This window comes from Epinephelus lanceolatus, chromosome 16 (assembly GCF_041903045.1).
Source record: "Epinephelus lanceolatus isolate andai-2023 chromosome 16, ASM4190304v1, whole genome shotgun sequence".
Lineage (NCBI taxonomy): Eukaryota > Metazoa > Chordata > Actinopteri > Perciformes > Serranidae > Epinephelus > Epinephelus lanceolatus.
Window position 1 is genome coordinate 28,137,006 of NC_135749.1, and position 70,231 is coordinate 28,207,236.

The window sequence follows — 70,231 nt, forward strand, 5'->3', positions numbered from 1 at the left end:
AGAGAACAGAGTCAGCAGCTTAGCAGCAGCAAAATATGTCAGGTTATGCCACAGCCTGAGGGACAACCATCACAACACCTGACAGACCTGTCTATATTTACAGTCCTTGTAACTCACAACCTACATTTTTCTTTATTCATTTTTTTTTCTATATTATATATTGGTGTATTGTATTGTAGATTGGTGTATTTTGTATTATATATCATATATTTAATCTTTTTTTTTTATAGTTTTCTGACTTACTTTTATTATTGTACTTTATTTGTAAATTTTTAATGTCTTTGGCAATATTGTTAATCTACAGTCATGCCAATAAAGGTTATTGAAATTGAAATTGAAAATTGACAGACAGAACACAGAGAAGAGAGCTCTTTTAGAGGAGATTTAACTCCTCGAACAAATTCTTCGCATACCCAAAGCGTTGGTCCCATCATGAAAATAAAGTGATGGTGAGAGACAGCCACTTCTCGTGAACGTACGTGTCGTGTTTTATATTTCTCGAGTCCAAAATGGGGTCACCAGAGCGAGTTACAAATGTGTTGCACCTCAGCTGTTTCCAGAAATTTCTCCTCTCAGATTACATGGGAGTGAATGAGAAAAAAATCGGCGCTCCCTTCGCTTTGGAGCCGCTCAACAAAAATGTGTACATGTGACAGATTCCATGTCAACATTTCTGTGACCAGGACAAATTTTCCTACGTTTTGTGGTATAAATTGTGTATGTACAGTGAAAATTGTGGCCGTATAAGCAAGTTGAAGAGAAAATTCAAGTATGAGTAGAGGGCTGTGTGTGTGTGTCTGTGTGTGCAGCCGTTGCCATGGCGATTCCTGACTTGCCTGCACTTGAGGGGCACACAGACAGCTCATGAGAGAGCAGAGGAGCAAAGGCTGTTTTAATGGGTTTTCACTCCTCGAACAAGTTCTTCGCATACCCAAACCGTTGGTCCCATCATGAAAATAAAGTGATTGTGAGAGACAGCCACTTCTTGTGAACGCACGTGTCGAGTTTTATATTTCTCGAGTCCAAAATGGGGTCACCAGAGCGAGTTACAAATGTGTTGCACCTCAGCTGTTTCCAGAAATTTCTCCTCTCAGATTACATGGGAGTGAATGAGAAAAAAATCGGCGCTCCCTTCGCTTTGGAGCCGCTCAGCAAAAATGTGTATGTGTGACAGATTCCATGTCAACATTTCTGTGAGCAGGACAAATTTTCCTACGTTTTGTGGTATAAATTGTGTATGTACAGTGAAAATTGTGGCCGTATGAGCGAGTTGAAGAGAAAATTTCTTAATTAATTTTCAGCTGCTCTTCACTCTAGTGATGACATCACTCACTCTAGCTCACGCAATACACACCCATTATAAAGTCTGAGAAGGGCTGAAAACTTCATGTATTTTAAACTGACTTTGTAGAAAAATTAAAAGAGATATTGAAAATATGAATTAGTTCCTGAAAGTCGACAACAGCGTCAACATTTGAGAGTTGGAATGGAGTTTCTACGTCAATGTATGAATTTGTGATGTGTGGGTGAAGATGAGTGAGTTTGAAGGATTTTCTCATTGACTTCCATTATAACAAAGTTTCAGAAAACGCTGAATATTTTTGAAAGTTTGAATGGGATTGAAAAGTTGAATCATATGTAAAATGTCAGCAAAATGATGAATATTTTCCATTTTGAATGGAGTTTCTAGCTGAAAGTATGAATCGGTAGTCACAGTTTGAAAAAAGGTGAAATTTTTAGATTTTTGAGGATTCCGTAATGCATTCCCAATGGGAAAAGGATTTGGGAAAAATCGGAAATATCTCGGAAAGTATGAATTTTAGGAAAAAAGTGAATACATCCGTGAATGTCCTAATTCAGCTGAACGTTTTCATGTTTGAACGGTTTTAATCGGTTGAAGTCTGTAGAACTAGTAGCGGTCCAACCGTTTTTGCTCCATCCGCTTTAATAGAAGTCGGAATTTTAACGTTGAATTCCCGGGAAAATATGAAGGTTATGGAAAAATTTGAAAGTTTCCGATAATGTCCTAATGAAGCTGAATCTGAAGAAGTTTGAATGGTTTGAATCGGTTGAAGTATGTTGAAGATAATTGATGTTGAAAAACGCGGCGGAAGAATAATAAGAAGAAGAAAAATAAAGAATTTTGGTAGTAGAAGAACATAGGTTGTGAATGCTTGCAGCATTCACACCCAATAATAATAAACGATCTCTTTTCCTCCGAAACGACAGACCAGATGATTTAATCGAGTCTAAACACTGAATAAAGCAGTTTTACGTTACAAATCAGCAATTCTCTAGCACTGTCTGGCTCATCGCAGACGAGCTGCCAGCCCAGCACGAGCTAATGTGTGTGCACCTTTTTTCTCTGATAACTGAAGATCCAGATGTTTGGGAGTTTTTTAAATGAAGCCTAATTATCCATAGTGGTCTCTTCCTCTCCAGAACAATTAGGACCAATGAATTACACCAGTAAAAACACCGAATAGAGCAGTTTCATGTTAAAAAAGTGTTTTTCCAATACTGCTCATCACTTAAACACTTAAATGCCAAAAGCAAATGGCCCTAGCTAGAGGTATTAGCATCAATGAATGGCAGAATGGCAAATTCTGTATTTAAAAAATACTACTACAAAATAGTAGTAATAATATGACATCATAATTTCATTGTTGTCAAAATAATGTAGTGCATTAAAAAGTACAACATTTGACCCTGAGTTGTTGTGGAGCAGAAGTAGGCTACAAACTGAAGTTCAAGTAAACATACAATTTGCACATAGATACACAACGTGAGTAAATGCACTTTCCACCATTAAAATTAGCCAAATTAACTATTTTGTGCAAATTCTCCAAGTTGTTTGACATGAACATGTCTTTATGAGAAGCACCGCCCCCTGTCAACATTTAACGAGACGGTTCATCTGTCCAAATAACACGTTTGCAGTCTGTCTCTCTCACCTGTGTTGACATACCGCCACATCTGTCGTCTCCCATCACTCACCATGGTGTCTCTCGCGCCAACTAAAGGACTCCTGTGAATCAACACTCTGCACATGCGCAGTAGGCCCAGCAACGAAAACTTCCTGCAAAATAGTGCTCCCTAACAACAGACAAAGCTTGACACTGTGGATTTAGTTGAAGACGCACAAATAAAAGCGTTTCTTGTTCACTCCTTCAATGGTAAGACATGGTTTAATCATTTTGGTGTGTCCGTAGTGTTTGTTTCGCGATTGGCTCCGCAGTTGGGTGCATTTGGGAGTGAGATGCTTTCACACGATGCCATTTCAATACCCGCTCCAATGGCTGCTGGTGCCGACTAATTTCTGGAGCGCAAAACTTCAGTGCCTGAGCCAAACTAAGCAATTCATAGCCAGATTTGTTATCTCACCAACATTACCCTAGGGCAAATTAGCTAGCATGCATGCAAAGTCGACGAAAGATGGCACCATTTTTTCTATAAGAATTCAAGGAAAACAGTGTAAATGCATTGACTCTGCTTGCTAACGTCGGGAAGCTAATGTTACTGCTGAAGAGCTTGCACGGTGCCGTCTAAAAGCTGGGGTGCTACGCTCAATTATACCCTGTTATAGTTTCAGTTAGCGTTAGATGTCTGAATCTAGCTTCACGTGTTGACTTAGCAGATTGTGATTGAACCTTTCTGAGTTTGAATTCAAGTTAAATAAGCTGATGTGTTACAGGAGGTAGGCTGATGTCAGACTTCACCTTCACAGCAAACCGTCCTCGGCTGGGTTATTTGCTGGATTCAGCTAATGGTTGTCGGCTAACAGATGACAGGGAGAGGAACTTTACCATGAGCTAATGCTGTGCTGTGTCTGGATTTCTGCCAAACTTAATGATAATTTGCAGTGTGCAGGATAAACGACACTAGAGACATGGGCATCAGATCAAAGTGTTTGTAACCTGCAAAAAATGAGTTTCAATTAAAACCAAATCAGCAAGCCTCAAGACTGACAAAAGCCATATGAAGATCTTCCAGTGATGCCTCATTTTATAGGTCCAATATATTCTTAGAAAGGAACAAATATGACTGTATTTTTATAGGGAAAAATCGATACCCACAGATTGATCTGTAGATTATATTCTCAATTAACATTACTCGTTTGGTCTACAAAACATTAGAAAACAGTGAGATCAGCCTTTTACTATATTCCCAGAGCCTAAAATGACTTAATCAGATGTCTTGTTTTATCCAACCACCATTCACAAACCCCACATATTGCATTTATTATAATGTAAGACCAAAGAAAGCTGCAAATCCTCACATTTGAGAATCTGGAAATATCACATTTTTGGGCATTTTTGTTTGAAAAATGACTTCAACGATTAAGTCATTTTGAAAATAGTTGCTGATTTAGTTTCTCTTGGTTAAATATTCAATTAATTTAATAACCATTAGTCACCATTGTCACGATTATCTCTATATTGACTTATGGAGGTTGTTTACGTGCATGTTTGTGTATACAAGAATGTCACCAAAAGTGTGGCCAGCATGATGACAGAATATACAGCCTTTTTTCACAGTGAATTAAAAGTTAATTGCTCTTTGAAAGGGGTGTACTTGCATTATTATGCTATTGTATTTTATTATATCAGTGACATGAAATGGTCTTAAAATGAGGATCTCATTTATCAGTTATTTCTGGGACAATAAATCGTCCAAGAAAAGTAGTTGTGACAGGCCTACTAATCGCAGCAGATCAGTTGGTACTCTAAACTAATTGCAAGCATAACTGAGTATTCAGTTCAGCTATAAATGCTGACATTTAAGATCATTTCTCTGCAGGCAAGCAAACAATTTACACACTTGAATAGTAAAGTTACAATTAATAGTCACAGTGGCTGAGATGGAGGGCGGTATTTGAAGTCATTTCCTTTTTAACAATTATGTAATACTTTTTTGATGACTTTTTAAGGAAACTATCAGGAAATTACACAACCTGCAAAATAACATGTTTCTGACGTTTGTTTGTCAAATAAATGTGAATCTATTCTAAGTCCAACACAACCTTTGATGTTTAGTTAAGCACCCAAAGCCACTACTTATCTGATTTTCCCTGGTCTGTGATGTCCCCTAGACTTTATACTAAACCCTTTAGGAAAAGGCAGCAGTCACTTGAGGCACAGACCTCTGAGGGATCCTGTGTCAGGATTATGTTGTACCTCATATAGCATATAGCACTATTCAACCACGGTGTTGTTGTGATGCTGGCAGAGGAGAGGAGACTGTGAGCGGCTGTTACCAGTGGCAACAGCCAGAAGGACGATCATTTCTTCTTCTTTTTTGTATACTTTATTATTTCATGCTGTACACCATGAGGTTTTTGTCACTTAAGTTTTATTGGGTTTTTAAGGTAACACAATTGCACATATTTTTTGCTCAGAGTACAAAATCACCTGAGTAGATACAATAATTGAACATAATAAAAGCAAAGTAAAGTGAAAAAAAGAAAGGGGAAAAAAAGGGAAAGAGAAAAGAAAAAATGTGCTTAAAGAACATAAAGCTTGTGGGAGAATACATTAATAAAGAAAGACATTTTTTCCCCTTCCAGTAATTGTCTTCCTCAAAAAGGTGCTTACATACAGTGTGGCAGTATCCTTATACTTTTTCTAAATAAACTGTACACTTCTGCCATCTTTTCGCTAACAAGCCTTCCCTCAAATGTAGTACATGAGTCAGTTTTTCCATTGTCCATATTTTCTTTATGATGTCCAGCCACTGGTTCCGGGTAGGAGATTCAAGTTTGTACCAGTTTCTAGTAATGGCTTTCCTAGAAGCTGTAAGAAGTACCTTAGCCAAACAGCGATCTTCCATCTGCACCACTGGTGCAATGTGTCTCAAGTACAAAGTAACACATGTCATTGGAATCTTATATCCAAGCACCTTGATCAAAACTGAGTGTACATCCTCCCAAAATGATTTCAGTTTTACACAACTACAAAAAATATGTGTATGATGTGCATTTAAGGAACCACATTGTCTCCAACAGGGCTGAGGTGTTGATAATCTTTTACTTTGGATCTTAGGCATAATAAAAAAACGAACCAAGTTTTTCCAATTAAACACCTTCCATTGTTGTGAGCCAGTGTGTTGGAGTTCACATATGTCATACCATTCATCTGATGTAATTTCCACTTCTAATTTGTCTTCCCATTTTGATTTCAGATATAATGTTGAATTGCCCCTACATTCCATAAGACTCTCATAAAACCTGGAGATTACTTTGGTACAATTACTATTAAATTTATATGCACTCAGCATGACATTTATCACTGAATTTATCATTTGTGTACTCTCCATTTTCACTTCCTTATTATAGTAATCCCTAAATTGTATATATCTGAATAGAACACTGTTTTGTAGGCCGAACTTATCTTTTAATGTTTGGAAACTCTGCAATTCTTTATTTTCTATTACCGTACCTATTGTCTTAATACCTTTTATTGTCCACTGTTTGAATGTGACATCACCTTCCCCTGGTTCGAACTGAGTGTCAAAGGCTATCCATCTGAGTACTTTCTGGTCTTTCCATAATTTGAATTGTTTGACAAATTTAAACCAGAATTCTAGCATGCCAGCAGTTATTGAATCTATTTTATCTTTAATAACAGAGGGAATTCCCTTTTCCCCTAATACCAATTGAACCTGAAAACCTTTAAAATATGTCTCAATTTCCTTCCATCTTGCTATATAATTGTCATTACACCAACAAAACAGATATCGGAACTGGGCTGCATAGAAATATTCTTTCAAACTTGGGAGAGCCATTCCTCCTTTATGTTTGGCTAACTGAAGTGTTGCAAATCTCACTCTAGGTCTCTTTCCATCCCAGACAAACCTAGATATAAGTTTGTCCCAGGCTGTAAACTGACTCTGTGGGACCTCTACTGGTAGAGCTTGGAATAGGTACAGCAGTCTGGGTAAAATGTTCATCTTGATGACATTAATCCTACTGCCAAAATCCAACGGGTATGTGGTCCATCGCTCAATATCTTGTCTGATGTTTTGGATTACCTGGTTATAGTTCACCTCATATAACTTACTTTGATTTCTTACAATATTCACCCCCAAATACCTTATCAATGTCATGTCCCATCTCAAGTCATATCTTTGTTTGATATCTTCTGAGGGAACATAATTAAATGTTAGTAATTGTGTCTTTGTAACATTTAGTTTGTAACCTGCTTGATAGTTAAAATCTTCCAAGACCTTCATCAATATGGGAAGGGAGGCCTCAGGTTCCGTTAAGTGAATCATAACGTCATCCGCAAATAAACTAATTAAGTGTTCACTATGTCCTTTTTTTGATGCCTTGTAAATTTTCATGTTGTCGAATTACATGGGCCAGTGGTTCAATATAGATGGCAAATAACGTCGGACTGAGGCAACAACCCTGCCTAGTCCCCCTTTCCAATGTGATTGCTGGTGATGGCGACCCATTCACTTTGATTCTGGCTGTTGATAGAGCATTTTAATACATTCAACTGATTGTTTGTTAAAGCCAAATCTTTCTAAAGTTTGGTAAAGGAATGTCCAATTGACCCTATCAAACGCTTTTTCTGCGTCAAGGCTTAGCAATACTGTAGCTTTATTTTCCTGTTGTATTTTCTCTATCAAATCTAAGGTCCTTCCAATATTGTCATGCATTTGACGACTTTTAATAAATCCTGTCTGGTCTTCGTCAATTAAATCTGGGAGAAGTTGCTGAGATCTTTTTGCAATTATCGATGTATACAATTTGTAATCAGTGTTAAGAATTGAAATAGGTCTATAATTACTACTATTTTCCCTATCTTTCCCTTCTTTTGGGATTACTGTTATGATTGCCTCTTTCTAGGGATGCACCGAAATGAAAATTTGTGGCCAAAGCCGAAGCCGAATATTATTAAACGCTTGGCCGAATACTGAGTACCGAATACCATTGTTTAGTTTTTCATTAGTTTTTGCAGATGAACCCCCTCCAGATTAGTGTTGTCACGGTACCAAAATTGGGACCCACTGTGCGATACCAATGAAAATATCATGGTTCTGAGTAGTATCACGATACCACAGCGAAAATGAGGCAGATGTGCCTTTTGTCATTTATAAAAAGATAAATTACTTGTCTATAATACATCAATGATATTTCAATGGAATAAATTACTTATTGACTTATTCATACTTCAAAAACAGCATGAATAAGTGATTAACATAGGGGGGATCAAAATAAAATAAATAAATAAAATAAAAATCAACCAGCCACCCTCCTCCCCTGACAGTTCCTTCATAAGTAATGAACAGTCCCTAAAGTGCGGTGAGGTTTGTGGGCCGTGAACGGCTCGTTTCTCCTCTGACACGTCACATACCTGTGTTCGGCTGGCTCGGTTGTTCCGGTACTTCTGGGCAGTCATGACGCCAAGAAGAGGATATTATTGGAGCCGACTTCTCCGTCGCCGGTAACGTTAAGCCGATGGCCACCGTATTTGACAGGAATACATACTGTCTGTGTCTGTGACCCCCGTTCAACCCACAACCGATGGGATTCGCCTTTCGTTTCTGCTGGTGGTTGAAATCTCAAAACTATTTTTAGTCGCGAGTGCGGTGAGGGACGGATCGCCATACTACCGACATTTTATTCCGCCCTACACTGCACGCCGTTTGATTGCGTTATCAAAACGCCGCTATTATTCGGCCTTGCTTTTAACTTATTCCACCGAATACCGAATGTGTGTTTTTTTGCAATATTCGGCCGAATATATTCGGTTACCGAATATTCGGTGCATCCCTACCTCTTTCCATGATGGGGGAAGTTTACCTACGTATTTAATCCAGTTGAATGTTCTCAGCAGGAGGGGGAATAGCTCTTCTTTAAATATTTTTGTACCAGTCTGATGGAAAACCGTCACTGCCTGGAGTCTTATTTGATTTGGAGTTGCCAATTGCATTCTTAATAACTGTAATAACTTAATTGTAATAACTTTGGTCTGTAATTCGCCAATGCTAGGTAAATCTAGTTCACTTAGAAAGTTTTTCATTTCTTCCACTGTAGTTACAGAGGATTCTGTATATAGTTGTTTGTAATAGTTTAAGAAAATGGTTTCTATTTCTTCTGGATGCTGTTTCAATTGATTTGTTTCTGGGTCCCGTATTTTACAGATGGTACTGTCTACTTGTTGTTTTCTCAGACGTCAGCCAAGTAGTTTGGCTGCTTTAGGTCCCAATTCGTAATATGCCTGCTTCATAAATCGTGACTTTTTCTCAATCTCTTGTTCTAGTGTATCACTAATCTGAGCCCTTAGTTGACGGATTTTGGCTAGTAATTTTGGGTCACTATTTTTCTTATGTTGTTGTTCTACATGTGACAGATCCAATAAAAGTTTATTATATTCAGCAGTCCTTGCTTTTTTGCTTGATGTTGCTAGAGCTATCATTTTACCTCGAATCACCGCCTTCAATGAGTCCCTTAGTATAGACGGATCTACTTCCCCATTATCATTTAAGTCTAAATACTCTTTTATTTCAAGTTTGATTTGTTCTACAATTGCCTTGTTATTTAACATACCCACATTCATCCTCCACACTGTATTCCTCCTCCTTCCATCCAGTTGAATTGTCAAATACACTACGCTATGGTCGGATACATCAGTTACTCCTATTCTACATTCCTTCATCCTAAAACAGTCTCCTTTTTGCATGAAGAAATAATCTATCCTGGAGTATGTTAAGTGTGGTGCTGAGTAATGAGTATAATTCCTCTTAAGCGGATGAGCATACCTCCAGGCATAAAAAAAACCCCATATCCTCCCAAGCTGTATTGATTAATTTTGTTAGCTTGTTTTTATTATTCTTTAAACTAGTTGTGTCCATATCTTGATTTAGTATTACGTTGAAATCTCCACCACATATGCAAACACCCTCAGTCTCCAATGCTATCACATCAAACAATGATTTGAAAAAATGTTTGTCACTGTCTGGAGGTGCATATACATTTATCAGGGTCACCATATTTTCTTTGATTCTCCCCTTGACAATTACATATCTGCCCTCTTTATCTTTTATATCTTTACAAAATTCAAATTTAATCTTATTAGATATAAGAGTAGCAACCCCCCTTCTATGAGTTTGTGAATATGAAGTATAGTAAGTATTTTTGTATCCAAATCGTTTTAATTTCTCATGTTCTTGTCGTGAAAGATGGGTTTCCTGTAGATAAATTACATGCACCTCCTCCCTCTTTAATTTGGCCATCACCTTTGCCCTTTTAATTGGATTTCCCAGTCTGTTAACATTCTAGGATACTAGTTTTAAATCAAGTTGCACCATATCTTAACAGAAAATATCTTACATCTTTATATTCCCACAAGCTAACCTTAAACAGTGTAATAAACAATAAGAGCGAGATAACAACAAACTTGGAACCGTTTGTTTGGAACAATAAAACTAAAAAGTAAGATGACCTCCAAGGTCTGAAGAACATTCTCCAGTAAATTGAGGGGGGAAAGCCTCTCCTAATGAAAGGGCCCCCTCTTAGTTGGCAGCTACAGACTGTTCCTCACTAAAATTACTAGTGAAAATATGAGCTCGCTGGCAGTGATGTTCTCCCAGTCTCCTCGTCAGTCGGCGCACAAGCACTTATAAGAGACAGGATATATCTTATCTGTTCTTGTATAGTCTCCACTTGCTTATTCCAGTTTCTGCCGTTGGAATTGCCACAGGCGTTCTTTGGCCCGTACAGCCATATCCGATCCAGTGGATGATCCCGCTCGTTTTCACGGTGCACTCAGTTGGAGCTGCGGCATCTGGTCTCTTCTGTCGGGCGGTCTCTCTGGCACCTCTACATTGATCCTCTGCCGCTGGAGCTCCTGTGCTGCTGCCCATGCACTGTCATACATCTGCACCCCGCTGTCCCAGTGGATTTGCATCTTATTGAAAGGCGTCTGGAATCGGATGCCTTTCTGTTTAAGAGCTTTTTTAATGTTGATGTACGCTTTACGCTGTTGCAAAACCGTGGCCGTATAATCATGGTCAAAGTACAGCGGTTTACCTCTAATTGTGATCTTCTGTCGCCATGCTTTTTGGATAACCATCTCCTTGATGCTGTATTGTTGAAAATTGACCACAATAGACCTCGGAGGCGAGTTGGGATTTGGTTTCTGTGCCAAGGCTCTGTGTGCGCATTGGATCTGGAGGTCGGTGTCCTCCGAAAGTTTCAGTTCAGTACGGAACAGCTTCTCCACAAACTCCACCACTGAGCTGCCCTCTGTGCCCTCTGGTACACAGTGAATACGCAGGTTATTTCGCCTGGCCCTTGATTCCAAGTCGTTCAGCTTGTCTTCTAGTTTCTGCAGATCCTGTACCGTTTGATGAATGACGATATCGGCCTCTGCACTTCATGTTTCTGCGTCGTCAATTCTCGTCGCCATCTCATCTATTTTTGCATTTTGTTCCTGTATGATTTGCATATTGGCTGTAAGTTGCTGATTAACATCTTGCTTAAACTCAACCAACTCTTGTCTCACATCTCGTTTGATTTCTTCTTTGGGCGTTCTGAGGTCGTCTTTTAGTTCCGACTTGAGTTCACTAATCTGCTTGCTTACAGCTTCAAGTCCCGTACGAACCGCCGTTGTTTCATCTTCGCCATGTTGGGCTCCTGCCCCCTGCATTTCTTCGAGTTGAGCGGCTCAATTTGGGTCTTCCTCCGATTTATCCTGAGTCCCTTTTGTCTTTTGCTTTATTCCCCCTGGTCATAGTCACAATAAAATCTCCTGTAATATCTCTGAATTAAGTTCCTGAGGGTTTTATAAACGCCAACTCACGGGAGCCAAAAGCTCAGCCCGCCATCACGCTCTGCAGCCAACTGGAAGTCCTGTACACCATGAGGTTTTACCTATAATCTTTCACCAACAAAACTAATAATACATCTAAACACATAATATGTATTCCATAGCATGTCTTATTCTAGAATTAAATAAAATTGTCAAGCAACATAAAATATCATGCCATCCATACATTTATATACACAAGACATAAAATACAAGACACAAGACATTCATTTGTACATCCTAAACGCTATTCACATACTTCTCATTCCAATTCACCACTGCCCCACAACTTTCAAACACACACACACCTCACAATAGTTCTATGCCCTTGATCAGATAAGATCAGAGGAGTTTGGATAAAACTTGTGAATTTTATCTCTCGTGTAATATATTCTTGTCATTAATTTATCTTGTATTAATCATAGATTTTCATTTGTGGTGATACTGTTAGTGAGGTATAAACATTCCTTGCGTCTAATTATTCCATCCATGATATATATTCTTTGTACTGAATAATGTTAAGATAGTTCTGTCAGTAGCATATTAAATACTTTTAAAAGTATATTTTCCTCTTTTTTTTCCAGTTTTTTAGCTGTAAATATCTAAAACATTCTTGGTTTGTCAATGTTAATTTATTTTGAAGCTCAGTCAATGATTGTACCTTGTTATTCATGATTATATCATAATAGATAAATATTTGATTCCCTCGCTAAAAATATTATTCAAGTCTCCACCTAACATAATTATTCTCGCTGGTGTTCTATCAAGTATTTTCTGGATTTTATTAAGAATACCACATCAGATGAAGGAGGGATATATATATTGATATTTCCATAAAGATCACATTTTATAATCAAGAATCTACCTTCTGGATCAACATGCTGTGAATGTGAAATTAGGTTAAAAGAAATGTTCTTACTGATAAGTACTCCAACTCCTCTGCTGCTGGATGTGAAGGTAGACTCAAATGTCTCCGCCACCCACTGTGTCTTAAGATATTGCATTTCACCAGACCTTTTTTGATAACTTCTTTTAGCCCATTGATTTTCCAGGTACAAATGGTAAATGTATTTGAAAAATTTTACCTGACTACTACTTTGATACCATTACTCCGTATGGTATTAAGTGTTATAGGACACATGGTTGCTTTAAAGTCGGAGCAAACCCCAGTAGAGATCCATGACACAGAACATAACCCAATATACGGACAAACAGACAGACTGTAAAACACACATAAACAGCAAAGACTTACATGTACCCCTGACATATTTCCCTTCTTCGAAAAACTTGCATATATATCTTGCATAAGCTGACATATGCTTTAACGGTGGGGCCAATTCAGGCAGTGCGGTTTTGATTCAGAAAGTGCACCATTAACAACAGCCTGACACATTCATGCGTTTTTTGAATTTGCCGTCTGACCTATTTTCTCTTTCTTCTCTTTCTCTTTCTATGTCAGTTTGATAAATGAAAGGCCAGTTGGGCAAGCAGTGGATAAAACAAGGTTAGATCTTATCCCCTCCGTTTATCTACCGTTAAACCCGCCTGCACCTGAGCAACTAATGCTTCAGGACAATATGTTTTCGTTGAATGGAGGTTAGTGCACATGTAAAGTGGTACCCTCCGTAATCCCACAGTGAACACAAGCGCGCTGGGGACCCTGGGCAATTTTGGTGCCACATGTGCCTCACCTGCGGGTCTCAGGTGGGAGATAAGACCAGGGTGCTCCAATTCCCCCATGCTGCCATCTCCCTGCTGATCACCCCCGCGATAGTGGCGGGGGAGGGATGCATTGGGACAAGGGGAGGGGAGAGTCACACAGCAGGAAACTACATAAGGCATAACCTCAATTTATTCCGTGCCTATCTGTTTTTTGCTCCTGTGGTTGTGTAAAGCAGGGTCCGGACAGGCTTTCCAGGTGCAGAGAGTAGGCTGTGCGTGCAGACATGTCGGGTCACCCTGCTGCAGAGATGGATGACTCGCAGGAGCTGCCTGAGCTGCCAGTGAGTCTTGCACACCATGACGCCAACACAGAGCAGGAGGGGGAAATGCTTGTATTAATAACTGTGTTCACAAATTGGGCTTAAGCTTAAACTATACATAGTTTAAGAAAAGAGAAACGTTCATTTATGTCAAGTGATAAATTTCAGATAAATTAAACATGGGTCCTTTTTATTTTGTCATCAGTTCCCTGCAAATATTTGACCCACATTTAATCTTTCAGAGCTCATATTCAGGTTGTTTCTGCAGGTTTTGATTGTAGTAAATGTTCTTTTTTAGCCAACCAAAGTTTTTCAGAAAACATGAGCATAGATGATGGCGTGAGGTTCACTGTAATGCTGAAATTAGTTGCTCTTTCATTATTAATTCTTTAACAGAAACCTAGTCAGTGACTGTTTTGATTTAACAAGTGAGAATCTCAAATAGTTGCAAATTACTACTTCTCAAAATGTTGTTTTTTGACTGTTGGTCACCTTAAATAAGCACTTCTGAGACATTCTTATTGGTTTTCATAATTTCTGAAAGGCACTCATCACATTTTATAGACTGAGCAAGTTGTAATGAAACAATATATTACAGATTAAAAAGCTTTAAATTAGTATTATCCTGTAAGTTGAACAATAAAGCAGTTCAAGCTGCAAATATCAACAGTATTTGTGCAAACCTTTATGTACATCCCTTTAACAGCATAGTATATTGTATTGTGATATTGTGTGTAATACTTTATTGATGTAATAATGTCAAATATGATTTTTTAATGCTATAGAAAAATAAGCTCTATGTGTCTTCTAATACTCCATGAAAGAATACTTACAATTCTAAAGGACAACTGTTGCTGAGGAGGCATATTTTAGTATATTTTTTTATGATACTGGCTTGATTTCATTTTCATCTGACTTTATTGGCCACAATATTTAGGAAACAGAGATGCACATCACAGTCCTGACACAGCAGATAAAATAGAATTATTGTGAAATCCTTTTCCATAAACTTCTGTGTGTGTGTGTGCAGACAAAGAAGGCCAAACTTGAGATAGACGGTGGACTGGAGAAAGAGCCGAGGTCAGTGAGTTTCATTCTTTTTCTGATCCTTAAAACTGCTGCTTACATACTTTGATGGAAAACCACCACAAACAAATATTACATTTTAAAATACTTTTCCACCTTATCTTGTTTTTGTGATTATCTTAATGTTTTTTACCAGATTTGTTTTTTTATATATATAGATGGCAACTGGCAGCAGGCATTCTGTAATTATAATGGATTCTTTATGCTCCTTTAGTAATTTAGGTGATGATGGGAGTCCAGTTGCTGTGTTGGTTTCATCAGAGCAGGAAGGCTCTTACTCTGCTCTGTCCTCAGCCCAGCTCGATCCAGGTACGTAGAAAATGTGACATCACTCACAGTTATGTTCCTGGATGATACTAATGATAGTTTGTTTGATCGCAGGTGATCATGAGCGGTCAGACGCAGATGGAGGAGCAGCACCTCAAGCATGCGGCGGCACCATGAACTCGTATGCACATTCTGGTATGAACAGACACCCTGTCTCAGTTCTAAACAATGCACGGTAAACGTGTGGTATGTCAGACTGAAGCTGTTTTATCTTTTTGACAGCCACAGACTCAACAGCCACATCTGAATACACCCAACAGGTTTATCAAGGAAGCAAGTGAGTACACTGCAGGGAACATCTGGTTCATTATCATGTTCTAATGTTATACAGGTTTAGGAACGTGAAAGGTGACATGTGGCGCAGCCGCGCAGGGCTCCAGTGTGCAATCATTTGACTCTAGAGCTCTGATAGGACCCCACCAAAAAAACAGGCCTGACCCCGCATGAACCTGCATGGTTTCTGTCCAAGCCCAACCCAAGTCCTATATTACAAACCCAGATTTCTTGTGTGAAAATAAACACCTATATTTAAGATATTATAATGTATATATATTTAAATATTAGAACATTTATTACAAGATAAGGGCTGATGTATTTCTTTGCACCACTTCCCCTCCTCCACCTCCTCATTTCAATCATCTGTTGTCTTATGCAGGACAGGTTCGGCAGACTGGACTGCGCCCCTCGGTGCATTTAGTGGGCACAGGGTCCATGTTGACGCAGCATGCAGATGATGATCTCTGCTCTTTGCTGCATGTTATGCACATCTCTCCCAGTGCTGGGGAGGCAGAAACAAACACTGCTCCGCAAGTCACCTTGCTCTCCCCGAACTCTTTCTCTCGTTTTTCGTCCCTCTCACACGTGCACCCTATCTCTCACCCACATTTTCTCACTAAATTTTGACTTTGGTGTCACAAAATATTCCTTGAATGGAACTTTGCAGAGGGTTTTAGGCAGGCTATGGTCCCAGTGTGTTTCAGTTACGTCAAACATGTGCTATTGCCTCACCCCAAGCTGCTGCTTTAGTTTGGAACAACCCTGAATATTAATTGCTACATAGACTGCATTTAATTTTTTTCAACTTATTCCTACTTTAGCATGTATAAATGTTTGTCTAAATAGCAAATGTTCTGGTGAAGAAAACTGGGTTTAAACATGACTTCAGTTCAGTATTGAGACAGAGCACTGCAGACAGCAGAGACAGGCTGCAGTGTAGCTATTTGGGGCAAGTATGCAAGATCAATTTATGTCCACCAAAAGTGCTTGTTTCTGCCACTGACCCGCCTGCAGACATGCCCTCATTTGATGCAAATACTGATTCTCTTTTCTTTCAGCCCAGCAGTGACGTCATACACCAGTCAGGTGGCCTTTCCTCCTCTGGCTCAGTCCACGGTGTACTCAGCCTTCCCCCAGACAGGCCAGACCTACGGCCTCCCCCCCTTTGGTTAGTCGCTGCTCCTTCTCTAACAGCCTATTTTAACTGTCTGCTCACTAAACACCTAGCATCACACCTTTTGTTAGTCTGCTTTAGAGGCCTTACTGTGCTTTGGCGCTGTGGAATCAATTCGCTTTTGATCTCTGCTTAAACATCTACATCTTGACTGAAGGACCTGGTTTCTTATCTTTGCCCCGTCTTCAGTTATCTGCTCCTCTCGCTGCCTCTTTCATTTTCTGCATCTATTGCTCTCTCTGATCTTCAGGTGCTATGTGGCCAGGCATTAAAACAGAGGCAGGGCTGCCTGAGGCACCCTCTGGTGGCCAGCCTGGGTTTCTCAGCTTCAACGCCGCATATACCTCAACCCAGCCAGGCCAGCTGCACTACTCATACCCCAGCCAAGGCAAGCTGCAACCTCACTCTGTCTCACAAGATAACGCCGTCACCATCTCTTCTCGCAAAAATGAGAAGCACTGAAAAATAAAGGAGATCTTGCAGTGGCACAGCTCTGTTTCCTTCTCTTGTCCTCAAATACTGTGTAGAAATTCTTCTATTTTCCTCCGCTGCTGTTTTCAGTTGAAGTCTTTCTGTGTCCAGGCTCCAGCTTCACAACATCCAGTGTCTACTCTAGCATCCCTTCAGCTACGGCGGCTGCCACCACAACCTCCACCACAGCGGCCCACCAGGTACGTGAGTGGAGAACAGAACTCTGTCTTTGTGTCTTAACTGTCAGAAAATACATTGAGTTCAAAAAAGTGCTAAGAGAGTGTATTTAGTGTATATTCAAATAATCAAAATACCAGAAGAAAATCAACACTCTGAATTCAGGTTTTGAATTTCAAACATGCAGACAGTTTGCCACATGCATTGGATAGTAATATACCTAATAAAGTAAACAATCCAAGTAAGCCCTCCAAGCTAAAGCATGCTAACTACGCCAACAAAGGATTGGAAATGTGCATAACACGTTGCGCCGACTCAAGATGTCAAACAAAAGCTAGGGACTGATTATATTAAGTTCCTGTGAGCTGTAAATTCACCACTTTTAAGCAGAAGATAATGTTATGTCAGAGCTGGACTGGGCAAAGCCTCTCCTCCTCTGAGTAACTGCCTCCTTCACACTCAAGCCCTTTATCCACAGAGATTGCACTGTAGAGCTAATACGAGATCCCTTTTTTATGTTGCCTTTGCATTTTGCAAAGCACCAAACGACTGTGGCATCATTAAAGAAATCAATTAAAGAAATCGTCCCAAAAGTTATAGATGCGCTGACTCTGTTAATAAGTTCCGTAGTGATGGTGGCTGTAAATGAATCTACTAAACTCTTGCTCCAAGAGTGGGGAAAACACATGGACATGATCAGAAGAGGACAAGAGTCAGCTGTGAAAGCAGCGACCAAAGCTGCGATGGAGATAAGTAAATTGAAGTTTGAGTGTGACAAAGTTGAGCAAACTACTCGCAAGACAAACATTATCATTAGAGGAATCCCGTTAACAAACGGTGAGAACACAAAGAAAGTAGTAGTTGATCTGGCAGCCGAGATGGGAGTGGAAATGAAAGAGCAGGACATCGGCGTAAGCTACCGTCTGCCAGGGAAACGTGGAAGAGTGCACAAGGCTGAAGATCAACACTGCAGCAGAAACATTTTTGTCAAGTTTGTCAGGTATGAAACCAAACTTCAAATTATGAGAAACAAAAAACGTCTAAGGAGTATTGATGGGAAAAACAGAGTCTTTATTGAGGAAGACCTTACGCCTTTGAGAGGAAAGATCCTGAGACAAGTGAGGATGGATCCAGAGATTAAAAGAGCCTGGACAATGGACGGTAACATCTGTTGCATCATTAAGGACAACAATCAAGAGGTGAAGAAAACCATCTACTCCGGTGATGAGCTAATGTCCAAACTGGGATGGTCTGCAAAAAAAAGCCCAAAGTGTCGGGATTTATGTAGACTTCCCCTAGGCTAGCGCTGACCCCTCACTACATGCAACTTGTATCAAGGATGTAACTTGTAAAAATTCTTCCGGTCGATTTAAGACTAAACAGGAGACAGATATCAAATTCCTTGGACTAAATGTGTGTGGATTACGTGCTAAATTTCAACTTGGGATTCTTACAGAATACATTAAAGACTATGACTTTATTTGTTTAACAGAAACCAAAACAGATAATATCTGTAAATCAGACTGTGATGGATTTACTCCTTTCGTGCTAGAAAAGAAGAAATCAAGTTATAAACATGGTGGTATACATGGGGTATGTTTATTAGTTAAAAATGAGTTTGCAAATTATGTTCAGGAGATAAAAGACACTACTTCTGACGCCATCCTGTGGACTAAAGTGGCCAAAGCAGCTTTTGGGTTTGAATTCATCTTGGGAACAGTTTATGTGCCACATGAAGGATCTATTTTTTTCAACAAGGACTATTTTGGAAATGTTTCCCAACATATTTCATTTATAAACAGTAAATACAGTTTACCAATTTTGATGTTGGGTGATTTCAATTCAAGAACTGGTACTCTGAGTGACTCTTTAAATGTAGGTGACGTAGGAACGAATATTAGAAATGGGCTGTCTTTTGATGGTGAAATGCTTTTGCTTTTTTTTCTTTGATGGATCTACAGAGGGTCAGTGAAGATTTAATGACTAATAATAACAGTCACAACCTAATTGACTTATGTCAAAGTTCAGAGTTGAAGATTGTAAATGGAAGATTTGGGTCTGATAAAGGCATTGGGCGTTACACCTGTTTTAACTATAGTGGTAACAGCGTTATTGACTATGCCATAGTGTCAGCTTGTTTGTTAGCACAGATTATCTATTTTTGTGTTGATCCCTTGGACAAATGTTTGTCAGATGTCCACTGCCCTATTAGTTTAACTATAAGAGCTAATAACTTGGGTACTCAGAAGTGTGAAACTCTTACAGATACTGTAAGCAAATTGTATTATTTATGGAGAGTTTGGTCGAAATAGTTTAGATTTAAAGGTAAACATGAGAATGATTAACTTTTGGGTACATTTAATTAGTCATAATACAGCAAAAATCTCTTTGACTGTGTTTATTGTTTTCAAGACTTTGTATGATGACAATATTTTTCAGTGTAAATGGATTTCCAAAGTTAAAAATATTCTTGATGATTGTGGTTTATCGTACTTATGGCATGACGCTGGACGGATGAACCCTAAATATTTAAAATTAATGATTGAACGTAGATTATCTGATATGGAACTACAGAGATGGCATGAGAAATTACAAAGTAACCCTTTATGTGATAGTTATAAATTGTTTAAAACTGATTTCACTTTTGAACCTTATCTGATTATGTTAAGACCTGCCGAAAGAGTTTGTTTGTCTAAGTTTTGGTGTGGAAATCATAAGTTACCTATCTCTGAGCGCAGGTATGATCGTGAAAATGTCCCCCGGAAATGTACTCTTTGTTTGACTGGCAATCGAGGAGACGAATATCATTATGTACTTGTGTTTTCTTTTTTTGATAAAGAGAGAAGAGAGTTGGTTGGACAGTTCTATAGAGCAAATCCAAATATTTATAAGTTTCAAAAGTTAACGTCATCTCGAAAAGTAAAGGTCTTGTCAAATTTGTTGAAACTTTTAAAGAAAATCTTGAATAGTTTCTCTTGATTTGCTTTGACTTGTATGTATGTACACAAATTCTGTTTTATTTATTTTGCTGTGCATTGGCTGCCGCCTGTCCTGATTTGTTAATGTTATTTTTTGTTGTCTGCCCCTTATACCCCGGGGAGGGGTCAAAAGGAATAAATGAAATGAAATGAAATGAAATGAATCATGCTGCTCCAGTGTGTTATTTTAGACTGCATGCTAGCATTGCAGAATCAGAACGGGCATGAAGGGGTGACATGTAACACAGCAGTGTCGGCCTCTAGTGTGACATATAACATATGTGCTGGCAGTGCTTTATAAAAAATAACAAGGCAATAACAATCATTTAGCATCTGTTACATGACAGCTCATCTCATCCTCTGCTCGGAGGGTAAGGAGCTCCCAGAACCTCATTGTTTTCCCTATATGTGGACGTTTTTTGGCTGCTCTTCTTCTTTCAGTTAGCCGCTAACTGCTATCAGCTACTGTGCACCCATAACACATCGTCGAAAACGTCACACCCATGACACCCATGATCCCATCCTGCCAGCTGTCCTTTTTATAAAGCTGTTACTTCCTCTGATGCCGCCTTGAAGCCGAAACAACTCCGTCTCCCATTCCATGACCCTACCTTGTGTACAGAACAGTGAGGCAGAACGACAGCATGAAATTCCTCAGACACATCCCCAGAAGAACACTGCACTGACTGATATTTTATTGTTTGTTTGTTTGTTTTTTCTTCTATCTATATGCGTGAGAAAATGTAAAAATTATCACTAAGTTCATTTTGATGACGCCAATGCTGACATTTTTCCACTACCCTTCTCCCGTCAAAAACAATTGTTTGTTTTTTCCCCTCAAGGAATTTAGCAGCTACAACTCTTTGGGACAGAGTCAGTTCTCTCAGTACTACGCTCTGCCTCCCAGCTACGTGCCTGCCGGGCTGCCCAGTAGCGATGACCACGGTGCCGCTGTGGGAGTGGCCGGTTATTCAGCTGTGAAGTCGGAGCAAGCCGCGTCAGCTGGACTCCCTCCCAGAGGTAACTTCAGTTCTTTGATTTACATTATTGTATTTTCTACAGCACTAATATGTGGCACATATAATGTTTGTACAAGTTTGAATCATAACGAGGGCTGGGTATCAGTACTCATTACCTTGTGATGTAGGCTATTGGTTTCAGCATCACTTTAATGGTACTGGTAACATTTTGTTTTTTTCCAATGATACCCAGAATAAATGTATTATTCAAGTACTAATTTCTGACTTCCTTGTATTAAGATGCGTCCCCACCAGAGAATCTCCCAGCAGGTGCAGCCCTTCCTACGAGCGTGTCTCTCCCCGCCGGAGCCAGAGATCAGGATGAGGTTGGTCGCAGGAACTCTGTTGGCAAAGCGAAAGGAAAGGGCAAGAGGTCTGATAGCTCCCCACCTACTGACAGTGACCTGGAGGTAACCAAGTCTGCAGTTTACCAATCTTTGCACACGTAAACCAAACATTAAGAGGCTGTTGCTCTGTCATTAGCTTAGCAGCATTTAAGAGTTTAAGCCAAACCCAACAAACAACATGTCACTTTAAACTGGACTCACCTGATCTAAGTTCTAAATATATGGAAAAGATTTATAGGATTCAGTTCTTATCTTACTTATTTTTGCAGAGTGTAACATTATTCTTACATGCTGTTTTTTTAGCGTATTTTTCTGTGGGATCTGGACGAGACCATCATTATATTCCACTCACTGCTCACAGGCTCCTATGCACAGAAGTTTGGCAAGGTTTGTTTCTGTTAATATGCTAAAACTTTGAGTATACAGCACAAAATGAAAAATATGTTTGTTGTATGAAAGATTTATTGTTGGTCTGTGTTGGGTTGTTGTTCAGGACCCAGCGTCAGTGCTGAACTTGGGTTTGCAGATGGAGGAGCTGATCTTTGAGCTGGCGGACACTCACCTTTTCTTCAATGACCTGGAGGTACAGTAAGATACATTCAGACTGGTGTAGCCATGACAGGAATGAAGTGCAGGTCCTTTAAAAGTCTTAATTATATTTGAAAAATATTGGGCTTAAGTAGTCTTAAACTTGAATTTGTGAGGTTATAATTGCCACGAACATTTTATTTTATTTAATTTAGTCATCTTTTAGTTTCTGTTTTTCAAACTGAGTTCAGCCCTTTTGTGTGGAAGTTACATTTCTAATGTTACAGACCTTTAAACCTAATACTATCACTTTAAACTTCCATTTACGTGTTGGCAAAATGTAGACTGAGCTGACTCACCACTGCTTTATACTTACATGCAATGCTTGACTAAGAAAAATATGATTTGTCCAAAAATCAGTTAAGTACATGATTATATGATTTGTAAGAACCCTATTTGTTTTCTTTAAGGAATGTGATCAAGTCCATGTTGAGGATGTTGCCTCTGATGACAATGGACAGGATCTGAGGTGTGTTACATGCTGTCCTGTACCTAACACACACGATTCAACCTCATCACACACTTCAACATCATGACAGAAAGCAGATTTTTTGCCATCGTCCAAACAAATCACAAGTGCTTCTTTCTATTTTAGTAACTACAACTTCTTGGCGGATGGCTTTAATGGTTCCAGTGCTGGAACGACATCAGGAACCACCACGGGGGTCCAGGGAGGGGTGGAGTGGATGCGGAAACTGGCCTTTCGCTACCGCCGGCTAAAAGAGATCTATAATAACTATAAAGGGAATGTTGGAGGTGAGTTTGCATCAATAACAACTCTGCCTTGTACAGCTGGAGTTTAAAATGGCAGGCGCATAAGAAAAATGATGTGATGATGGCAAATGTAAAACACTTAAAACTAAAAAGAGTTCTAGTCAGTAGACAGTGTTCAAAGCTTGTGTCAATCAATTATTTATATTTATATGCCAAATATATGTCCAAAAAATCAGTATCAGAGTATACTACATCAAAATCCCTGTCTTCTCTCTTACTCTAAATGTTTGATGACTCATCTAGCACAGTCGATATTCGCCTTGTTGGCTGCCATCGGCCTATTGTCAAATAAGATATTCATGGATGTCTGTTGTTACGTCAATTTTACACTGGCTAAAAAGCAGGGCTCATTACTAACAGCCACAAACTTAAATTGATGAACATGTACAAGAAGAATGCAGTGACAGTTTGGAAGACGGGCTCTGTGATCTTACTGTTGTGTGATGAGACGGCAAGTAGCAGCCAGTGTCCGATCGTCCCAGGGGCAAAATAAAACGTGTTTGGAATGAACAGAGAACCTCCCCGGGACGAAAGGATGTAGTAAACTCACTGTTGTTGCGTTAGAGGATGCACTCGATGCATGAACAATGAATCCGTGTTATAATAAGCCAGAGGACAGATAAGTAACGTCAGCTGTTAGCAGCTGGTGGTCGAAACAAACAGCTCATGGAGTTTGCACTGACTTACATAATGATGTGTTCAAGTCCTATTCAGTAAAAATGAGAACAAGGTGTAGGTAAATCATAACATTCTCATGATGTGTTTAGTGTAATCTTGTAAACTGTAGGTTTTGGTGAGAAATTTGAATAAATACAGCTGGTTGAAGGAGAAATAAGTAGTTTTTTAAAGCTGTTTTCCATGTGAAAGATTATATTAAACATTGTTTCATGAGTTTGTATAATTGAATCTGTGTTCATTTAGAGGTAGTGTAATGAAGGGCTTAATTACAGTTATTTTTTATAGTGTTTCTCTGGCACAGGAGGGGGAATAAATAACAAAAAACAAAATGAACAACAATATAAAAACATCAGTGTCATTATCAGCCAAATTGTTATTAGGTATCAGTATCGGCCTAGAATTTCAAAGTTGGTGTATCCCTACTGTACTCAGGGACGTGTACAAAAGTTCATACGATCAAATGAGAGTTTAGTCATATAAAACTGCACTTAACTGTTTGAGGATTGTACTGGCTAACAAAGCAATATGGAGAAGGATGGGAATAGATGTGTGTTTGGGTATCAGAGGGCAAATTTTTTTTTTTTTTTTCCTTCATTTTCAAAACAGTGTGATGCGTTTGTTTTGATAAAGAAACCTAGGGGCACTCACAGCCATGTGAATTACAACATGTTTGACAACAGTGGAATTAGTTCCAAAGTCTAAAAGGCAAACGAAAGCAAACACACACATCTGACGTTCCACAATTTCCTCTCCCTGTGTAAAACAAACAAGGTAATGTTTCAGCCCAGTGGCCCAGATAAACGGGGAGATGTCTGTTTGTGTTAGGGATCTGTGTGTGTGTGTGTGTGTGTGTGTGTGTGTGTGTGTGTGTGTGTGTGTACGTGTACACCTTTTGTCTTTTTAATATCAGACTGTGGAAGTATGTTTTTGAAAGGCACCGTTAACCACAAAACATTTAAAAGGTGCATCACTTCAAACATTCGTAAAATGGGGGTGATGTTAGACTGACAGGTTATTCCTTATATGCTGATAGCGGTATTTAAATCCTGCAATATTGAGGTTGTATGTGCACGTTGTCTCTTTCAGGCCTGTTGAGTCCGATGAAAAGGGAGCTGCTTCTCCGGCTTCAGTCTGAGATTGAGAACGTTACAGACGCGTGGCTCACCACGGCCCTCAAGTCTCTGCTGCTCATCCAGTCCAGGTCTGAGCAGAGGTTATTATGTTTAAACATATTTCAGGTACTCTGATGCAAGATGAGTAGAGTGCGCTCTAATCATGTGAATTATTAGATTAAGGTGACTACTATATTTAAGATTATTATCAAAGTTAGTAACAGTTTTCTCTTAGTGACCCAAATGAGTGTGTTGACTTTTAAAAGGCAATATTTATTCAGAAAATGATGCAACACTAGATACATGATACATGATAAAGCTTCTGGTTTTTCTCTGTGAGCCCACGTTTATTCAAGTATATGGATTTGTGTGTGTGTGTGTGTGTGTGTGTGTGTGTGTGATATTCCACCAACAGGGGGAAGTGTATGAATGTGTTGGTCACCACCACTCAGCTAGTCCCTGCACTGGCCAAGGTGCTGCTCTACGGCCTGGGAGACGTGTTCCCCATCGAGAACATCTACAGTGCCACTAAAATAGGTACGTGTGAAATTGATGTCAGTACAATTAACTGATCTAAATTATTCTCTACAGTGACTGTGTAATGTCTAATTTTCCCTGTGGTTTCCTCTCATGCAGGGAAAGAGAGTTGCTTTGAGAGGATTGTCTCTCGCTTCGGGAAGAAAGTGACTTATGTGGTGATAGGTGATGGTCGAGATGAGGAGTTTGCAGCAAAACAGGTAAACATTTTAAGTCTTAATATTTCCTTACTTCTGCCTTCCTTTGTGTGTCTCAGACAAAGTTGCATGTTCTCAGAAATGTTGTTAAATACTGCACTGCAGGCAAATACAAGTGCAGGCACTGTGACTCTCCCTTTATTTGTTTAAAAAGTGTCCACATCAGACGGAGCTTACTCGTTAGGATGTGAGCATACACGACTCAAAAGCTTATTAAATTGTAAAGTAAACACTAAAGCAGGTGTAAGGTGTACTATGCACTGTGGGATTGTCAGTTACTGTTTGTAAACATGCTCGCCAGCAAAAGTAAAAGTAAAAGCCAACCACAGATTCTCTCCCGTCTGGTGTTTCACCTCGCTATATTTGCATTTTGTGTCTCTTGGATGCCTACTGATCATGGTTTGGCACCTGGTTGGTACCTTTTTATTAAGTCCCGTCCTCACCTGAGCGCTGTGGGGGTACATGCCCACAAATGTCCTGGGCATTGAAGTAATTATAAAATACAGGCAGAGGGCAGAGTCTCTGCAACCGACACACACTTCCAGTAGGTCATAAATGATCCTGTGTAGTATATCTTTGAGGTAAAAAATGTCAAAATAGACAGACTGGAGCTGGCGCCTGACTCTGTTGATCAGTTACTAAAGCCACAACAAGCGATCCAAGTCTGGTGTGCTGCTTCTCTTTGGCTGTAAAACGACCACGTTGCCTGTTTTACCGGCCTGGTTCCAGACTTGTAAATTGCCACTTTCATCTCAGATTCATTTATTCAAATATTTCAAATGAAATGGAAATCCAGTGTGATTATCCAAGAAGCATAATGTATTCACTTGAGAAAACAAATCTGCTCTGTTTTTCTGAATTAATGAGATAATAATCTCCATAATTCCTTGTTTTCTTTATAATGAAGATTATTATCTCAATAATTCAGAAAAAAAAGAACTATTCTTTTTAAGTAAATGCACTACACTTCTGTCTCCCCCCTATTCAAGCAGATTTGTGAATTGATCTGGAGATGTCAAGTTACAATTTGACGACATGTAAAGCCTTTGTAAGCGTTTGTGTCTGACACACTGTCATGTTTCTGTGGTTGTGTCTCTCTCTGTAGCACAATATGCCTTTCTGGCGGATCTCCACTCATGGCGACCTTGTGTCCCTGCACCAAGCGCTGGAACTGGACTTCTTGTAAAGGAGGCAGCATTGAATATCGCACACTATAGGGAAAATGTCGTCCTGTCAGTTTGTGCAGTGACATTGTGTGAGAAAACCCTCCACGAGCCTCGAATGATACACACTCGCATATAAGCAAATCTGCCCTCACTAGACGACTAAGTAATGACTCACTGTGTGATGTGTGATGGTAACGGGGTGGGAGCTGACTGTGAGAAACGGACTGGATGCATCGTTTGGCTGAGTTAAAGGTTCCTCACGCCCAGCGCTCCCTCCTCTACGGCAGCTAAACTCACCATGGCTGAAACTGGCACTGATTTGGACACAGAAGGGAAGACATCCATTTTATTCCTCCTCCTTGTTCTCATCGTCTTTCAAGTATCATAATCTCCTGCAGTGAAAACAATCCCTCTCATTCTTTTTTCTCATCCTGGAATTAATCAACCAAAGGGCCACCTTTGTTTGTTGGCATTCTTGTTTTTCTTGTTGCTGTGTTTTTAATTTAGCTGAAAGAATATCAAAGTTAATTTGTTTAAACAAACCTCTCTCGTTTGCACTCACTCAAAGACTTGAAAGCATCATTTTGCAGAGGTGACTGAGTAATACCCATTCAGCTGTTTAATGAGGAACTAGATGAGGTTATAAACACGTAACTTGGTCACAACCTTTCCGTCAGCTGTCCTGACCTCTCCACTGTGTTGCAACAGCAGATGTGTGGTCCTTATTTTACATACAGTATGTGTCATCTGTGGTCAGTAAGGATATGTGCAGAGAATCAGATGCTCCATTCAACTTCTGACAAAACTGAAACGACCTTTCTGTAACGCTCAGTGATATGACAGGTAGAAAGCAGAGCAGGATGCTCCGAACAGACACCAAACAAGCAAGTAAATTTCCTCCCCCACTGGTAGTAGTAGCATTAGTAAGACTAAGCACGAGATCTTGAAAATAACGTCTGAATGAAAACCTTAGCAGTGTCCCAAAACCACACTAACTCTAATACTGAATGTACGACATACTAATCATCATAGTATCCTGTTTTAGCAGTGGGGCTGCACGGTATGTAGGAAATAAGTGAACACATTGTTAAATATCGCAATAATGATATTACTTGCCAATAATATACAGATATTAAAGGTCCAGTGTGTAGAATGTAGGGGGATATATTGGCAGAAATGGAATATAAAATAATAAGTATGTTTTCTCTAGTGTATAATCACCTGAAAATAAGAATTATTGTGTTCTCGTTACCTTTAGAATGAGCTGTTTATTTATACATGGGGAGCTGGTCCTCGTTTATGGAGATCGCCATGTTGTACCGCCATGTTGCTACAGTGGCCAGAACAGACAAACCAAGCACTGACTCCAGATAGGGCCATCTGAGTTGTCACATTTTCCCATCAGTCACCATAGTGAGAAGTTCATGCAATGAGCAGCATCATAGTGTCACTGGTTTGTAACGTGAAGCTGCTTTATTCAGTGTTTTTACTGATTTTAAATTACTGGTTCTGTTTGTTTTGGAGAGGAGGAGACCTCTGTGGATAATTCGGCTCCCGGTAAAAACTTGCTGAACAATAAACACTGAAGGGATTCTAACCAGGAGAAGTTTTTGTTGGTTGCACACTGCAGTGCACCACTACATGCCACCAAATCCCCCTAAATCTTACACACTTCACCTTTTAAGGTATGCTCAATTCTTCTTCTGAATTTAAAGAATGAAAGGAAATTATTTCCAACTTTCTTGTTTGAACAAATTGAACATTGAGTTAAACACAAAAGGCACCAATAAATTAAAAAAAAAAAAAATTAAAAGCACAATTTTCTATTGATAATCTGATCAATGAGTGGAGTATCTCTGTCTTTTGTGATGTGTTTATTGTATAACCTGATATTATGGTGTCTTGGCAAAAAAAAAAAAAAAACGTGCAGCCCTATTTAGTATCCAAAAACATTAACATACATAACCTTTTTATGTTTTGAGGGAATTACATAATACACCCAAAAGTCTCTGCAAGTTAAACTTATAGAAAGCTAAACGTTTTTCTATAAGTATCACTTATTTTAGTTTTCCAAGATTTATCTTGAGTTTTTTCCCTTGCACCCACAACTTATTTTAAATTTTCTCCAGTTGTGAGCACCCACCTAATTTTCTCTGGGAACTGCATTGTGTGAAAAGTGTCTAGAATCGACCATATTTAGCCGCCTACTGTGTGATTAGTGAGCCACAAAGTTGTCACTTTTCTATTGTGAAGACACTATACTAAAAACCTGTGCAGAATCAGTATGTGGTATGGATTTGGGACACGACAATCTGATTTAAAGGATTCAATGTTTATTTTCTGGTTTGAGAAAATGCTCCACAAACCGTTTAAAAACCTGTTGATTATCTGAAAATTGGTTTGACACAAAGCTACAAACAGGGCTGTTCTTCTTTGCTGATGATGTTATGTTATACTAGTAATATACTGATGCAGCTGTTTTTGGGGTTCCAAAGTATCCTTTAACTCCTATGAGGAGATGAACTGCCATTAGAAATTCATTGAAGTGCTTAGTTGAATGTGGTACAATACAAGCATTTAAAATAATGGGATTTACTGTAGATTGGTGAACAGTTTATGTTTTTCAGAATGATGTAAATCAGGATAACATGACTCTGGTAACAAATGTTAAGTGTGTTTAGGTTGAGGGAGGAAACTATAAGGGATCATACCCATGGATGGATTCCAGAACTGGTCACAGAGCCTCTGTTTAAAATGGCCGGTAACTTTTATTGTTATAAAGTCACAGAGCTCAGTTTGTGTTTTGCTCCCAATCCTTTGCCAGTCTTTTTCCTTTTAGAGCCAGGCTGAAGTGTCGGTCAGTATTGGTGTATATCTCAGCCCATAAGTAACAAGACATTGTAGTACAGAGACAGTGTTTCCATTCCCTAATTCTCCACCTAAGAGCACTGACTAGTTCATTTTTTTGCGCTGTAAAACGTCTCTCTCAGGATGGTCACGAATCTAAAGGATCTACAGGGTTAGGGGCTGTATGTCAAGATCATAGTGAATGGAAATGCAAAAATAATTTTCTGTAAATTTGGTTAAAGTTTGCGCTCCGTATGAATGGAAACCCAACTACAGATAACAGCTCCATTGGCCCAAACTTTGCAGGATGCAGGATCTGAATTGGTTTGAATGGAAAACTGTCTGTTATGGATCTGTTGTGTCAGGAAGCTTTAGACAGCCTCTCTCTTTCTCTTTGTGTCCAGCATGAACTAAACACTGAAGTTTAGTTTTTAAACCAACAACAGCACCCAATAGCTTTGGTTCAGGATGAAGGTCCTGGTTGCATGGGTGCTCCTATGTTTTGAGACATCTGTCCTCAGGGGCCCCATTGTCTCATAATCCGCCCGTGCTCTCACCTTTCAGCCTCTGACTCAGCTTATACATTGTTTGGAGGATTATAATCACTTAAGAGGTTTCATTATGAGTTTCCTCTTCTCATAGTGAAGACAGTTGTTGCATCTCATCACAGGAGGAGAGCGGTGTTCGTAAAGCATTTGTACAATTTGACAAAACCAGGGCAAAAAATAGTCTTAGCCAGTAGGATTAAGTTTGATTTCTCTTACATGTTGTCATGTTGTTGCAACAAAACCAGAGTTGCTCTGTTAACGCAACTGAATGTCAAAATGGTCATTTACCAAAAAGGAACTTGCATACTTTCGTTTCCAAAGACTTTACTCAACATGTTTCTCAGTTGTTTTTCAGGCAGTTGTCAACATTCGTTGTATTAATTAGTTAAAACTAGAGCTGCAACTAAAAATTGTCTTTATCAGATTATCTGAAAATTATTTTCTCAATATTTTTGGTCAACTGTTTCATCTAGAGTTGCAACGATTAGTTGATTAACTAAGTGGTCAATCTGGAAAAAAAAAAAAATCAGTTGTAGTAAAAAATTTTAAGCAAAAATGCCACTAATTAACAGGTTCTAGCCTCTCAAATGTGAGCATTTGCTGTTTTTCTTGGACTTATATGATAGCAAACTGAGTATCTTTTGGTTTTTTTGAGTGATTGTTGGTCAAAACAAGCATCTGAAGATGTCACTTTGGGGTCTGGGAAATTGTGAGTAGCTCCTACTACTATTCTTTGACATTTTTATAGACCAACGATCAATCAAGAAAATAACCATGAGTTGCAGCCCTAATTTTGTCCATGAAATGTCAAAAAAATGGTTAAAAATGTCCACAACAGTTTCCCACAGCTCAATGTGACGTCTTAAAATTGCTTATGTTGGACCAAATTTATTGTCTGAGGAAAATGTAAAACTGCAAATATTCACTTTAAAACAATACAAAAACTTACTGAAAAAATTAGTTAATTGTGAAAAAAAGTTGCAGACTCGTCAACTAATTGTTTCAGCTCTAGTTAAAATTTGGGAATTTAAGTGTATCCAATAAGTGCAACCATAGCTTTGAATTTTCAGCCACATGACAACCCACAACCTCTCGGAGGCGTATCAGAGGGGACAAATTTACACAAAGGATGATGACTGTGCAATACATTTCTACTTTGCTCACTGACTGTATTTCAAGGGACTTTTCATTTTGTAGATGGTGAGAGAAGCCGGAGGAGTCGATCGACTGTCCCCCGGTCCGTGTGAGATTATGACTGAACAATACTGAGCCTGAAGAAGACTTTGTATTTACACACATGCAGCTTGACCGTTAAGAATGTGTATTTCTGTGTAATTTTTGTTTGTCTTGCGTGACTGTGCATATTTATATTGTGCCTTTAACCATCAATTGTATGCATAATCTCAAAGGGAAAGATTTTGTTTGATACATTTATCACTGCATTGTTATATTATCCAAAGTGTTATCTTACTTTTTTTAAATTCAATACTTTTTTTAAGTGTTTTTTTGTTACTAGACTTTGTTTGATTTGATTGTGTTGTCTGCACTGTATTTGAAAGGCCTCCTTCTAGAAAACTATACATCCATTTTGGGGAAAAGTTCATGTGGGTTGCTCAGTGTTTAAAGAAAATTTTAGTGAAGGGCCGAAGAACAGTTATTTTGCTATCAGTTACGTTTTCAAAGAATAGATGTCTCAATTTGGATTGACAACACATTTGTGTTTCATGTAAATTTACTTGTGGAAATCCCACCATCAGCATTCAGTTTCTGCTTTGTATTAGATTTCTGCTTCCTTTTGAAAAGGAGATTGCGTTTGTTTTGTTGCTGTGAAACGCTTAGCATCGCTTAGAGACAATCAGGATCTAAATACATGGTATTTTTAATGCAGATTACTAAAGTGAAAGGCATGTTTGATTGTTCAGTGTGAATTAAAGGTAAATCTATCAGATCTGGCGTTTGAGAAAACTGAGACCATATGCAATCTTTGCATTTTTGTCTGCATATTGAATGTGTTTTCTGTTTATTTCTTTACTTTGTCTGCATGTCATGTCTGTTTTGAAGTATACCATGGCTGTTAAATAATGACCATGCAATGTTTAAGGGGCTATATTCTTCTATGTGTGCTCTTTTTTCTTTCCAATGCCAAATACTGTTATTATTTTTATGTTAATGTTTTGTTTTGTTTTTTAATGTATTTCATCTCATTTTCAAGGACCTGTGAGGCCACATGTAGAGAGCCTGAATGTGATCCTGTAAACGGAGCACCATCATAATAATCGATGCTAATTTAATTACAATAATCACTATGTTCCCCACAGTAGCTGTTTGGGACCTCTACACAGCCCTGTAAGGTTTCCCTGTGTACCTTAGACACTCAGTACAGTGTAAATAAATTTCAAAAAGTTTCAGACTCAAGTTTTGGTTTATTATATATTACTATAAAAAAAAATACAATTGTATACAAAAATACAATTACAAATTATTGACAACATCTGTTATAAATATAATCCATAAACATTTTCAGTAAAAATCTGTTTCTTAATGATAAATGTGATATTGGAAGATGTTTCTGGGCAGCTGTTGATAGACTGGTCCTTATTGGTTGTTAACAATCATTCCTCCCTTCCATACATGCCAAAGACATCCCCCCTAATGCTATTCAACTATAAGCTTTCACAACAATATAGTTCAGTCACCCTCCTCACATTAATACCTTTCACGAAAGTCAATTTTAACATTTTGGTCGCCTACAAAATGTCTGTACAGCACTTGGTCATACTCAAAGATCCTCAAAGGAGTTGGGTGTAAGGGTTTTCTAGTAAGAACATTTTGTAATCATGGATTTAAGCTTGTTCTTGGGGTGGCAGCAGCTCAGTCCATGGGGACTTGGGTTGGGAAGTGGAGAGTTGCCTGCTCAAGTCCCCGCCCGGACCAAAATATGGAGCCTGGACACTGCTGAGTTGCCCTTGAGCAAGGCACCCCCCCAACTGCTGGGAGTGCCTGTCATGGGCAGCCCCCTCACTCTGACATCTCTCCACTTAGTGCATGTATAGGTGCTGTTTGTGCATGTGTGTGTTCAAACCTGTGTGCAATTGACAACCGAGTGAAAGAATTGAATTTCCCCTCAGGGATTAATAAAGTATATAAAATTTAAAAAATTAAATTAAATTAAAAATTAAAATTCTTCACTAACACAAATTAGCATTAGCATAAGCAAGATCACAGTTAACAGCTGTAAATGCATTGTGTAACCAGTCTGGCAGCTAGTGTTAGGGTCACTTCTGGCTCCAAACATCCAAGGTGGCACTAAAGGCCAAAACGGGAGTTCATAAAACAATGCGTGATGTCACAGAAGGCTTGGGTAATATCTCACTTTTCCTACCCTCATACTTTCCTAAAATTTCACACAGGGGTATCCGGTATACCATGATATGGGTGTGCGCCACTGCTATGCCCCCATCCCACTACTTTCCGCATACTATAGCTTTTTCAGACAAATAAATACATAATATAAACTCACAAAATGTTCATCTAAGTCATATTCTCACACCTATTTTCCTTATTAAAACAGAAAAATACAACTACGCCTTTTGAATTCAAATTTCAGAAACCAAATAATCCATCTCGGTTACTCTTTTTAGTCATCTAATAAGTAAGTCATGCGGGCCAGTGGTGCACTGGATAACACGTCTGACTACGGATCTCATTAGTTAGTCCACTGTTCCAGCAGTCACCGACTTTTATGTTGACACTTTTTTCCCGTTGGAAATACGTCTTTTCTATCGAGCGACACTCATCAAAAGTGTCATGCACCAAACCATAGATAAGGCTTAACACAAGCCATTTGAATGCACACTGCTCTTTCACCAATCAGTCTAAGACAAGCAGCAGTGGTGGGCAGGGCAGAGGCCAGATCCAGAATTTTTCAATGAGGGAGAAAGAAATATTTGAAATACTTGAAATCATGTCTGAAGGAGGACTTTAAAAATCTCTCCACAGGCAGTACGAACAAGAAGGAAAATTACAGCAACCCAAAACTATTTCAGTGTACATATGGGCATGTAAGTATCATTTTAAGGCAGACTTAAAAAAAAGTGAACCTATCCTTGAAAAGGAAAATAAATTAAATGATGATCGGCACATAGCAGCACCAGTTAGTGCAGTGAAGACAGTGCTCATGAGAATACAGCAGTCGTGACTTGTAGTCGTTTCCCATGAGGTAGAATCAGGGAGCAGGTCACAGTCCCTCTATCCCACACAACCTCATGATCTTGATTAATGAGGCTAGTCAAGTCTGCATGAGTCAGTCTAACCTCCGTGTCTGGTGGATGTCAGGTGACGCGGCTCAGGCGTAGAAGTTCTCAGCCAACTTCTTCATTCTTTTATTGCAGCGTTTAGTGACCGGTGCAGGTGGGCTTGGCCAGCTACGATATGTAATCTCCTTCTCCACGTCTAAATCTTCCAATGAGGATATAGGAAAGTCTGTCTCATCTTCAGGGAATGGAGTCCTAGTAGGTCCCTGTCCAACTCTGGACTTTTCTGCAGTGTCCCCTTTTAGCTCCTCCTTTGCCAGGCTTGGATGGCTGTACTTATAATATATCATCTTAAAAAAGAGGCCAAGGATGTAAACCCCAACAACACTGACTGCTGTGATGACAGCATACAGGGGTGGGATTTCAAAATAAGGCGGTTCTGTGCTCATCTTCCAGCACCACAGACCACAGAGGAAGGAAATGTCAACCAGTATGTAGCCATGATAGAGCAGAGTCCTGTACCTCGTCCTCCCCTCGACCACATTAAGCCAGTCGAAATACCAGATGAGGCCCACAGTGGCTCTGTAAAGCCATTCTCCACAAGCACTGTCCATGAATTCCGTCTTGGCTCTCCAGACGAAAAAGAATAACACCATCCAAGAGCACAAGAAGTGGGAGAAGATGAAGCAGGGCAGCACGGAGGCGAAGAGGGCGAGGGCGGTTAGACGAGACGTAATGAGGAACAGGTTCCAGAGGAAGTAGACTAACGAGGAGATCATCTGCTGTTTCTGTTTGTCAGGCAGAAAGGAGCGCAGGGAGCGGTGGTACATGGTCACACTGAAGGCGATGGCTGAGGCTGACCCAAGGGCCTTTAACACTGAGGAGGAGAAGACGTCATCATTAGGGAAGCTAGAAGTGACTGTAATTAATGTGTTTCCTCTTAGTAAAGAGTAGATAGTACTTTCATTGATAGAGTAGCCTTTTTCATGCATATACAGCACTGTTTTGGGTGCATTAAAGACCCCTTCAAATGAAAATCAAGTTTTTAACCTTAGTAACAGGTCCATATGGTGTTTTGGTGAGCATTTCTGCCTTGGAACTGTATAATGTACCAATGACCAGATTCAGACAGCCAGGGGATGATACGTCACATGCTGGTACCTTCATTATGGCAAAACAAGGGGTATCAGAAGAGAAGAGGTCCTCCCCCAGGAAATTTTGAGTGCCAAACATTTAATTTCATGCATTTTGATCCATGTTTAAGCACTGATTTCTGCCCTTTTTGCATCTATTTACGAAGGAAATGTCATGGTACATTCTGCTTCAACTTTACATAGTTGCTTTTTTGTCTGGCTGTTTTATGGCAGACTGCAACCATTGCTTCTGAGGTTGCATACTGCCGCCATTTATTTTACTGAAGGCACTGTTGCATTGATCAGTCACGGTCTAGCAGTCTTTCGAAGTAAAAGTCCTCTGCTACATTCATGTTTTCATAAGGGGGGGAGGGCAAATGCACATGTTAAAAATATTGAGGGGACATGCCCCCTGGTGACTCCCCCAAATCGAAATGATGTAGCTCTGAGAGATGAGAACACACTGTACCTGTCACAGGGTCAAGCTCGCCCCGCTGCATAATGATAGTGAGCATGAGGACAAGCTGAGGGGCACTCTCCGAAAACGTCTCTATGAGCCGCAGCATGCTCAGGTCGTGGCTCAGGAACACTGCTGTACCCTCGGGGTCATCGACCTCTGAGTAGGAGTTGCATAAGGAGATCTCCACGACACCTGCATGCCTGAGAGGACAAAGTTATGGGATAGAGAGAGCAGAGTTAAAACCAATTGAGTTACGTCAGTGATGGAAGAAGTGCTCAGATCTTAACAGTACAAGGAACAACACAACAATGTAAAGTACAAGTTCATCAAAACTGTTCTTTAAGTACAGTATTTGAGTAGATTTATTTACTTTCCACCACTGAGACACTCATTGTGATTTCTTTGGTAGTGTTGTCATCAGTGCAGTGCTTCAACAGAACTAGTTCAACAAGGCTCTAATATCAAATCAGATTATCTACTGCAGATAAAGAACCTTTCGTATAACTCACGTTTCATTCTTGAATCTTTGCGGTCACAAAAGTGGATCTACAGAGACTTTCGCATAAGACATGCCACTGTTACAACACACTACTGTTACAACTACTATCATGTATCAAATTTAGAGGAAATGAAACAGCTGATGTAATTCACAACAGAAATTACTTAATGTTTTGTTTTTATCTAAAAAGATAGAGTGTTTTGCGTATACTAAAATTCAATAGTTTTTACACCACCCTAGTTTGGAGTTGAGCTAGAGTGAGGCACAACTGTTCCATTCAGACTGTATTTCCCGTAAATGGGAATATGTGCATGAACAGACAAGGGTGGAGCTCTCTGATATAGAGCCACACGTATAAAGAGAAATCGCCTTACTATTCTGCATTCACACTCACTTCCCCACACATACAAAAGAAGGAAATACAGCCTGTGGCACTTGGAACACACCAGGATTATTGTAATACACAACGTTTGCACAACCTGAAGTAGATCCCCAGCTGGAAAACATGAAGCAGCCTGAGCTGGCTCGGGCTCAGGCAATTTTCAACCTTTGTCTGCCTCTTAAATTCCTCGTAGCTGTACCACAGCCAGCTGTAGGCCTGAACAAGAATGGACGAGCCGATGAGAAGCAGCAGCAGGATGCCAAGGCTCCAGTAGGCTTTTTCTTGGTAGAAAACCACAGCTGCCCATATATCCAGCCCTATGTCAAGCAGCAAGAACACTAGTCCACAAAGAATAAAGACGAAGTCCACGGGGGAGTACTTGAACACACCCATAGTGTCTGTCAAATTAAAGTTTACACATATCCCCTTTAACTACTTGCTTCTATTGTGGCTACATATTTTGGGAGTTGTCAACACGTCACTTGTTAACTGAAAGTAGGCAAAGCGCTAAAGTTCAGTGTCAAACACTTGTAACTCCTCCTATTGACCCTCCTTCATAGTTATGTAACTTCTTAAAGGGATACTGCAGTAATATATTCATTACCAGTTTACATGCAAAGAACTCATACTGACAGCTGTCACTTTAATCGTTAAGCTCTATAGTACTACCATATTTAAAGAAAGCTATTTTACTGTGAAATAAAAGAGACTGAGCTGTAAATTATCATGCAGATCACATACTGTCTGCATGAAGTGTACAACTAGTTATTGTCTTGCAGATGCATGCCTCTGCCAACAAGTCAGGTTGCAGTTCACACATCTGTCCAAACTCCTATAATATAGTAGTGATAGAATATATGTCATGAATTTCCAGTGAGAAACCACCTGAAGCTGCATGTTGGCAAACCCAGTGAGCTTGTGGCGGACTAGAGGAACAGGATACGACACAAAGTCGTAGCTATGACAGTAGAAAGTGCTTCAAATATGGACGTCGCTGCAAAGAAGCTCCAAATTCTAAAACATAGATGCTTCACACACATTTTCAACCTGGCAGCTCAGACAATCAACACGCTCAGCACAGTTTCAGATTAGATTCACCAATTAAGTATCTGACCAAATGTCTCCCCTTCTGTTCCGGAATTATGATGTTGAGTAATGGCCAGAAACGTGTTCATCTGCAGAACATTATGATGTCACAGTGAAGTTGACCTTTGACCTTTTGAATATAAAATTGCCATCACTTCATCCTTTTATCCTGTTAGACATTTGTGTGAAATTTTGTCATAATAAGTGTAGGAATTTTGAAGTTATGGCCATAGATTTTTTGGGGGGCATTTTAGCCTTTAATTGACAGGACAGACAAGTGTGAAGGGGGGAGAGAGAGGGAGTGACATGCAGGAAATGGCCACAGGCTGGAGTCGAACCTGGGCCCCTGCGGCAACAGCCTTGTACATGGGGCGCCTGCTCTATCCACTAAGCCACCAACGCCCCTGACCACCAGATTCTAAGCAATGGATTCCTGATCCATCATTGAATTTTAAAAATTCCCTAAAGGCCTTCTTGCGATACCGTGTTCTTGGAATTGAGATGTACACAAGGTCACTGTGACCTTGACCTTTGACCACCAAAATCTAATTGGTTCATTGTTGAGTCCAAGGATGCCAAATGTGAAGAAATTCCCTGAAACTGCTCTTGAGATATCGGATTCACCAGGATGGACAGACAACTGGAAAACATAGCACCTTGTTCTGATGGCACGCACATGTTACATAAATATTAATTTTTGAGAAATAATCTAAGGATTTTAGCAAGTTATGACCTTTGTCATGTCAATGTATGAATTGTTTCAAGAGATGCACTTACTGTTTTGCAAATGTTAAGGCTGATTCAACAAATATTGCAAAGCGGCTGAGAAAAACTAGTAATTTATATGTTTACTAAGATAGAGCAACTGCCCCGACTGGAAAGCACTTTGGATCAACTCTTTTTTTAATTGTGCACAATACATAAAACTGACTTGACATAAAAATCATACTGAAAGCTGTCACTGTAACAATGACGTGTAAAAAAAAAGCACATATTAAAACACAATAGATTACAACTTTGTAACCACTTTAATAATTGCACATGGCAAATGAGATAAAATATTAACAACCAGCGGTGACCTTGACTTTTAGTTTCAGTCAAGTTTGTTGACAAAAAAGTGAATCTACGACATTTTATGAACATTAACAATGAATTAAAAAGTGTTTAACATATGAAAATAACACGTAAAACAAAAACTTTATTTAATTTTAGGGACACTGCAAAAAGCTTTAAATAGAACATGCTCTGTGTAGAGTAGTAAGGACTGTATGTGTGTAGCACAGTTTACACTGATACTGAAGTAAACAGACATTTGGCACATGTGATATTTAAACAAACTAAACAAACACAGGATGAGCGAGTAAAAGTAACACCAGTGGTTTCGAACTTAAAGCTGACGTCATGAGTTTTTAAATATGTACCAACAATTCCAAGTTGACGTGTAAAGAGTTAACACTTGACTTTAACTTATTTTACACCTTGATGACAATAAAAAAATAGTACCCTATCAAGCGGAGAGTTTATGGTCAAATCTACATTCAGGGTCCTTCAAGTAGGGTACCAGTGGTAGCTGTAGCAACACACACATTTAGATACCCCTCGCTGTCATGGTAAGACCCCAGAAATGCATTTATATTTAGAGATAAACTAGGCTACATATATTGAGGAAAACCATCAGGTCTCTTGCAAAACCCTTATGATGTCCAAAATATTATGATCTTTTTTTTTTAATTCAATACAGATAAAGTATTGTTAATGTTATTATTTATCTTTTACCTTGTTGTCAAAAACAAGTTGGTGTTAGAACAAACCCATTTGGTGTCATATGGTATAGAACAAAAGTTGCCCCCTTATAATACGTACGAATGCACTTTGTGTAAAAACAACAAAATACGATTTGCTTTGGAGAAATGTATCAAATAAATGTGTTCAGTGAGGTAAAATTATTGGTTTTGTCAACGGAGTCTGGTGGCTTTAAAGGGAGCATAGATTAGTATGTTTCAGTTTACCATTGGAAAGAGCTGTCTGACAGTAAAGCAGTGAAAATATTCTAAATATAGCGTACGCTTAAACTGCTATATTTTTTTAGGCAGCTAAAATATGTCTTGTTGCTGCCCCCATCCTCAGCAGTACATTGCTCAGCTTGCGGGTCAGTGCTTCTGCCTGCTTCTCCAAAGTACAAATTTTAAACTAGGAAGAAACCAAAATGACACAAGGAACACAAGGGAGACCAGCAACAAATGCAGACGATCTCACAACTGACAGAAGGAAGGCACACAGACAAAATACACAAGGTAAGGACGTGAACAACGAGGGACAGGTGAAACAAGTCAGGGTGGGGAAGGTACTAATTAAGGTGGTAAAACGCTCTAAGGCAGGTAATGAAGTTGACAATGAAAGGAGAGGATTGAGAATGCACAAAAATCAGTAAACAAGCGAGCAGAGTGGGCTAAACCGTTAACTGAAAGCTATGAAAAATCTTTTAAAATACTTACCTAAATGTACTGGATGAATGGTGAAATAGCTAAAAGTGAAGGATAAAAAGCTAAACTAGTTAGCTAAAAGTTACTTTGCTGGATAAACAGTTGAAACAGGTAACTAAAAGCAATAGTTTAAATAGTTAACTAAAAGTTAAAGGTTGAAAACAGAGTACTGGATGAATGACGAAATAGCTAAAAATAATCAATAAACAGTTGAAAATGTTAGCTAAAGTACCGAATAAATGATGAAATAGCTAAAAAATAATAAACAGTTGAAAATGTTAGCTAAAGTACCAGATAAATGATGAAATAGCTAAAAATAATCAATAAACAGTTGAAAATGTTAGCTAAAGTACTGGAGAAATTATGAAATAGCTAAAAATAATAAACAGTTGAAAATGTTAGCTAAAGTACCGGATATATGATGAAACAGCGAAAAATAATCAATAAACAGTTGAAAATGTTAGCTAAAGTACTGGAGAAATTATGAAGTAGCTAAAAACAATCAATAAACAGTTGAGAGCATTAGCTAAAGTACTGGATAAATGGTGAAATAGCTAAAAATAATCAATATACTGTTGAGAACGTTAGCTGCAGTACTGGATAAATGATGAAATAGCTAAAAACAATAAACAGTTGAAAATGTTAGCTAACATACAAGATAAATGATGAAATGGCTAAAAATAATCAATAAACAAATATAAATAGCCTAAATAGTTCACTGAAAGTAGCTAATAGAAAAAAATTTGAATAGCTAGCTAAAGGTTATGGATAAATAGTGAAATATCTTAAAGTAATGGATTAACAGATGAAATAGTTAATTAAAAATAATGGATAAATAGTTGTGATAGATGGATGGTTCAGATAAATGGTTGAAATAGTTTGCTTAAAGTACATAGCTGGCATATTTAGCAATTAAATATAAATGAAATATAGCTAAAAGTTATGGACAAACCATTGATATATTCATCCTCTGCTAGTCCAAGTATTAGTAGTACAAAATACCAATCTAAACATTGACAATTCAGTTGTATCAAAACATTGTTTTAGTGTTAAATCACACATTCCATGGTGTCGATGGGGTACTTGAGGACAGGGCTAAGAGGTTGTGTCAGACAAAAATTGTTGAGAGCCACTGATATAGGGCACAGAGCAGGTAAAATAAAACAGAGTCAGGATGATTACAAAATGGATCTTGTCTTTATTTTATATATAACAATATATACCAGTGGGTGAAGATGAAGCAGGGCAGCACAGAGGCGAAGAGGGCGAGGGTAGTAAGGCGAGATGAGATGAGGAACAGGTTCCAGAGGAAGAACACTGAGGTGATCACCTGCGGCGGCAGCTTGTCAGGCAGGAGGAAGCCCGGGGTGCGGTAGTGCATGGTCAACCCGAAGGCCATGGCTGAGACTGACCCAATGGTCTTCCCCACTGAGGAGGAGAAGACGAAGAGTGAATGAATAAGGTCCAGACATGACTGCAATGGCAGCTAACTGTAACTCCGGGAGGTCCTGAGAAAACCTGTTTGGTGAAGAGCAGAAAGGAACTATATGTCCTCTCATTGTGTTCAACAGCCTCTAGGAAAGGCAAAGCGTAACCTAGATTTGCATTTTTACTTCAGCACTTTAATCTTAATTCTAATTCAACACTCATGACTGAATTCGTTATTTGATGCCAAATCTAAATAACAATCAGAGACATGAGTCACACACTGCACCTGTCACATGGTCGAGCTTGCCCTGCTGCAGAAAGATAGTGAGCATGAGGACAAGCTGAGGGGTGCTCTGAAAACGTCTCAATGAGCTGCAGCATGCTCAAGTCGGGCCTCAGGTACACTGCTCCAACCTTGTTGTCACGGGTCTTTGGGTAGAAGCTGCGTAAAGAAGTCTCTGCTGCACCTGCGTGCCTGAGCAAACAAATTTGTGGGACAGAGAACATACAGTTAAAACCCTTTTGACAACCAAATATTGAAGATAATAACTAGTTATACCAACTGAGTCATCATCAGATCTTTTACCTAAAGATCTATTATGCGGGATTTTCCGGGAAAAAAACCCTCAACATATTGACACATTCAATCATCATTTATGACCCACTAATGGTGTGTTGTGGTGTATTTACTGCAGAGACTCCACCCCTGCCTGTATTTCTTATTTCGTCTTTTTCCTGTGCTTGGAACATTTGTGGGCATGTATACCCACAGCGCTCAGGTGAGTTCAGGCCTTATAGTGACCAGGTGCCAGACCATAAGCAGAAGCCATTCAAGAGAGGCAACACCAAAAAAAAAAACGCAAATATACCAAGGCCAAACACCATACCAAATTGAATCTGGGGTAAAAGTCTTGCATTCAAAATCTTATTAAGTCTGATTGTGGTAGAGATTGTTGGTATGTGAACTTGACACCCAAAGAAATACACCTCTCCCATCAGTGCTCCTTCAGAAGCTCGGTTTTATCTATAGACTGTATGAATAATGGACATGGCTACCATGGCATCGCTCACTGGTACAGCTACAGTGCAGTATGATAGTGCAGCACAATTATTCCATTCAGATTATTAGTTTACTTTGCATTTCCTGTAAATGGGACTGTTTTCATGAACAAACAGATGAAAGCCACATGTAAAAAGAGAAAACACCTCACTGTCCTGCATATACAGCCATCTTCCCACATAAGCTACAACAGAAGAAAACACAGCCTCACACACTTTGAACACTTAGAGATATTGTAATACACAAGGTTTACACAACCTGCAGAAGATCCCCAATTGGACAACATGAAAAAGCTTGAGCTGGCCCCAGCTCACACATTTCTCAACCGCTGTGTGCCTCTCAAAGTTGACCCTCCCTCAGGGTCCCGTGACATCTTAAAGGCACACTGTCGTAATAACAAATAACAAAATTGTTAAATTCTGGTCTAACGACAACACTGAAATTCTGAGGGGAGCTACTTGTGCACAGACTGGGGCGTTCTGCATGAGTCTGACGTGATTAAAACCAACGAGGTCATTACAGCTTATGTGAACTTCTGTGTGGAAGGAGTTCCCAAAAAGACAATAAAACAGTACCCCAACAACAAGTCCTATATTACTGAGGACATTAAAGACTGTCCGAGTGGAATTACAGTCATTGCAGAAGGAGCTGAAGCAGAAACTCAATGTGGCTAAAAGGAGATAAAAGGAATCCATAGACAATTACTTTAGGGCTAATAACAAAAAGAAAATGTGGGCCACATTATTTATTACAAATATGATTTAGAAAAGGAACCCGTTGTATACTAATGATGAAAGAAAAATGGCAAATGATTTGAATGCTTTTTACGTAAGACTAGTCCATACCCGTAGGTAGCTTTGTCACCTTCTACCTATGCCAATCCTCAATGCCTATGTGCAGTTTCACATAGATTGACCATGTCAGTGAGTAGAAAAACGTGGGACAGACAGAACCTCGCCTACCACAGCCCTTCGGCAACTCTGGAGGGACAATTTGTTTACAATTCAGAATTTGTTTACATTTTGTGCTGCTGAACCACCTTATGGGACAACTTGGATGCTTTATTTTTTTTCTTTCTTAATGCTTTGCAAGGTATCGGATCGCACTCGGTATCGGACTCAGTTTCAAAATAAAGCACTCGGTATCGGATCGGATGCAAAAAAAAAAAATTGTGATCGGGACATCCCTATCTTGTAGTTTTAGTTCTCCTATCAATGGTACCTTTGGCAACAGGAACGGTCCCTTTTCATTCTGGTTACATGTTTAGCACACATTTGCTGAAGACAAAAATTTAGCTTAGACTAGTTGTTAGTCATTACAGACACAGACAGTGCAACAGGTACCAGAGCTCCGCAAAGACATTTTAGAAAATGCTAAGTTGACACAATTAAATATTTGTAAAAAAAAAAAAAAAAAAAAAAAGTATTTGCTAAACTGAAGGCATATTACTTTAGAAAAGAAGCAGCTAGCCACTGGTACTAACCACAGTCTATGGGACTAACTAGCTTACTGCTACTTCCGCTATCTCACTAGAAGTTGCGCACATTATCATGTCTACAGTAGTGTCCTCAGGAATAAGGTGGATACTGACAACATGGCTAAGCATTTTGACTATCTTGTTTGTAAACAATGACACAAGGACTTGTCATTCTGTTGGCATGGACATGAAATATACCAAATCGACTGATAAAAACTGTGTAGATGTGTCATATAAATAAAACTGACTTGACTTGACATACAACTTACATTTAAAGCTGTCACTGTAACAATGAGGCTCCACAGTATTCTCATATTTAAATAGTTATTTTACTGCACAGTATAAGAGACTGAGCAGTAATTCATCATGCAAATCACATAGTGTCTGCAGTCTGCATCACGTGTAAAGAAAGCACAGATTAAAAACAGATAATAGCCTACAAGATTGTAAACACTTTAATAATTGCACATGGCAAATGAGGTAAAATATAAACAACCAACAGTGACTTTTGGTTTCAGAAGAGTCTGTTGGCAAAGAAGTGGATCTACAACACTTTATAAACATTAACACTGAACTGAAAGCAGTTTAACGTGAAAATAAATCATAACACACAAAAACTTGAATCAACTTTTAGGGCACTACAAAAAGATTTGAACAGCACATGCTCCGTGTAGAGTCATAAGGATTGTCTGTGTGTAGCACAGTTTACACTGATAGTGAGGTAAACCGAGACGTTTGGAACATGTGACATTTAAACAAGCTAAACAAACACTGGATGAGCGAACAAAAGTAACACCAGTGGCGTCATGTGTGGCAAATATGTACTTAAATATGTAGTTGACATGTAAAGTATCAACACTTGACTCAAACTTTTTTACAGTATCATCTTGATGAAAACTTCTCCTCCGTCAGCTGGTCTAAAACAGCTGTTTCACACAGTAACAGGACATAGATATTATAACAGGAGCGCTCATGGTTAATTCTACATTCAAAGTCCTTCAAATAGGTTCCAGTAATAGCAGCTGTAACAACCAAACACTCAAAAACAACACATGACTTCAGATACCCAATGCTGACATGTAAAACCTCAGACATCCACTTAAATTAAAAGATTAACTACATAAAGTGGAAAAAAACAGCTCTCTTACCAAAAACCCTTATAATATCCCAAATATTATGTATATAAAGTATTTTTTTTTTGCCTTGTCAGTGTTTTTTTTCTTTGTATATTAAAAAACATCAACATCAGCTAACCCATATGATCTACGGTATGTATGACAAACGTACAAATTGACTCCACGTATAAATGTACTTCAAGCATCATCATGAAACACAATTTGTTTTGTAGAGAATGTATCAAATAAAGCTAACACTTCACTTTCTTGGTTTAGAAATGAGCGTATCAAATTATCCCCAGTTTCAAGTTGAGACATCTGACAATGTATGATTATATACAGTGGCAGCTGTCCCTTTAGTATCTATGCTGGTATTGGCAAGGTTGCAGGTCAGTTTTTCCAGGAACTTCTTATATGACAATATATGTTCTGATGTTTGATGTATGTGAAAAGGATTTTATCCATATTGTCTTAGTTTCAAGTACGGTTTGTGAGCCTGCATTTTGGTTCAAATTACACTGAGCACTAGGGATGGGAATCGAGAACTGGGTCCAATTGAAAACCATGTCCAAACTGTCCTATCCGTTGGAATGGTATGCCTCTGAGCTTATTGGTTCTGGCATTTTTCTCTGACATTTGCACTTTGCAAAACAATGACATAAACTCCTGCTTCTACACCGATGGAAACTTGCAACAAGGAGTCATAGCCATAGAGGAAAATATGGTCCAAAGCGTGGCCTCACTTCACAAAGAAAGATGACAACAGTGCTGCTTGTATGTCCGTACAGTGATCATTTCAAGTAAGGATGGAAACACCTGCAATATGCTGAAACATCTCACGACGCAACATGCACTTCATTTCCAGGAATGCCATGTATTTGGCACTCCACACAGGTGCTACTGCTTCCCAACTGAGCAGCATGTCAGTTACTGAGGGTAAATATCTAAGTACATTATAACGACAGTGGCGTCACACAGGCCGGTTTAGCAGATTCTTTCTTTGACTAAAACAGCCTGGATGAAAACAAATGCTGTGCAAATATTCTCTCATTTAATCTATGTTGTGTTCAGACTCAGAGATAATAAAACTGTTGCACTGTGATGCTGAAAACCTGTGAAACACACACAAGAAAGACCCAAAATCAAAAAACAGAATCGACAAAGATTTGAACTGATAAGCAATATCGATAATGGCACTGGTATCAATAAAATCTTATCAATTCCCATCACAACTGAGCACCAGGTGACTCTGCAGCACAAATAAGAGACAGTCTAGAGAGACTGTTGATTTCAGTCACTACCAAACAAGTCCACAGCTGGCCATGACACAAAAAGTAAGACATCACAGATGTGACGACTCTGCTCCATTCGCGCTATCAGTGTTTCTAATAACTGCTTGCTCTAAATAAAAGTGAGCAGCATGGCAGGCCATCCGTTTGTTGAGGAGGTGGGAGGACAGGGTGCCGTCCTGGATGGTAGTGTCTTTAAAGGACACTTCTGCATCGGGCAGATCATCAGGCAGTCCTGGATCCCTCGACGGGGGCCTCCACAGCTTGGGGTGGAAGCAACAGTAGTAAAGGGATTTGAAAAACAGTCCCAGGAGGTAGATGAAAGGTAGAGCAATGAGCAGAGCGAGGGCGTACGACTCAGTCTGGACAGGGTCCCTGTAAAACCACCAAGTCGCCAGCAGGATTCCTCCATCAGTGGTGATGAAAGAATGGTAGATGATGCTCCTGCCTCTGGTCTGACCCTCTGCTACGTTAAACCAGCTGAAGTACCAAATAAGCCCTACGGTGGCCCGGTAGAGCCACTCACCCCCGGTGCTGTCCATGAAGTCTGTCCCCTGTCGCCAGGCCCACGTCACAAAGACAGGCCACAACATCAGAAAGTGGATAGCAATATACCAGGACAGGACTGAGGCAAAGAGGGCGAGGGCCGCAACACGCGGGGCGATGAGCAGCAGGTTCCACAGGAAGTAGATTAAAGAGGAACACCAGCCCTGCTTGGCCTTGTCTGGGAGGAAGGAGCGCAGAGAGCGGTGGTAATCCACCACCATCCAGGCTATGGAAGTAGTTGATGCAGCAATGCTAACAACTGCAAAAAACAGAAGATAAACCTTGAGTTAGCAACCAAGAGGAAGTGAACACACATTTGTTGTGTTTGTTGACTTACCACAACCCAGAAAGAGTATTTTTACAACCTAAGCTAGATCACTAACTTTGACTCACACATCATAACATGAACACCTGAACTTCACCTCTCCTATTATAATAACATGTATATAATATACACAAAATAATATCCTCAGCTGTAAGAGTTTGCTTTTTTGTGGGATGGAAGTAAATCAAACTGAAGAGAACTCACACTGAACCGTCCTGGCTTTGTTTGTGTGCAGCATGACGTAGATCATCAGGGTGAGCTGAGGAGCACTCTCACAGAACGTCTCGATAAGCCGGAGCATGCTGAGGTCATGTGTCAGGTAAACGGCGTACTCTGACCCTTCCTCTTTCCGCCACCACACCCTGAAGCCTTGTCGTATGGCAAAGATGTGCCTATGTGGATGAATATATATCAGAGAAGGGCTGTTAGAGTGTGTGACACATAGATGGTGAGAAAAGGGCATCACATACCAAACTCATGCAACTACATGTACTCATTTAAGGGTGAATAGAAGCAGTCTGGCATGATGCATCAAGTGTCTTCAACAGCACTGACTCATATTTTGAGCTCTTCATTCCTCATTAACTCACTATTGGTGCATTTTAAGCATTCAGCTCTCTTCTGAGACACTGGTTTTACTAGCTGACACACCTGACATTTTCATTCATGGTCACAGCACCTGTCAAATGTTATTACCTACCTGCTTGCCTGAACTTCTGAGAAACACTCCTGCAACAAATGTGTTTGTGTCTGGGGAGCATGATTCCAGTTTGGTCAAGATTTAAGTGTGTTTGCATCACACATGCAGGGCGTCTGATTTCATGTAACCTGCTGCTGAAACACTTCATACATACTGAGTAACCACCATCAGTCAGACTATAGTCACTACTAAATAGGTGTAAGCTGTTCAATTCCATATACAGTGTATACACAAACAAACAGTTGAAGTTTTAACCAGCCAACCCAGTGATTAGCAGGAATAACTCTGAGTTATTTTAACACTAAATGGATTTAATACCAGACAAATACTGGTAAAATATGTAAGTAGCTGCTAGATTTGCTTTACTCACCAACAAAGCAAAAAAAATGTAATTTTTGGAGTTCACCAGACACAGTGGCAGGTAGAGTTAGTTAATTTCCAGTCACTTGTTCCTCGGTATTTCCATTTTATGCTACTTTTACTTAGAGGCACATATTTGTTTTTTCTTCACTACATTTATTTGACAGCTTTACTTACTGGTTACACTGCAGATTCAGATTATCAGTACAAACCATAAATTAAGTGATAAATTATGATGTAACACTATAGACTGGGATGCCTGCCAGTCTATGAATTAATGAAAAGTAGCCCAAACTTTACCAGCTGCAACATAAATGCATCAATAACTATAATCCAGTGATATAAAAAACATATATTATTATTAAATGGACTAAAACTGCTTATAATACTTCTGTACATTTGCTTAAGTAACAATGGAATACTTTCATACTACAGTATTTCTACTTTTATTAAGTAAAGGATATGAGTTGTTCTTCCACCACTGACCCTACCTGCAGAGGAAGCCCAGCTGCAGCACATGCAGCACGCAGGACAGCTTGACTCGGTCCCCGAACAGGACGGTTCCTCCCTCGGTCTGAACGCTGAACCCCGGCAGCTCTCGGTCATACTTGAACCAGAACCAACTGAACATCTGGACCACGATAGACGACAGCACCATGAGGCCGACCAGCACCCCGAACCAGAACAGGTCCCCGCGGCAGTAAAACTCGGTGGCCACCCACACGTCCGAGCCCCAGTCCACCAGGAAGGTACATACTCCGACCACAGAGAAGACGAAGTCGATCCACGAGTACTTTGAAAAAGTCGCGCGCTCCATCACCATGTTTTGTCACCGACCTGTTGCTGCTGGTAAGCTAACAGTCGGCTAACGTCCTGTACCGTTATTTCCCTCCCAAAGCGACTTCACATTCTTCAACCCATTGAAAACAAAAGTTGCAAACTCTTAAATATCTAAGCGACAAATTGAACTCAGTCAAAGAGCGCACATTAAAACGTTGAAGGCATTATTTCAGAAAGACAACTGTGTACAGAAAGTAACCGGTACAAGGAGAGCAGCTGGTGTGTTTGTAATGATGCCTGTCTGGGTAGTTATTAGCCCCGCCCACCGCGGCTCATATGTGTAGAGGCAGGTCATACAGTCCGGGATGTAAAGGTTTTAACTTTTAAAGGCCACATACGGTTAGTCGATTAATTGTATCGTCTTTTTTAACTTTATTTTTATTAGTGCTTTCAGGTTGAAGGAAAAAGAAGAAAAGAAAGAAAACACATAAACAGGGTTTGGGGAATAGAGGTTGGTAGGAACCACACAATGGTACAGAACAGTCAATAGGTTACATCCCTAGTGTATATGGTCCATTTTTCCAATATCTTATGTATTGGTCAAATCGTAGTCTTAAAGAAAAAGTAAGTTTCTCCATCCAGTGGATTTCGTTATTGCAATCCAGTTGTCCTTTAAAGGGGCGCTTGCCTGTAGCCATCTCAGTGTAATGGCTTTCTTGCTCGGCCAAAAGTACTTCGTAAAGGTATTTGTCCTGGGTCATGCGATTGTGCGTGGTTTTGCCCAAGTACAATATGACAAAAGAACAGTCAACTTCTGTTCCAAAGATGTTCCTCATGTCTTTGCCAATCTCTTGCCAATATGGATAAATAATTGGACGTCTCCAAAAAATATGAAAGTGGTCCGCCACTGATTTACCACACAGCCTCCAGCATTCATCCTGTCCCTGGTATCCCTGTTGTAGAAATTTCAGTTCTGGAGTCATAAAATATGGTGTTATGTTTTTCCAGCAGAACTCTCGCCAGGATCTTGACTTGGTGGTCCTAGTTTGTCCCTCCCAGATATCATCCCAATCATTCTCTGATAACTCCAGGCCTGATTCCCTCTCCCATTTTTGTTTGACCCGGGTAGTGGAATCATTTTTGGAATTTTGTAATCTATTATATATATTCGTAAGATAAGATGCCTGTTGTCTTTTGTCTTATATACATCAGTGAATATATTAATCAAATTGGGTTCACTGTCCTCTGTTTGTGTAAGTTCTTTATTGAAGTAATCTCTGACCTGGAGATATATATAAAATAAATAAATAAAAAAATTCCAATGCCTAAACCGTATTTTTGTCTTTTGGTTTTTGCAGTGGCCTACTTGTCTTTATTGTTGATGTCATTTTATCTCAATATGTTTGGTATGCAATTATACACCAAAGCAAATCTGCGTGTGTGAAACGGACAAATTGTGTTATTGTTATCACTTATTTTCTTATTTTATTATTTTTACTATTAATTTTCAGTTGATTGATTAATCTTTTCATCACCTCAGCACTGATCCCGTGATTTTGCCTTTAAATAACGGAGCCACCTGAGAGACTAAACCCAGGCCAGCACAACACACTAACATGGAGGACACGCCCACTGTAGCCTCGACCTATTGTATCAAAGGAGCGCGTGTATGTATCTTTGCAGCCTCGCGCCTTGTCTGAGTGTTGCTGTGTGTGCTCGGTCGGTTTTAGCTGGAGCCCACATTTTGCTAGCTTAGCGCACACAAGCTACCAAGATGTCGAGAGTGTACATCGGGAGATTGAGCTACAGGGCCAGAGAAAAGGACGTGGAGAGGTTCTTCAAAGGCTACGGGAAGATACTCGAAGTCGACCTGAAAAATGGGTAACGTCGAAGCTACTTGTCGATGTCCGCTGTTGTTTGAAGCCGGATGCACAGGCCGCACTGTGAAGATAACGCGCAGCGTGGGCCTCGTTGCTCGGCCTGCTAATTCTAGCTAGCTAGATTAGCGTGTTTAACATTTTCCAAAGAAACCAGTTGATAATGTGATCTTCAGTGCTGGCACAGTTTTGCAAAAGTGGTTCTGTTTATCGATGCAGTATTAATAACAATTGGTGTTTGCAGGCTTTGTCTAACGGTTGCGCTACCTCGACTAGCTAGCTAGCTCAGGTTAGACGTGGCAATGTCACAGGCGGCTGTATGAAAGCAAACCACGGGCCAAACAAGCGCAAGTTCTGTTGCTACAAGATTTATTACCACACATGTGCAGCAGGTTCAGTTACGCACATTGCCTTCTGGTTATCTTCTACGTGTTATTAGACATGAAGCGGTTATTTAGCTATAAACCAATACTGGAGCTCGTCTCGTCTAGGTTACGTGCTGTTAGTTCCTCTGTTGGTGTCCGCGGCAGCAAACGGTCACTACTTTCGTTTTGAGTCTATCGTCTGGTCTGCAAAATGTGCGAAAATGATGTCCTTTACATTTTCACAAAACCTAAAGTGGACGTATAGAAGCAGCTTGTAATTTTCTCTCTTCCGTCTTTTTTATAGTGATCAATATCAGTGTTTGCATCATACAGAACCATCGTATAAATATTGGCATATCCACGTTACGCAACTTTTGAATATCATTTTTGGCTGAAAAGGGAACTGATTGTTCCACAAAGTGTGTGAAACTCGACCACTCTACCACTCCACAAAGCCCAGGGTGAACAAGTTCAAGCTGCGTGCTCTGTCTGTCCACTAGTCCAAAATAAAGATTGAGTTTACAATTGTATAAGACATGGAAAACCTTGTATATATTCATATGATGAAGTTGCTGGATAAATGTTCAAACATCACATTGCTAATTGAATAATCAACTAATCGTTTCATGTTATCATTATTCGTCGAGCATTATTAGTCTTGTACACATGCAACCCAGTTGAGCTTTACCTTGCCCTTGTGGCATTTATTTGACTCACAATAGTAATCATATTGTATTATGTAATGTTAGAAACTTCCCAATAGCTTATCATGTGAGCGAGATCTGTACAGTAGTACTGAAACCTGGATCCACTGCTGAAAAACACTGCTTTTGGAACTGTTGCATAGCTGTGGTCAGCATTTTGTTTCTCTGGCTATTGTGTTAACAATGCTATGGTGGGGGCCAGCTTGTGCATACCCGACCTCCACTATGTGTTCACATATAAACATCATAGCAATCCTTTGTTGGAAACCAGTGTTAAAACATGTCCTCTTCTTTTACAAAGGTATGGGTTTGTTGAATTTGATGACCCCCGTGATGCAGATGATGCTGTGTATGACTTGAACGGCAAGGAGTTGTGTGGGGAAAGGGTCATTGTGGAGCACACCAAGGGACCCCGCCGGGATGGAGGCTATGGTGGTGGCGGTGGCGGCGGTGGTGGTGGAAGAAGTAAGTGCTTAATAGGGAATTGTTTTTATTATTTATTTTCACATGAATGATGTCATTGATGAGGGGTTTCATTCATTACAGGGAACCATTAATCTAAATGATAAAAGGGCAAAAATTTAAGCGTGTCCTTGGTGGCTGATGTGCATACAGTTTACATCCTAATGTTTGCTTTAGAAATTTTAGGTTTGACACTCTGACAGAGGTCGATTGACTACGGCTTATACTTGTCAAACATTTGTTGCTGTAGGTGGTACCCTGAGCCGGGCGATGAGTTGAAAATGAGAATACTGAGATATTGAAAGAACATTGTCTTTTCTGAGCCATAAAAGTAATGGAATTTTAACCTTTCTGGTATTCTACTAAAAACCCGACAAAAAGTGCCGCCAGTCCAATGTAGATAAATATTAAATTGTCATAGAAATTTCAGCATTTCTATGGCTGCTTTTGAATATCAGTATCATCTGAGTTGCTGAAAAATGTAGAGGTCTGGAACCAGACCAACTGGTAGGAAATATTTAAGTTTCATTTTTTTCTGTATCACCCAGCTCTACTGGTACCTTATGTCTGACCCTTATAATGTAACGAATCTGCCCCCCTTTTAACTTGCACACTTTCGATGAAACTGTTGTTTTCATTTCAGTTTTTGTCCTTGAGCTGCACACACCCATCCACACCCCCTCATCTTAATTTCATCAGTATATTGCTATTGTTCTGGTTTCAGTGAGGCCTCCATGTTTGGATGGCCTGTTTAACATTAAGGCATGTCTTAGTTTCGGACCAGGCACTTTTGTTTTTAACTGTCATGCAAATAGATTAGCACGGGTGTACGAGCACCACTCAGCACTTTACAGTTTTTTTTTTCATCAACTGAACAGTAGGTGTTGGAGGAGATTTCCATATCACTACATGGCACGATTAAATCTATGTGCACAAGAGCCACCAATGACTTAAAAAATATTTTGAATGCAGTTACATGTGAATGTGTGATGGGGAAATGGCTTACTGGTGGAAAGGATATAAATGTCTTAATTTAAATACTGTAAAATAACCATTTTATTGTTAAATATCTTGTAATCTATTGATGTCTTATACCGTTTTTTTATTTTATTTAAAATGATTGTCAATTTAAAGGTAAAGATTTAACAAAGAACCTCAATGTTTTAATTGAAAGAGTCCTTTGCTGACTGCCTGCCCCTATTGCTGGCCATGGTGTCCCCCCTTTCCAAGAGTGTGGTTTGACCATTCTGGGCCCCTGGGCAGACCAAAAAAGGGAGCCATTGTGAATGAAGACCGCTTTTCCCATTAGGCCCAGGCCGGGTGGTGAGGATGCCATGGGGTTAGGAAGAGATGTGGGTTCAGCTCTTATAGGTGCCTGAAAAAAAGAACATGTTTTGTAACAGTGAAATGTTTTTAGATAGGATAGCTTAGAAACTTGCTTTAGTTCACCGTAAGTACTTCCTCGATCAGTTATGTTTTTGAATTTGATTTTTTTTCCTTCTAATCTAGAAGATAGGTTTATTGAATTTTGACCCAAATTTATTAAGCTACAGATGTGTTGTATAGGTTCAGGCTTTTAAATCAAGTTTTTAATTTGTAGAAAGATTTTTTTTAAGGATTTAAGGCTTTTTTTCTTTTTTCTTTTTGTAAGTCTTATTTTTTCACCTTTTGCTTTTTCCCTTTTTTTATTTCCTTTTCCCAAGTGAATATTTATATATTTTCTAGAATGTAGCTTGGAGTTTAGAATAAATGCACCATTCCCGTTTCTTTTCTGGTCCTCATTGCTCCTCTCCTTTCCTTGTTACCTTTAAAAGGTGGATATGGGCGCTGGGGAAGAGACAGATATGGTCCACCTATAAGAACAGATTATCGGCTCATTGTTGAGAATCTTTCCAGCCGCTGCAGTTGGCAGGACTTGAAGGTATGTAATGTGTTTTTTTTTTTGTTTTGTTTTTTTTTTGGTTGGTGTGTGTGTGTGTGTGTGTGTTTCTTGCAAAGCTTGTATTTTTAGGTCATCAGGAAGTGATGTCCAGAGCCAATAAGCAGTACACCAAAAGTGTTATCTCATTGATCTGCTCTCAAGTCCTTATCAACTTAGAATTTAGAAGTACAAACACACTGGAAGTTTCAGACCTGTATTACAGGATTGATGGACAATTAGTCAGAACAGTTGGATTTCCAAAACAGAAGTAAAAATAAATCATTACTGTGCATACTTCCAAGATTTCACCATTGAAAAATTAAAAGCAGAAGAAACGATGGCACACTTTTAGATTAGTATGCAAACACAAAACAGTGCACTGATGGCTGAATCACACCAGTGTCTGTCACCACTTCTTAGAGTTTTCTTTCAGCTGAGCAAAACAGTTGCATCGTCACTTTATTTCTGATTACTTTGTGTTTCTCTAAAGGACTACATGAGGCAGGCGGGGGAGGTGACTTACGCTGACACCCACAAGGGACGGAGGAATGAAGGGGTGATCGAGTTCAGGCTCTACTCGGACATGAAGAGGGCTCTGGAGAAGCTCGATGGCACTGAAGTGAATGGTAGAAAGATCCGGCTCATTGAGGACCGCCCCGGAGCCAGGCGCAGCAGACGCTCTTATTCCCGCAGTCGCAGCCGTTCCAGGTTAGACACGTTGCTGTAACTGCACATGGCTCTCTGGTGCACATTGATGTTTCTAAGCACAGCAGCAGAACATGAGGAAGTCTAGATGCACATCATAAAATGGCCTTACCATGTACCACATGTAGCGCTTGAAACATGGTTTGAAAGTGGGACATACAGTTGCAGATATGGATAAAGCATCATAACAATCACCACTGCAGTTTGCTAACTGTTACTATGTGTTTTCCCAGGTCCCGCTCCAGGAGCCGCAGGTCTCGCAAGAGCCATAGCCGCAGTGAGAGCAGCAGTCGCAGCCGCTCCCACTCCAGGTGAGAAATCAGAACTATTAGAAGACAATTTGTAAATACATGACATTTCTGCAGGGGGAGAGCCGCTAGTAAATGGTGAGATAAAGTAACTTGCTACTGAGTACAAACTGTGCATTTGATCTCCAAAAATCCACTGCATGCTACATCTCAAGCATTTCAGCAGCTGCCTATAAAATCCACGTTAAGATATTGGCACCTCATAACCAGTTAGTAGCAGTAATATGAGAGTGTATGTTTCTATAAAAAGATTTTTACAAGTCCATGAAAGTGCACAGGTGCATGCACTGGTGTACGTGTAGCCTGTAGCTGATGACAGCAAGTAGTAGTTTGATATCTACAGCTGTTTAATATGAGTAGGCCAAGGCTGCACAGCGTGGTCACTTCTCTGTCCGCTGAAGGTCCGTACGTGTCTCACGTGGTCTTCTCACTCCTCAGTGCAAGCCAAGGTTTGTATTAGTAGTAGATTGTATGCATTTGATCTGGCAAGCATGCTAAAGAACTCCACATGGTACCTACGGCCTGTCATCATCACCTACATGATCTGCACCTCGTGACACCTGTACATTGCTCTGTAGACGGACTCCTCTGTCCCTGCAACCTCTCTCTGTCTTATCCTCTCGTTAAACAATTTAAGCTTTCCCCAATCGAGCCAACCAGCACTGAGTTCTGCTTTTTAATTTTCCACAGAGCTGCGTCCCGCTCCCGCAGCCGATCTCGTAGCAAGAAGAATAAGGTCAAGGGCAAGAAGGAGGAAGAAGAGCGCAGCAACGGTGCTCAGAAGAACAAGGACCGCAGCAGGAGTCGCAGCCCCAAGAGCAAAAAAAGCAAGAAAGAGGGGAAGAAGAACAAGAAGGAAGACTCCAGGTCCAGATCTCGCTCTCGCTCCAGGTCTCGCTCAAGGTCAGGAATGAAGGATCGCTCCAGGAAATCTGGCTCAAAGGGCCGCGAGCCACCTAAGAGTGACGACGAGGGAGGTGAGCCTGAGAGGGGCTCCCGATCTCGTTCATGCTCCCCCGCTGAATCCAAATCCAGAGCCAGGTCTAAATCAAAGTCCAAATCACGCTCTCCCACACCCGCCAAAGCCCACTCCCGCTCCCGATCCGCCTCCCGCTCAGAGTCCCGCTCTAAATCCCGCTCCCAGTCTCGCTCTCGCTCCCGTTCCCGCTCTTAGTTCAGATTTTGGACTGTTTGTCTTGAGCCCTTTTCCCAGTGTCTCCCCCTGCCCTCCATTTACATTCCCCAGACCCCACAACACTACCCCTGCCTCCTGTTTTTTGATAAATAGTTGTAGAATACCAGGCACTCGTGCTCGATGTCTTTTATGCACACATTGTTCCATTTCATTTGACTTTTACTCGACATATTTTTTCATTAGAGCTGTCTCGTGTGGGGGTGTTTGTAAAATATCAGGGTGCAATCTCAGTTTTATAAGTTTAATTGATGGTAAGGTATGTGTCTTAGCCTTTTTTTAATCAAATGTAAAAGCATACTGTGGTGGGAATATGTTCTAACGTCTCCTCACCTTTTGTGAAATCCTTGTATCGTCTTATTTCGGATTAAAAGAAAATGCCTGTAATACATTTTGTCATTGGATTTATTTTATATTGTCAGTGAGAGGAGGTAGATATTAATTACAGGTTGTTGATAAATGATCGCTGATGACTTTCAGTATCAGCTTTTATCTGTATGGATTTATATTACTAAGTCTCCTAAAAGACGCCGCAGTTGAGGGCTGGATTGTAAAGCTTCTGAAAGGAGTACAGTCACACCAGAGCCCTTGTTGGAGCGGCACAATGGCTAACATTAGCTTCTGGGCCCAAAAAAAGTGTCTCTCTTGCATGCAGTGTTAGAGATATTTAACACTATGTTATCGTTAACCCCAGTTACCTTCTATAGTGCCCAGTATGTCAGATTTTCCTCATCAGTCTTGTTAAGTGGTGAGATGAAGTTATACATTCAGCTAAGCTGGAGAAGTGTAGTGTTTTTCTTTTTAGGTAATATCACAGTGGACATCACATTTTTTCACTCAAGGCATTCCACTGAATACAGTTAACTTACCCTGGGTGAGTGTTAATGTCGAGCCCTGTGACAGGAATAAAATGATTTGTGGACACAACGCTACCATGTAAGATGTACTCAGTGCACTGTGGCTGATTTAGTTCATCTAGGGAAAACGTGCAGATCATTTTCCCCTTATCCACCTATCAGTTGTTCCAAGAGTAGGTAGAATTTCAGTCAACCAGGATTTTCTTTAGTTATCCACAGTACTACAACAAAACATTTTACCACAATTAAACCATGGTTAAAATTTTAAATGAAACGTACAATTTAACAAACTGTCAAATAAAAACACAAGGCACTGGTGGTTGCTAGTTTTAGATTGTTTATTATAAAAGTGGCATTTTGCTTTTTCTGCCTGCTGGTCACTTTCAGCGCTGGCAATGAGATAAGGTAAGTGGTTTCCACAATGACACTGAACATATGTGCTGTTAATTCCTTCCAGTGAGCAACCTGTGCCCAAAACAGAAGTGTGACAACATCTCAATGTAAACAATCTTTCTATAGTGTATACCGAGTATAAAACAGTTAATTACAGATAAACAGTCACTTGAGGAAATGTAACCGCAGTCCATACGTGACGCTACATCCAGAGGTTTAACTTCTTAAATGGGACAGTCTGGATCTTTTGAAGTAAGATTATATGAGGTACTTAACCATGGTCAGTGTATTAAATGCAGTTAATGTCGGTCAGCATGTCCCTGTTTGGAGAAGCAGACAGAAGTACTAACTCGGAGCACAGGGGCAGCAACAAAAAGTAATTTAGCCAACTAAAAAAAAATCAAAATCGATTTAATTGTACGCCACATTTTGGAATATCTTCCCCTCTTAATCTTGTCAGTCAGCTTTTTCCAACGGGGAACTCAAGCCGTTATCTACGCTCTCCTCAAAGCCACCAGACTCTTGACAAAAACAGGAGCTGCTCGTCTACCAGTGCTTCGATCAGTTTGTTTTTGTGTGACTTTGGTATTTTGAAGGGTTAGTTCAGATTTACCAAAGTCACACAACACAAACAAACACATCGATCGAGGCAGCTGTAGACCAGCAGCTCCCAGGTTCTGTGAGTTAAAATGAGCCTGGCCAAATGCTGAAGTTCGCCATTGGAGAGGACTGTATGATAAAGCAGTGAAAATATTCTAAATGTAGCATACACTTGAATTGATAAATTTTTTCGGGTGGCTAAAAGATGTTTAGCTGCTGCCCCCGTCCACAGCAGTTTGTCACTTAGCTTCCATGTCGCTACTTATGCCTGCTTCTCCAAATGGGGAATGCAGACCAACACCTACCGTAGATAACACCCTGACTACAGATAAGCACCTCAAACAGCCCCACTTTAAACCGTTTAATATTCCCTCACTTGTGTCTGTTTCAACTCATCACACACTTTTGACCTCTTTCTGTTTCCATGTAATTCAGTCCTGGTCCTTCACACATTAGAGCACAGCTCCTCTTCATCACTGTGTGTGTCTCTGAGCACATGCAGGCTGGCAAACAAAAGCAGACTGGCTCGTGCTAGTCAGGTTAGCAGCCTTCAGTCGATCCAGATCATTGCCCAAAAGACTGCCAGTGTCAGTCATCATCATCCTCTTCTGAGGAGGAGCGCATCACCCCACCGCTGTCATCACGGTAACACCGGGCCAGTAGGCGCAGCTGCTCCAATGCCTCCTGGTAGTCGGCCATTTCAGGCCCCTGGGAAAGGAAGCTGGGGGCCACGCGGCGAATGTCTAAAGCGCTGACACCACGGTGTAGCTCAGACAGCCACGAGCCGAGTGCAGGCCCAGAGTGGAGGGAGGTCATGACGGGTGCAGAGGAGACCACAGGGGGCGGAGCTGCAGAGATAGGGAAGAAGTTTTCTATAAAAGCACCTAATTTAATTTGTGGAAAAGTTTTCCTCCTACCTATAGGAACTTTTTTCTGTCTACTGAACTACACCTGCAAACCATATCACTGTGCAGAGGTTTTTTTTTAAGCTCCAAAAACAGTAAAGTGAAATAAAAGTAAGCTTACAGCCAGGCGGAGGAGGCTGGCTCTGCAGGAAACCCTGAGCATCGAGGGACTGACTGAATATCTGAGGGAAAGGTGGTGTCAGCTTACTGGGTGAAGACACCAACTGCAGAGCCCTGAGAGAGTGAACATGGGGAGAGAAGAGCAGTGTTTGATTGAAATATATTGTTTCCCTAATGATGATGATGATGATGATGTTAGTTAACAGCACGTGACAGTGTGGGGACTCACAGGGGAGCTGTAGGATAGAAAGATCTGATGTAGGAAGTCAGGACATCTTCCCCACTGTGGAGGCTGTGCAGAGGAGTGGGTGGTTGAGTCCCTGGAGCTAGAGAGCTGGTGAAAGGAAAATTATTTCAGCAACACACTAAAAAAGATTTCAGTTTTAATGTGATGATTGGGATGGTGTGTAATGCCTGTGTGTTTCTGCAAGCCATTTTCTTAACATTTGTCAAATTGGAGACAAAAGACTGCAACTTGAACTGACAAAAGCAGCCAAAAAAATGTACAAATCTCTTTTTCTAGCCACTAAAATATTACTACAGAAGATTTTAAGGTCATAAAAAATATTGCTTCACTATAAATATGCACCAATGCAACAGAAAAAAAATGTAAGAAATACAACTAATACAGTCTGTAGATTGTACAGTGATTTTTTTCCAACTAATTTCTGGCCTTTTTCATTTAAAGAAACCACATGATCTGGTGTGCAGATATATATAAGATGTTGTGTAAAAGCCTGACATCAGTGCTTACAACTGCTTTTCTCAACTTGTCTTGATATATAAATAAAGTTATGCTACTTTAAATAAAACATGCTCAGTGTACTCACAGTTTTAGACACATTTCCTGTTTAAAATACATGAAAGCACTGTACATTACAAATGTATACATATTATTCTGACCTGATTAGCCTCTGGCCCTCGTAGCCTTTGAGTGCTGCCCACTGGCCATAACATCGACCGTCGCCGGGTTCAGGGCAAGCTGATAGAGGTTTCCAGGGCAACGCATCTGTGTAGGCTCTCAGGGCGTCGGGGAGAGAGCTGCCGTGCATCATGGGAAAGGGGACAGCACCATAAGCAGCCACCACCTAAAAAAAATGACACAAGTCAGCATAAACTCAGAGTCTCTACAGAGATGAGAACACAACAAAATGAATAGTTGGGCTGTTCAAGCAGCAGTAAGTCACCTTTCTCCCAGATACAGCGAGCGTGTCGGCCACCTGCCACATGGGGACGCTGTTGTTCTTCAGCCGGTAAGGCAGAGTGAGGGCGTCCAGGGCCAAAGCTAGCACAGAGCTGGAGTGATACCACAGTGAGGGCTGAGACACAGGACAGACAAGAGACAAACATTTCATTCAACAATGACAAGATTAGATATAATCATTTAATTCTTATCCACTTTTATAAATCCAAATATGTGGTTTAGTGTTGTGCTAGTTCATTGGTCAGAATTTACCTCCCTTTGTCATGTTTCTTTCAATTTATCTAAGGTATTTAATTTAAATATAACTAAAACAAAGTCAATTAAAAGTGTCAAAATAAGGTGTAAGAGGTCTTAGAATTTGAGTTAGTTTAATCACCATTAAACATGTCTTAAAAAGGCTAAAAAATGAGAAGTTATTTTAAAAAAGGAAATTAAGGCTCACATCATAGGTTAGGTAGGGGAATGCTATGGGAGCAGAGGGTCGTCTGCCCAGTCCACCACGCAGGGTCAACGGGCAGAAGAAAGAGCTGTGACTGGCCATGTGGACTGTCCCTAATGTGCAGTTCAACATGTGGTAGAGGTCTTTCATTGGAGTCTGGTTAAAAAAGAAGAATACAGTAAGCACAGATGCCCATTTTCCAAAAAATACATTCTTACAAAACACTGAGATAGAAATGAGATGCTGAGTTTGTGACTCACTGAATTTGGGTGACTGACAGGCGCTAACCCCCAGGTTAGGATGCCTCTCCCGCCATAGGAGTCCTGCAGCAGCTCTGTGACCTTTGACCCCAGGCCGGCAAAGCCATCAGCCAGGTCACACAACACCTGGAAACCCTGAGAGAGAGAGAGAAACAGGATGAAAAACATCAGCAACTGGATTAAATGAAAATTGGAAAATGGAAACTATAACCTCAATACCTGAAGGTAATCACACTCCTCTACAAAGAAGTGTAGTTTGTCCTCCAGCTCCTCAAGCACCGCCCCCTGCAGGAGAGCTTCTCCCTGGCCGTAAGCCTCCAGACGGTGAGCCTCCCTGGACAACCATGAATACAAATATAAAACTGTGCTACACAAGCAACATGTTTAAAAAGGAAGGAAACGGGTATGTTGCACTTATGGAAACAGCCCAGATATTTAATGTTTTTATCAGTTGTGAAAGGGTCAGAAGACACTGTCAGGAGGTGCTACAAACTTTAAAGATTCAGCCAACAAAGAGCAGACAGTGATTCAGTGTTTAAGCCCAAATCTGTGTAAAGCCTGACATCTACTGGAGAAAATAAGGTACTACATGAGCCAGATGTACCAGATGATCCACTATTGGGGACAAAAATGTGATTCAGTAATTCACTCATTTTGTTCAACAAAGTGTCGGAATTCTGACGCTGCCCTTTACCCGTCATGGTTGTACTGGTGGATGACAGAGATGGTGCGAGGATGCAGGTGAATCCTGAGGAAGTCGGACCACACCTTCACGCTGCCCTCCAGTCTGTAGCCCCTTTGGACCCGAGCCAGCTGACTGTTCACAGTGTCCACGCTCACTGCACCTGCTGGTGGGAGAGTTCTCAGAGTGGTCACTGCTGCGTTCAACACTAAATCTTATTTCTCATGCAGAGTGTAAAAGGTTTTATTCACCTGAGCATTGAGGCTGGGAACTGGAATAAAAATCAGCTTCGGCCAGGATCTCCCCTCTCTGGGAAAAATTACAACAACAAAAAAGAAAGAAACAAATGCAGCTGAGACCTTTGTACCCAAGAAACATTTATAAATGAGGCTTCCAAGCAGTGTGTGGCCTGTTTGGAAGCCTACAGTAATCCTACAGGAAGTAGTGGTGGTGATGTTTTGATTCCTATGAAAATATGTAATATGTTATCACTGAGCTGCTTGCCAGTTTTATTTCCACCATAAATACTCACATCCAACTTGTCCAGATCTTCAAGAAAGGAGTTCTTCTCCGGAGGACTTTCTTTGTGCATCATGAGATTTCCCTCCCTGCCACATGGAGCACATTTTTTACATCAAAAAGAGAAACCAAGAGTCTTTATTTGGACTATACTAGTTAGAAAATCTTTATGAAGAAAATGAGCTTTGTTGGCTCTGACACATGCACCAACATAGGTTTCAGTCATTGTATAAAAAACTCTCTCAGTAAGTGAGTACTGTTAAAGATTGTTGTTGCTGAGCTTAAAGTATTTAACGACACCAAAACAAGTGTGTAACAGAAGGTGTCAAACAAACAACAGAATGTTTAAAGGTGCAATAATCCACCAGTGATGCTCTGGACTTATAAAGACAACAAAATCTGTTGGGCCCAAAAATCTGTCAACAGATGCAGAGACTTTTATTTACCATGTGACAGCAGTTGTGTCTTTGCCAGACTCGTACAGACTTCCCTCCTGCCGTAGAGTCCGAAGACTTCCTGTTATAGACAGATAGTGACAGGCAGGTGATTCAGCTTCATACACATCCAAGTTACCACATGAATCTGTTTCCATTCAAGATGAAACCTTTTATAGAATCATTACACTAGGACACACAATCAGAAACATTTAAAACAAATCACCAAGAAAATAAAGTTGCCCAGCACAGTTCGTTAAAGATCGCAGCACACACAGATACAGCGGCTTTATGCTCCTGTGAATGGTGACTCTTGAATCTCGAGGATGTTTTCAGCATTAATAAAAACATGAGACAGGAGGAAGTTACCTTTGAGATCCATGGCAATGAGGCGAGGTGTGTGGGTGACATGTCCGCCCAGAGTCTGTCCCTCACGAAACACGACATCACTCTGGATCTCACCCTGTGGCGTCTCTGGATCATATGATAGAGATGCATCCTGCAAACAAACACAAGCCCATCATCATTTATCTGCTGCAGACTATGACACTAAAATGACCACAAATACCACAATATATTCAGCTCCATCTGGGAAGAAATCAAAGTGAGATATCACCATCAGGGAGTTGGTTGGAAATGTGTCTGTGAAGATTCTCAGTCATCCAGGTCATGGTAGTCATAAGTGCTATATTTACTGCTGTAGATGTTTAAGGTTGTGCTGGTTTTGACTCCTTTATGTACAATTGGGGAGTTTAAGCTACAGCAATTCATCATATTCTGTAAGTTCATTATATGTTTGTAGCTTGGCTGTCCTGTGAGAACCATGTATCTTTAAACAGACAACTTTTCTTGTTCTCAGCTTTGTGACGATGCATTTTCCAGCTGACCCATGAGGGTGTTTACAGAGTTTATTTAGCTTAAGATGTAGGAGATTTTTGTCATCACCTAAAGGAACATTTTATCCTTCAGTTTATCACAAACAGTCACATCTGGATTTTACATGGTTTTCACTGGACAGGACAGGTATTAAGAATTGTAACATGTTAAGTAACTGAAGCCGTCAGACAAATGTAGTGTGTCCAATATTTCCCTCTGATATGCAGAGGTATAGAAGTATGAAGCTGCATAAAATGGAAATGCTCAAAATTGTACAGTAGCCTACTTGAATAAATGTTCTTCCACCGCTGATTAACAACAGCTACCTTTACATGTCAGCATCTGCTGGATGCAGGAGGGTCAACGATGACGTATCTCAACATCCCCATCATTTAAACTGTGGGTAATTCATACAGTTTTTATGTAATCATTTTCAGTTGTTATGTAAAGTCATTAATCTGTGTCTTCTACGCGAGCATCACTTATTTCCGTCTAAAACATAAGATTATCTGATCACAAATAAACTGCTGATTGAGGCTTGATAATTAGCAGCTTTAGCTTCATAAAGCCTGGTGGATAACCTTATCTTTGTGTACCAGCTCAGTTATATTACATGTTCTGCATGGTCTGATAATAAGACCACAATATGCACATTCACGGTGGTGCTAACATTAGCTGCCTCTGCGGCTCACAGACAGACAGGCTGTACTCTCCAAAGTTTGACAACACATGCAAAGCTAACGCTAAAGCTAGCTTAGCTTAGCGTGTGTCGCTTACCTGTAAATTCCACCAGTGAGTCCCAACAAAGTTTGAATAATGTCCCAGCTGGAGAGTGATGACTTCTCTACAAAAGTTACTCATCGTGACGGAAATTAACAATCAAGATAAAATATAAAATCATCTGCAGTGCACATGACGAACATGTTTGGGATTGACAACACCGAACAGCGACAACCTAACTCATGCGCTGCCGCACATAAAGGAGCTTCTGTGATTGGCTGAGAGGAGTGTATAAAGAAATGTGATTGGATGTACCAATGACGTTTGTGCAAGTCTGGTTCCACCGTGCCGTAGCTTCACGTGCGGTCTCCACAAACTGGTTCTCTCAACTATGATTATAAAGTTTTATTGAAAAATCAATATATAAACGAAATAAAAATTATTGAATAATTATTTATATAAAGTGAATTTAATGAATTACATTTGTTTTACTATGATATATTTATTTTATATATAACAATATATACAAATTATTATTAAATAATAATAGTAGTTTTGTTTGATGTAACGGTTACGGTTTTATGTGCATTCTTAAATTAAAATATTAAGGTCCAAATAATCAGCAAATGTATTAATTTTCTTGAAGATAAGCTATTATGTAATTCATAAGAAAAACAATAAAGTTTTATCCAAAAACAAAGATTTATTTTGTGCGGATTTACTGACATAAGCCACATTACATTTACTTTGATAAGACGAACAGAAACATATGAATCAGAATCAGCTTTATAGCCAAGTAGATTTGCACACACAAGGAATTTGCTCTGGTGTTTTGGCGCAGTAGAAAATAAAAATAAAGCACTGTAAAGTCAAGAAGCATAACAAATAGGACAGAAAATCTATGATGAAAATATATATAATATATAATAGGTGAAAAACTAATGCACATGTACAAATGTAGATTTCTGTAATGACCCAGGTGTCTGTGTAAATAAAATCTCAATTTCAATGATATCCCAGTAAATACTGACATTTTTTAATAACTGTGCCCTTGATTTGTTATGTGCACTGCTGTCCCCAACTCAGATCATAACCAGAAAATCTACTGATTAAAAGTAGCATGTGCACAGAGCATAATAAGTGAGCAGGAAGTCAGCTCAAATCCTTGGGCAATATGTACAGATGTATGTGTAATAACTTGCTTTACACTGAGCTCAAAATGCAGCCAAGCGAAACACAAATTCACTTAAGTAGTTTCAGTCTTAAAAATTACCATAGTACATTGTATGACAGGAAGGAGGCAGCAGATTTCACAGCAAACTTGTCATGTGCGCTGTGTGAGCACATGGACATGTTGGCATCTAAATAACAAAATGATGATATTGTTATAGCATCTTCATAATTATTGTAATGGCATACATTTTCAGTCTGCAGGGAAAAAAAACAATGCCAGTGGAGTGTGTGTTCATTTAACTTATTTATACAAAAGGACTTCAGACAAATGTGTACATGAGGATATTATTGATGACCACTGATTTTCAACACACATGTGAGCAGCTGATTTTGTTGAAGGGCCTTTAGTGACACTGAGACATTTAAACTGAGGTGGACATGGTAAAAAAAAACCCTCAGTATTTTTGTTTATCAATCTTTTAAAACAGTTTCTGGAGGTGGTTTTGGGACTGGGGGTGATAAACAGATGGTACACACTGTTTGATTACAGAGTTTACATTTTATCACTGAAAAGCAGAGACTAAAGGCTGAAACCAGTTCTTCAGCTCCTCCATCTTCTCCTCCAAGGTGGTGCGCAGGTCTTCAGCGGTTTTCTCGAAGCGCACCTTGATATCCTCGGCTGTGGCCTGAATCTTCTCCTTCATGTTCTCCGTCTGCGACCTCAGCAGATCATTCAGGGTGGTGATCTTTGCCTGAGCGTTGTCACGCACCTGAGCAAAGTATGGGTCCAAGCGTGTCTTCATGTCCTCCATGTTGCTCGAGCTGCGGGTCTGAAGCTCATCAAAGAAGTCAGAAACTTTTCTGAGAAAAGAAAATAAGAATAAAAAAGTTGATTTATCATATTGCTTCAGCATTTATTATGTTGCGAAGAAATTGCTATTGTACACTGTATAATTGCAGCGTTGGAGGCAGAATTCAGATTCTTTACTTAAGTAAATGCAGTGGTAGAATGTAAACATGTATATTTACTCTTGACTGTACTGAAGTAGAGTTTAGAGGAACTTGTTCTTTACTGGAGTATTTCCATTTTACGCTGCTTTATACATCTACTCCTCTTAAATTCAGAGGTAAATATTGAACCTTTTACTCCACTACATTTATCTGACAGCTTTAGTTACTTTGCAGATGCAGATTATTATTACAAAATAAAAACACTTAATAAATTATGATGCATCTATGAGTAAATGTAATACTACCACAGTGTAGAAATACAAGGAAAAGAGTCAGACTCTAGTCACACATTTAATGACTTCAATCAAAAAAGACTTGTAACTCAACTTGGACTCTGACACCGATGGCTTTTGACTTAACTTGGACTTGAGCCTTCTGACTTGAAAAAACTTGATACCTTCACCCAAGTCCAAAGATTTATATAAGTATATAACTTAAAAGTATGCCATGATTCAATTTATTTCCCTTCATTTTCTGAATCAACATACATTAACACTATTCATTCCCAGCAAGTCAACACAAAATTCATCAGATCCACTTTGATTGAACTGATCAGCAGCATCCAGTCAAGTTGCAAGTGAGAACCCTGAAGAGCTAATGTTATGTCACTGAGTGCCAGTTGATAAAAATGATACTGATGATAATTTTGTCTGCATACAAAAACTATGTCGTGGCCAACAAAAAAAATACATTGCAGTAGGCAAAACATGCAGGTTGAAAATTACAGACAGAGATGCAGCAGCTTCCAGTTTCATATGACATATGAAGTTGAACTTACAGCCAGTTGAGGCTATTGTAATACTGTAAGGGAAGTAATGCTAAGCTAACAGTAGCTAACAGCTAACTAACTTTTTTTTTTACAAATTTTAAAAAGTATTCACGATTTTTGTAAATATAATATATTATTACTCTGTTGTTAAAATGGTATTACATTTGGTGAAGAGCACATGATGACTTGTTTTGAACTGGTTTAGGACTTGGGACTTGTCAGTCTTGACTTGGGCTGTGAATGCAAACACTAGACAGTAATATGTGACTTGCAAAAAATGACACAGTCCCACCTCTGGTAACTAAAGCTGTCAATAAATGTAGTGGAGTAAAGAGTACAATATTTACCTCTGAAATGTAGTGAAGTAGAAGTATGAAGTAGCATAAGATGGAAATACTAGAGTAAAGTACAAGTGCTTTAAAATTGTTCTCAAGTACAATGTGCTTAGTTCCATTACCCCACTGGAAGTACAGTATATGTATGTACTATATAAAATAGTTGATAGTTAATTTTCTGTTGATCAGCTTATCAATTAATTGACCAATCGTTGCAGCTCTAGATTGCTCAGTCCAGTTTATATCACCAGATGAATCCACTCATGATCAATACTGCTCTCCGAAAACATAGTATATTAAACAAACTGCAGGATGGTTAAAACATGACTTAGTATTAAAATAAAGATTAGTACAAAGTATCTTAGGAGACATCTGCAAAATGAAACTGTTCAAAAAATAAAACAGTTTAAAGTTTTTATAAGTTTAGTTGGTAAAACGCAGAGAATCTATCAGAGCCTCTTACTGGACAGAGTTCCCCATCAGCCTCCAGTGAACGCCTCCCCGCTCTCACTCACCTCTTGATCTCCTGTGTGTCCTTGTTCATGCGTTTCTTCAGCTTGCGTGTGTAGGCGGAGACCCTGACCTTGACGTCATCAGCATTCTGCTCCATCATGGTCTGCAGTTCCACGGCGTACTTCTCCGCCTGCTCCCTGGCCTCGCTCATGTGATCACCCAGTTTGTCGAACAGCTTCTGCAGGTCTCTGCCCAGATTCTCTGCAGCCTCCTGAGTGTAGGGGACCACCTTGGTCTGCAGGTTATCCCTGTATACGGCCAGCTCGGCCATGGTGTCCTGGATCAAGGTGCTGTTTGGGGGGACGAGACAGATGAGTTAAGGGATTTTGTGGCTGTTTTTTTTGGTGGAGTAGTTTGGATCCAATGGGGTCAAGACTGCAGTCCACATAAGTTATCAGAAATGTGGACTTGAGGCCAAAGTGCACTGCAGGTCTTCGTCAGCAGCTCTTTCAGTGTCTCACCTCACTGACACATGCTGAGTAACCTCCTCACACTCAGTTGAGGGCAGAATGTGTGTTGTGTAACCAAAATAACATTGTGTCGATGCTTTTTTACCTCAGTGCAACATACTTGAAACAGTCTGACAAGAACACTTAGACCCAGATAACAACTGGATTGTTCCAGTTACAGTGTAACCAGCGCTGGAGGAAGTGTTGTAGATCATTTACTCAAATAAAAGCAGCAATATCACAATGTAAAAGTACTCCATTACAAGTAAAAGCTCTGCATTAAAAATATTACACAAGTAAACAAACAGAAGCACATAGTATCCATCTTTAATTATCATATATTGATTATTATTGCTGATGCATACCTACGTAAGCAGCATTTTAATGTTGCAGTGGGTCATTTTATCTGCTCGAGACTGTACAGTGATGGATTGTTCGGTTATAAACTCATCACCAAATTCATATGTGAAATATTAATATGCAAAGTACCTGGTAACAACAGCTGTCAGACAGATGTAGTAAAGTTTAAAGTAGCAGTAAATTGAAATGTGATTGTGTTTTACTCTGGGTGGGGACCAGTTTACCTCTAGTCACACACCAGGTAGCGAGAGTGAGTGCAGTGATTCTTCTTCTACTGTGTTAGACTAACTTTAAAACGTATCACTGGGCAGGTGGTGCAGATTAAATCATTAATAACATTATGCAAATGTATTGCACAAAGTATTTATCATATACACATTGAAGGTAAGATAAATTAACTCACTCCAGTTCTCGGCCGATCTGGGAGCCCTTGATGTCTGTCACCATTGCGTCGGCCTTTGTGTTCAGATCCTCGAAATAATCATTGAATTTGTCGACTGTGACTTCCCAGGGGTTCTTCCAGTCAGTCTGAGGAACACTTCTGGCATGGCAGCCTGTGTGTTTTGACAGAGACAAAGTCATATATTCACTTTTTAAATCAT

At 39.8% G+C, this 70,231-nt stretch overlaps 6 protein-coding genes across 11 annotated transcripts in view; 2 read left to right on the top strand and 4 right to left on the bottom strand.

Annotated features, from left to right (window-relative positions):
• Positions 1 to 3,061: 3,061 nt before the first annotated feature.
• eya3 (EYA transcriptional coactivator and phosphatase 3) lies at positions 3,062 to 32,510 on the top strand. 4 transcript variants are annotated; one of them, XM_078175798.1, is made up of 19 exons: positions 3,062 to 3,176; positions 13,712 to 13,819; positions 14,829 to 14,878; positions 15,099 to 15,193; positions 15,266 to 15,346; positions 15,434 to 15,488; positions 16,546 to 16,655; positions 16,912 to 17,049; positions 17,244 to 17,332; positions 21,130 to 21,307; positions 21,547 to 21,716; positions 21,957 to 22,040; positions 22,147 to 22,236; positions 22,652 to 22,710; positions 22,837 to 22,997; positions 24,780 to 24,906; positions 25,221 to 25,342; positions 25,442 to 25,542; positions 26,645 to 32,510. In XM_078175798.1, exons 2-19 carry the CDS (start codon positions 13,763 to 13,765, stop codon positions 26,723 to 26,725), a joined length of 1,848 nt encoding a protein of 615 aa, XP_078031924.1. In that variant the 5' UTR covers positions 3,062 to 3,176; positions 13,712 to 13,762; the 3' UTR covers positions 26,726 to 32,510. The 4 variants fall into 4 exon arrangements, with proteins under 4 accessions (XP_078031924.1, XP_078031923.1, XP_078031925.1 ...); XM_078175797.1 differs by having other exon boundaries at positions 13,715 to 13,819; XM_078175799.1 differs by having other exon boundaries at positions 13,715 to 13,819; positions 24,780 to 24,894.
• LOC117263821 (XK-related protein 8-like) lies at positions 32,504 to 37,334 on the bottom strand. The gene is made up of 3 exons (XM_033637474.2): positions 36,925 to 37,334; positions 35,956 to 36,146; positions 32,504 to 35,230 (listed from the first exon to the last, which is right to left on the bottom strand). The coding sequence occupies exons 1-3, from the start codon at positions 37,218 to 37,220 to the stop codon at positions 34,446 to 34,448; spliced, it is 1,272 nt and encodes a 423-aa protein (XP_033493365.2). The 5' UTR covers positions 37,221 to 37,334; the 3' UTR covers positions 32,504 to 34,445.
• A 7,459-nt stretch (positions 37,335 to 44,793) lies between these two features.
• Positions 44,794 to 49,767, bottom strand: xkr8.3 (XK related 8, tandem duplicate 3). Its single transcript, XM_033637475.2, has 3 exons — positions 49,188 to 49,767; positions 47,841 to 48,028; positions 44,794 to 47,570 (listed from the first exon to the last, which is right to left on the bottom strand). Exons 1-3 carry the CDS (start codon positions 49,517 to 49,519, stop codon positions 46,819 to 46,821), a joined length of 1,272 nt encoding a protein of 423 aa, XP_033493366.1. The 5' UTR covers positions 49,520 to 49,767; the 3' UTR covers positions 44,794 to 46,818.
• A 1,379-nt stretch (positions 49,768 to 51,146) lies between these two features.
• Positions 51,147 to 57,397, top strand: srsf4 (serine and arginine rich splicing factor 4). 2 transcript variants are annotated; one of them, XM_033637476.2, is made up of 6 exons: positions 51,147 to 51,357; positions 52,724 to 52,887; positions 54,699 to 54,805; positions 55,296 to 55,513; positions 55,744 to 55,821; positions 56,509 to 57,397. In XM_033637476.2, exons 1-6 carry the CDS (start codon positions 51,251 to 51,253, stop codon positions 56,990 to 56,992), a joined length of 1,158 nt encoding a protein of 385 aa, XP_033493367.1. In that variant the 5' UTR covers positions 51,147 to 51,250; the 3' UTR covers positions 56,993 to 57,397. The 2 variants fall into 2 exon arrangements, with proteins under 2 accessions (XP_033493367.1, XP_033493368.1); XM_033637477.2 differs by lacking the exons at positions 51,147 to 51,357; positions 52,724 to 52,887 and adding an exon at positions 54,044 to 54,255.
• Positions 57,398 to 58,190: 793 nt separating this feature from the next.
• msto1 (misato mitochondrial distribution and morphology regulator 1) lies at positions 58,191 to 65,276 on the bottom strand. Of its 2 annotated transcripts, none has more exons than XM_033637471.2 (14): positions 65,077 to 65,276; positions 63,793 to 63,922; positions 63,436 to 63,505; positions 63,003 to 63,078; positions 62,722 to 62,779; positions 62,483 to 62,633; positions 62,008 to 62,122; positions 61,789 to 61,923; positions 61,532 to 61,684; positions 61,073 to 61,204; positions 60,789 to 60,973; positions 60,115 to 60,219; positions 59,887 to 59,999; positions 58,191 to 59,708 (listed from the first exon to the last, which is right to left on the bottom strand). In XM_033637471.2, the coding sequence occupies exons 1-14, from the start codon at positions 65,158 to 65,160 to the stop codon at positions 59,449 to 59,451; spliced, it is 1,767 nt and encodes a 588-aa protein (XP_033493362.1). In that variant the 5' UTR covers positions 65,161 to 65,276; the 3' UTR covers positions 58,191 to 59,448. The 2 variants fall into 2 exon arrangements, with proteins under 2 accessions (XP_033493362.1, XP_033493361.1); XM_033637470.2 differs by having other exon boundaries at positions 62,483 to 62,636.
• Positions 65,277 to 65,702: 426 nt separating this feature from the next.
• Positions 65,703 to 70,231, bottom strand: part of LOC117263037 (uncharacterized) — a 9,272-nt gene continuing 4,743 nt past the window's right edge. The window contains exons 7-9 of the mRNA XM_078176010.1: positions 70,033 to 70,183; positions 68,823 to 69,110; positions 65,703 to 67,053 (exon numbers count right to left, since the gene is read on the bottom strand). Coding sequence (XP_078032136.1) covers positions 66,756 to 67,053; positions 68,823 to 69,110; positions 70,033 to 70,183 — 737 coding nt within the window. The 3' untranslated portion in view covers positions 65,703 to 66,755. The remainder of the gene's footprint in view (positions 67,054 to 68,822; positions 69,111 to 70,032; positions 70,184 to 70,231) is intronic.

Bases quoted from the DNA above. Each gene is read 5' to 3' on its own strand.
- msto1 (XM_033637470.2), bottom strand. From the start codon at position 65,160: ATGAGTAACTTTTGTAGAGAAGTCATCACTCTCCAGCTGGGACATTAT. The intron at 62,123-62,482 runs GTAAAGGGCAGC...ATGGTTGTCCAG, and splicing joins CACCAGTACAACCATGACGG to GGAGGCTCACCGTCTGGAGG. The intron at 60,000-60,114 runs GTGAGTCCCCAC...TCACTCTCTCAG, and splicing joins TTCTATCCTACAGCTCCCCT to GGCTCTGCAGTTGGTGTCTT.
- eya3 (XM_078175798.1), top strand. From the start codon at position 13,763: ATGTCGGGTCACCCTGCTGCAGAGATGGATGACTCGCAGGAGCTGCCT. The intron at 17,050-17,243 runs GCAAGCTGCAAC...TTCTGTGTCCAG, and splicing joins CTACTCATACCCCAGCCAAG to GCTCCAGCTTCACAACATCC. The intron at 21,717-21,956 runs GTAACCAAGTCT...CTGTTTTTTTAG, and splicing joins CTACTGACAGTGACCTGGAG to CGTATTTTTCTGTGGGATCT.
- srsf4 (XM_033637476.2), top strand. From the start codon at position 51,251: ATGTCGAGAGTGTACATCGGGAGATTGAGCTACAGGGCCAGAGAAAAG. The intron at 52,888-54,698 runs GTAAGTGCTTAA...TACCTTTAAAAG, and splicing joins CGGCGGTGGTGGTGGAAGAA to GTGGATATGGGCGCTGGGGA. The intron at 55,514-55,743 runs GTTAGACACGTT...GTGTTTTCCCAG, and splicing joins CGCAGTCGCAGCCGTTCCAG to GTCCCGCTCCAGGAGCCGCA.
- xkr8.3 (XM_033637475.2), bottom strand. From the start codon at position 49,519: ATGGTGATGGAGCGCGCGACTTTTTCAAAGTACTCGTGGATCGACTTC. The intron at 48,029-49,187 runs GTAGGGTCAGTG...TCATCCACATAG, and splicing joins CAGCTGGGCTTCCTCTGCAG to GCACATCTTTGCCATACGAC. The intron at 47,571-47,840 runs GTGAGTTCTCTT...TGTTTTTTGCAG, and splicing joins CAAAGCCAGGACGGTTCAGT to TTGTTAGCATTGCTGCATCA.
- LOC117263821 (XM_033637474.2), bottom strand. From the start codon at position 37,220: ATGGGTGTGTTCAAGTACTCCCCCGTGGACTTCGTCTTTATTCTTTGT. The intron at 36,147-36,924 runs GTTGTGCAAACG...TTGTCCTCTCAG, and splicing joins CAGCTGGGGATCTACTTCAG to GCATGCAGGTGTCGTGGAGA. The intron at 35,231-35,955 runs GTACAGTGTGTT...TCTCCTCCTCAG, and splicing joins CGAGCTTGACCCTGTGACAG to TGTTAAAGGCCCTTGGGTCA.